Source organism: Schistocerca nitens, chromosome 7 (genome assembly GCF_023898315.1).
Source record: "Schistocerca nitens isolate TAMUIC-IGC-003100 chromosome 7, iqSchNite1.1, whole genome shotgun sequence".
NCBI lineage: Eukaryota > Metazoa > Arthropoda > Insecta > Orthoptera > Acrididae > Schistocerca > Schistocerca nitens.
The window spans coordinates 196595505-196667593 of record NC_064620.1 but is presented as its reverse complement, the minus strand read 5'-3'; positions in this window follow the sequence as shown (position 1 = coordinate 196667593).

Here is a 72089-nt window from a genome sequence, read left to right as displayed (position 1 = left end):
CAACAACTGTTCAGCACTTATAATAACGAAGCAGAGTAACTAAAATATCTTGGTCCGTAATAACATGGTACCAGAGGAGTCTGTAGGGGGGAAAAACTGAAGAGATTGGCGTAGTTGGCTCAATTGAAGACAAGGCTTCTCATTTACCCAAAAATGTTACTTAACTACGAGAGAAGCTAGCCAATTCAACTGTCAAACCAAGCAAGAAATTTAGATATTGAAAACAAACTCAGCACATCAGTTACTTGATGCAGATTAAATCAAGGAATTTAAATTACCGAAGAATTACTTAACATTTAAAGAAGCTCAACTGACAAATTTAAATATTAATAAACAACACCTCATTTGCTTGGTGCACTATTCTCTTTAAATTGAAGGAGGTCTACCTGTAGTGTTATTACGGAGGCACTGGAACTAAATTTATGTCTCGTAATCAGTGTGGCGTACTTCACACAGGTTCACCTTAGTACGAATATTTAGAGCAGGATAAGCGCTTGCCAAATGTAAGACATTCACTGGAATATCACTCTCACATACATTACCTACACTATGAGACCTATCTTAAACTGAGCGCCTTGCACACACTTGGCCTTGTCCCAAAAGCTGTCTCAAGAACGCTGCCTTCAATGGAAAGCAAACAGCAGTTGCATTGCTGTAAGTGAGATCGACTCTTGGAACTGAGCCAAGCTAACAAGCGCCGCTTGCAGACAGACACTGCGACGCTTTGTTCTCCACTCAGCTTGGCAGGATCCTACCAGCACATACAACCGCCCGCCCACACAGGACACCACGTACAGCTAGTTGCAGTACGGCTCCACCTCTTATCTATGTGAGGAGACATTCATTCTACACTCTCTCTCCCTCTCTCTGCCCCTTCCCCTCTCCCTGTCTCCCCCCTATCCCGCTGTCCCACTGTCCCATTCTCCCACTCTCTTCTTCCTCTGTCCGTCTTCTCTCCATCGCCACCATGCTCGCCCTTTTAAGAGTAGCCAGGGCAGAGTTTCATTAATATTCGAGCTGCAGTTTAACGCAGATATCGAACCCCGATCATAGCTGGAGAAAGGGCGACCGCGCCACGGGTCAGTGTTGACGCATTAAAGGGATACGGAGGGGGTCCTCCTTCTGCACTGAGTTGAAGTACATTATTCAGAAGCTTGAATTAACTGGCGATTTGGGAGTTGCTCTCAGGATAGGGCGGCGGCCAAATGTTGCAGACATTGTTGAAGAAGTTACTGTTGCCATAGCTGAGAATGTTGGTCCACCATTGTTTAGGGCAGCAGTAGAGCAATCTCCAGCACGGTTCCAGACTGTCATAGATTCAGATGATTGTCACATTGAGCAAAATTTGTAACCTGAAACATGAACATGGTACGCAATTTAAAAAGGTTTCCATCTCATGTGGACACTAAAATTTGTTTCTTTCAATGGTTTATTACTTATTTCTCTTTCGTGTGTTCTTGCAAATGTTTTCACAAAGTTTCGTTGTCCTTCTATCTCGCATTTGTCACGGAGGCTCTCTCAAGTAGCGAAAGTTTAATTACACTGACGTGACAAAAGAAATGGGATAGCAATATGTACATATACGGATGGCGATATTTTTGTATCCTGCCTGGGAGGCGGCGCGTGGGTAGGAACGGAAAAAGGTAACACAAGTCAGTACTGCAAGAAAATGGTTTACTGGTGCAAAAACAAGTTGATAAACGATTACATAACTTTATACGTAGGTGGGATGCGGAAGCGGTGTCCCGGCTGGCTGCACCTGATGAAAAGGGCTGAAGCAGTCGCGGAGCTCGTAGACCTCGACAGCAATGGCTAGAGGGCGCTGTAATCGGTGCCTCTCGTAGTGCCAACTTGAAAAACTATTCCGTGGCATCGTTGATATCGATATCACAGATATTATCGATTACACAAGGTATATAAGGGCAGTGCATTGGCGGAGCTGTCATTCGTACTCAGGTGATACATGTGAAAATGTTTCCAACGTGATTATGCTCGCACCTCAGGAATTAACAGAATTTGAACGCGAAATGGTAGCTTCAGCTAGAGGCAAGGGACATTCTACTGCGGAAGTCGTTAGGGAATTCAGTATTCCGAAATCCACAGTGTCAAGTGTGTGCCGATATTACCAAATCTGAGGCATTACCTTGAAACGTCCCCTTAGAAAAATTATACAGGACTGTGCTTAAACTGACACACAATATTTTTTTGCGCAACGCAATCTGAATTTCCAAAATCCCAACAAAAGAATGGCCCTGACTAACATTAACCTATACGTTTCACAAATCACTTACCTCACAAAAATCTTCGTTACTCGAACTACTGCAATACAGCGAGCGCCACTACTACCAGCTAAATAAAAGACTCAAACTACTGAAGGCACTAACTACTGATAAGCGTGGTTAGCAAATGAAAGATTTTGATAGAGAACAAACAATGTATTTACCTTAATAGTCATAATTGACATCCAGTCTTACAAATTTCAAAACTCCGCCATCTCTCTCCCCACATCCACCACTGCTGGCGGCTCACCTCCAACTGCCAACGCTACACGCTGTTCACATCCAGCTGCCTAACACTACAATGGCAGACAACAATGCTAACTATCCACAGACTGCACACAGCACATACAGAGCGCTACGTGTCGTTACCAATATAAAAACTTAAACAGCCTACTTACATAGCGTCCATGCTCCCCACAAAAAAATTTACAAATTGTTTTCGGCACTGGCCAATACAAATTTGAAAAAAATTTTCATAATTACAGTAAGAAAGATATCAAATGCACACACTTCTTGATACAATGTTGGTCAAAAGCTAAAATTTTCTCACAGTCCATAAAGAAAGTCCTGATCATTCATCACAGTAACATTGCAGTGTTTTTCTCAAAGTCTGAGCAGTAAAAGAAAATGCACACGGAAGTAGTGGATTTCCATGCAATCTTGAAGAAGTAGTGTTGTCCTTCCAACGGAAAGACAGTGCTGACTCTTGACATGCAGACAGGTATTGGTCCACAACAGAGCAAACCCACAGCAGAGTCAGTCGAAATTTTGAAGAGTATTGGTAGGTAGGTCATCACAGAGCAGACCCACTGTAGTCCTGGTAGAGATTACGGTATTGGTGGGCCACCAAAGGCGCAGACCCACTGCAGTCCTTGTAGAAATAATGGTACTGGTGAGACAGCAAAGACGCAAACCCACTGTAGTCCTTGTAGAAATAATGGTATTGGTGGGTCATCAAAGGTGCAGACCCACTGTAGTCCTTGTAGAGACGGCCAGCAGCTATCTGTTGCAAATGTGCAGGTGCACAATCACCATCGAAGAGTCTTGCGGACAATATAGCAAGTCCATAAACCACCACTTGTGCACTCACAAAGTTTTTTAATTGTCCTTAGAACCAGCAATGCTGTTGTCAAGTCCCTTGCTGAATTATTAACACACATGCAAACACTAACAGTCCCTACTTCTCACATATTGTCCATATACTATGACCAACAGAAACGTGTGCAGTGAAATGGAACTTACAAGTTACTTAATTTGATGAACTGGTGTCAATTACAATTTTATAACATAAGAATACAATTGCAAAGGTACAAACTACATCATTAAATAACATAACAATACAGAGAACATTTGTAGTACAGGCTTTACAAAAGAATCGAAATAACATATACGTCAGTGTTACAGGAATTATGACATGAGTACATACATAAAAAGTCAGAATAACTTTCGAAACATCAACTTCACACATGAGCATTAGAACAAAACAGAATAAATAATGTCTAAACGTCTTTACAAAGAAAATAACATAGTATTTGAAAAATTTTACAACATATATCTTATCAGATAAACACATAAAGACAGGAAAAACACAAATACACAAGAGTGCACAAACACATACCAGAATAACACCGGAGGAAAGGACAGGGTTTGTTTTCAGTGTAACATTTGGTACTGCAGTCCAACCCAAAACTTCATTCCATAGATCTTTCGTCTTATTTCAACATTTGTTTCCACCAAAAAAATCCTATCCAAGCATGCTTTCTGTATATATATGTTCACATATTTCTTACCTCATTATTTGTTTCCAAGATAATCCTACCTAAACCTGTTGTCCCTAAACCCTACTTTTTTGGTTCATATCCTCTTTCCAAATACTTTTTTGGCCAAACCATTTTCTTACAGCTTCTAAATGCATTTCTTCCAATTCATCACAACTCGTTCTCTTATATAGCCTACCCCATTTTAAGCTAACTTAAATCTACTGAGCTCAGATGCTAAACTAAGGGACGAGGCAATGCAGCAGCACATAACAAATTAACACAAACAGCAAGGACAAAAAAAATACAAATTGACAAAGTAAGCAACAATATTACAACTAATATAAGTCAATGAGCAGCAAACAAGAAAAATAAATCAGTAGTAAACTGGCTTAGCAGAGTAACACAAAGTCAAATTCAGTAACACTATGCCTGGCAAACAGCAGCAGCAAATGAATTATATCTAAACATGACACAGCTCAAGCAGAAAAAATATTACACTAAAGACAACAATGCAGATAAAGGAAATGTATATTCACATCTTAATGTCTATGTAATTAAAGTGGTGCACCACAAGAAGTTATTGTACCAAAAAAATTACCAAGTAGTTGAAAAGAAAATTCCGTATGCAATTCTTGTGAAGGGAAATGTCTTTTTATGCTCCTCCGTTTTTTTTTAATCATAAAATTATTTACTGGATCCGTAGGCATAAAATATTTACATTAGTACATGTATTAAATTTTATTTTAACCAATGCTGCAGTGCAGCTAGAAACTAGATATTAAACAAAATGAGTAAATAAATACATAAAGCAAGCCATATGGCATTTCTCTCAACTAGCAAGACAATAGCTGTGAAATGTTTCTCATCGTTTCATTAGGCATTTTAGTAAATATCATAAATTAAGAGCTCCACAGTATAATCATATGTTTTCAAGTTTGAGCGTGTCGTATTTGCGATGCTTTCTACAAAGGAATGTCAATAGCGAAGATAATGGCCTCCCTTTTTTTTTTACCTGTGCCTCTGAAAAGGCACACACTAATGGCTTTTTCTCCAGGCGTCTGACATAGCTGGGTGCCCACGACGCATTACGTGCAGGTGGTCACTTAACTTTCTTACGGAAATATTTATGACAGCAGTTTCCGCTACAGTGACAGTCTCATATAAAAATATTTCACAGGTCAAGAATTTGCGTTACAAATCTGTAGAAACAAAATCCTATTGATATAACAGAGTCCAAAAAATTTTCGTCGGCATTGTAATACATTCACGCATTTACATACATTTCACAACTCTTAAAGTACGATTCTTGGTTTCCAACAGCCTTTTTCACTAACCACTACTCATTAGTCCTTACCTTATTCATCGACACTTTTTCAATATTTCATGATAACAGATATGTAGCATAATCAGATAACTCATATAGCATCAGCTTATTAATCATAAACATACCTCAACAGCATAATACACATCGTCGTCGTAATAATAACATCATAACACCTCAGTCAAATCTCAAAAACGTCGTAGCTTTCTGCAATAATTTCAAAACCTAAAGAAAATTCTCTGCTCATGTCAATAGTGTCATCTACCTTAATCGTACTTTAAAAATCATGATCCCATACCAAATACATCATTTCAAAGCTCTCATAGTATCACAATGGTTCCAAAAAATATGAACAGTTCACAAAGTACAGACAAAATACAATTTCATAAGTGTGAAATTATCCAACTGTGTAATTGTGTAAACATGTTCACTGACATAAAAAAAATTTTGTTTATCTGTTAAATAATCAGATAGCTGTGTAATTCTGTGTTGGAGAAATATGGTACCGATGTGTAAAGTTGTATAAGCAAATACCATATTAGCTAGGGATCCTTGTGCTTGCCACACACATGGTACACAAAGTAAGCGTGTACCCCCCTGAGGATTAATGTAATTATACCCTCAGGTGTTACAGATTACAGCAACAGAATGAAATGTATCACAGAAAACCCTTGCATCATTGTACTTCAAATATCTTAAAGAAATAAATGTTTTAAGTGCGAAATTAATCACTCAAATACGTGTACTGTAGCGCTAAACTGTGCGTCATGTTGTAAGATAATCTTTGTGGAAGTCTCGTAGTTATCGTCCTCCGAAAGCTAAGTTCTGCAGAAGCCAATGTACTTGCCTCATGATAAACAAAAGTGAAATGCTTTGCGTATAGATATCTTAGTTATTACGCTTATTGCCGTGATGAAGAAAGTACTGTGCTGTAACGTATTGTTGTGCTACGGAAAAGGCAGTCTCACTGTAGCTATACCACGAAAGTTACTACTAAAACATGTTTTACTTTCCAGAATAATACAGAAAACGGTGCAGATATAAAACAGATACACCGCAAAAGCAACATTGTAAATGGTCACTCATTAGTAGCGTCGTGATAAAATCATGTAGCTGTCACATAAACTAACCACTGTGTCATCTGGTATCTCACAGAAAGTACTTTAAATCCGGAATGTATTTTCAAGTAAACCAAAATGTTGCATTAAAATCTCATTAGCAGTGCCAGTATATGTTATAAGTATGTGAGTCTTATAGTCATTACGTAATCGTACAACTAACAAGCAAGAATGTACACACACAATAACACTGTGTCGTCTGTTCACAATAACAATGCATTCGTAATTTCTGTTTAAATAAGTTCTCTTGGTTCTTGACTGGATATTTAACTTCAAACATTGTTGCATGTTAACAGATTCTAAGTCTGACAAAGCATACTAGTAACGTAAAGTGAAAAATTTTATAGCAAAGACTAAGTTAAAAACAGATTCTCTTTCAATAAACGGTTTTACATGTGAAATGTGGTGTAAACCTTTACTCTTCCTAGTACGCAGAGTTTCAACTTCAACGCAATTATCATGTGGTATACGTCGGATTCTGTAAGGTCAATTGTAAACTAGAAAGAATTTGTGACTCAAGTGTTTCTTCTTATGTGACAATGAATGAGCTTTAATGAGAACTTTCTGACCAATATATAATTTCTTTGCATTTGCTTTGCAGTGTAGTTTTCTCCTTTTGTCTGCTGCAGATTTTGTATTTTTAATAGCCAAATCAATTATGTCTTTGTGTCGAAGTTTACGTGTACTCGGGAAAGGTACATGCTCTCTGATTCTGTTCGGTGGTTCTTCATTCTTCAGTACAAGAGTCGGTGGTAAAGCAATGGAGTCATGGGGCATTTCATTCAGCACGTTTTGAAATAAGTGTAAATATCTGTCCCATTGCTGATGCTTTCTGTGACAATAAAGTCTGCAAAGCTTATTGATTTCTTTCATAATCCGGTCAGACGGGTTACAATGTGGTGAGTACAATGAAATAAAAACAGGTTTGATTTTATGATTCCGAAGCATGCGTGACCAAACAGCAGATCTGAATTGTGGTCCGTTATCTGAAATGACTTTACTAACGTGTCAAACTTCACATAAGAAATTTTTAACAAAGGCGTTGGATACAGACCGTCCAGTGGCTTTACGTAACGGAGTGAAGGAAACAAATTTTGAAGTAAGTTCAACAGCGACTAGAACGTACGAAAATCCATTAGATGTTCTGACAAGCGGTCCCAAGAGATCAACAGCAGCAAATTCTTTTAATTTAGAAGGAATAATAGGAAACAACGGAGCACGATGTGAGACAGTAGATGGTTTCGCCTTCTGACAAAGTTTACAAGTAGACAAGACTCTTCGAATTCTCTTTTCCATATTGTTAAAATAACAAGTCGTTCGAAGAATATGATAACATTTTCGTGGACCAAAATGTGCGTAGCTGAAATGAATGTACCAAATGAGCTTATTAACAAAATCGTCTGGAATGCAAAGTACCCATAGCTTGTCATCAACAGTGCAGCGTTTGAAGAGTATGTTGTTTCTAACCAGGTAATAATGCCGAATCTGAGTGTGTGTCTTTTTATGCCATTTACTTTTGATGTCTTTCCAAATCGGATCTTTATCTTGTTCATGAGCAATGTCCTTTAAAGATGTGGTGATGAAGTTTTCAAAGGCGACTTTCTGAATGTAAAGAATACAGAAATTTTTCTCGAGGTTGCCTTCTGTGTTACTTTTCACAAGGCCAGCAGGTGCGCGTGACAGTGCGTCCGCAACAATTTTCTCCTTGCCGGGAATGCAGACTATTGTGAAGTAGAATTCTTGCAGAAACAATGCCCAACGTTTTAACCTGTCATGATTTAATTTTGAAGACATAAGAAATTGTAATGCACGATGATCACTTTATACTTTTACGTGCTTACCAGAAAGAAAGAAACGGAATTTGTTAAATGCTTAAATGCCCAAACGATAGCTAAAGCTTCTAATTCAGTAATGGAATAATTTTTTTCAGATTTTGTTAGCACTCGGCTAGCAAAAGCAATGGTTTTCTGAACAGTAGTGTCATTTTCTATGGCATCTTGAAATAAATGGGCACCAAGACCGACTTTAGAAGAATCCGTGCTAAGGCAGAAATCTTGTGACAGATCTGGATGAGCTAGTATTGGCGCGTTAAGTAGCGATTCTTTCAAAGAATTGAATTCCAACTGTGCTTGTTCGTCCCAGTTCCAAATAGTATTTTTTCCAGTGAGAGAACAAAGTTTTGGTGTAACTAGAATATGCATATTCAGAAAACGACGGTAAAAATTTACAAGACCTAGAAAACTGCGGACTTGTTTTTTTGTGGATGGAACTGGAATGGCTCTTATTGCTTCTAACTTTTCAGGATCCGGCTGAATGCCTTCAGAAGAAATAATATGTCCCAAAAACTTCACCTTTGTCCTACCGAATTCAGACTTTTCCAAGTTGACTGTAATGCCAGATTCTGCAAAAATATGTAACACGCTGTTGAGGATGCGATTGTGTTGTTCCCACGAGGCTTCTGCTATCAGAATATCGTCCACATATAAGGTGATGTGACGTTTTAAGAACTCAGGTAATATGGAATTTAGCCCGCGAATGAATGCTGCCGAAGAAATGTTCAAACCAAAAGGAAGTTTCAGAAACTGATAACAAACGCCGAAACAAAGGAAAGCTGTGTATTTCCTACATTCTGGATGAAGTTCGATGTGATGAAAGCTGGATCTGAGATCAATAGAAGACAACACTTATACGCCATTAAAATTTTGAAGAAGTTCTTCCATCGTTTACAGCCTGTCTGTTTCAGGAATGAGAGAGTATTGATTTGTCTCGAATCTAAGACAAGTCTGATCGATCCATTTTTCTTCTCAACAACATGTAACGGATTGTTGTATGAGTGTACTGCAGGCTCAATAATGTCCTCGTGAAGCATAGATTGTATTTCTGTTCTAACACGGTCCCTATAATGTGCTGGAATTACATATGGTCTAACACAAAATTTAGTATGCTCACGAACACGAAATTGGTATTGAAATCCCTTGATTGTTCCTGTTTTGTGAGTAAAAACTGTGGAATGTGCTTGTAAAATCTCAAAAAGGTCTTGCCTATCAGTGTCATTACAATTCTCAATTGTTTGAATTTTATTCTGAATTAACTCATCAGTATCAAATATGTCGTCGATATCATCCCTGTCAGTACTTGCAGAGTGATTGTTAGTGTCTAGTTCCGTAGAAAATTCCGAACTGTTGTCTAACAGAAGGTAAAGCCGATTAATTTCCTCGTCATGGTTTGAGAGGCAATCTTCAAATTTCAAAGCTATTGACTTACCTTCTTTCTCTAAACTTATTTCAGCATCGTGAAAGTTTAAGATTGCTTTGTATTCATTCAAAAAGTCTACTCCCAATATAATTTCCGTCGACAATAATGGAACAATGAGAAAGTTCATAGAGAAGCTGTGGCTTCGACAAAAGAATTCTAAGTTGGTTTGTTGGCATACATCTACACTTTTTCCAATGACTGCACCTTGTAATTTAATCTTACGTAACGGAAGTGTGGGACAATCGTTCGATTTGTTGCATTTGCTAAAGGCTGTTTCACTAATTACTGAAATGGGACTGCCAGAGTCAAGTACTGCCGTAAATTTTACGTCATTTACTGTAATTTGAATCACAGGATATGCAATGTTGTTATGTTTTACGTCGTGCTCCTGGAGTAAGATGTCCCTAATGTCTTCCATTTTTACGTAATTACTAGCTACGGCAGCTGCGTCGTCAGTTTCATAAGTACGTTTCGTGGCTGCCAGCGGTATGAGTCATTGCCTATTGTCTCTTTGTTGGCGTGCGTCGTTATTGGGATTTGGAGACCTAACTTCTACAAATTCACCTTGTCGAGAGGGCCCCAGTTCTGATGCAATTCAGGTCTGTCGTTACGATCATATCGTCTGTCGTAATGTCGGTAGATTCCATAGTTTCTTTCTTGTCGGTCACGTGGTGGAGAACTTCTCCCTGAATCGTAACTGTGCGCTGGTCCATTGCGTCTAAAGTTATTCTGTCTCCCTTGATAATTTTTATTTTGGTTCCCATATTGTCTGTTTCTCTGATTGTCTCTGTAATAGTCATTACTGCGGAGAGGTGATCTTTCCCTGTAGTTATTACTACTCTGCCAACGGTTGTCATACGGGTAGTGTCTGTTTTGGTTACGATTTGTGTTGTGAGAATAGCCTTGTCGTGTCCAGTTATTATTTCTTTCATCGCAGAATTGTGACGGATGTGACCTGTAATTGTTGTGTTCCTGTTTTCGCGTTCCGCGATTATCAGTGTCAATTTATAATTCTTGTAAGAGTCCCTGAAAAGCTTCAAGGTCGTCTTTGCAACGTCCTGCCAAAATAATATGTCGTAAATGTTCAGGCAATTTGAGTAAGCAAATGCGGATGAGTTCTGAGGGGCTGTATGGGTTTGACAGGTACTGATTCTTGTGCAACATGTCTTCAAAATGTTTCACAAGACTGGAAAATTCAGATTGTTCGAAATGTTTCATCATTATGATGCTATGTTTTACTCGGTCTTGTGTAGCTTGAGACCAATATGCTGAGAGGAAGGCATAGTAAAATTCTCCTTCACTGTGACAATCGTGAATGACCGATCGCATTCTTACTGCTGGTTCATTCTCTAAGTAGCCACACATAAATTCTAATCTGTGCTCTAATGACCAGTTGGGAGGAAAACAATGAGAGAATTGATGGAGCCATGCCCGTGGATGAATGTCGTTGCCAGAATTCTTAAATGTTTTGAATTTACGTGTAGTAATGAACAGCTTCTAGTCAAAATCATCATGTCGGCGAGTCGCATGTCGGTCATTGTTACGTCGTTTCGGCGGTTCCATCTCAAGATTCGGTGTACCTTGCCAATTTCTTTCATAATTTCCGAAGTGCCCTGAGTTATTATTTTGTTTCTGTTCCGTATTTCTAAGTTCCTCTTCCCGTGTTTGAGCGCGAGTGTCCTCTAAAGTACGTAATTCTTGTATTACCTGTGTCAGCTGATCTTGTAGTTCCCGGATTTCTCTTTGGTGTTGCGTATTAATTTGATTCAGATTTTGTTTCAATTTCCTAATTTGTTCGCACTCTTCTGTGTCATTAAAGACTACCGGTTTTGTGTCATTCAGATTATCATCTACCTTCGTAGATAAATTATTTAGCTGATCCGAAAGTTCCAAAACTTTCTCTGATAATGAACTAATTTCCTCCATGTGTTTTTCTGAACCAATTTTCAGAGTATCTACTGTGTCCTTTAAGTTTTCTTGAGTTTTTGCAAGTTGTGTAACCGAATCGGTAGATGCAACTGAGTCTATTTTAGCTTGCAAGTTCTCATGATTTTCATGAACAATAATTTGCAGTTCTTTTATGGCTGCTTCGTGATTCTGTAATGCATTTTCATGCCGCGAAAAAATAGGATGGAAATGCTCACAAATTTGTGTTTTTACGTCATTACAGACTTTTTGACATTTCGATTCTATTTTATGTAACTCAGTAGTTAAATCTTCACGTGTTTGTTCAAGCGTGGTGTCTAACTTTTGAAACTTTTGCTGTGTTTGTCTCTGATTTTGTTCCATTGTGTCTAACTGTTGCTGTGTTTGTCTCTGGTGCTGTTCCATTGTGTCTAACTTTTGAAGCTTTTGTTCCATTGTGTCTAACTTTCGAAGCTTTTACTGTGTTTGTCTCTGATTTTGTTCCATTGTGTCTCACTTTTGAAGCTTTTGTCCCATTTGTTGCATTAATTGTAATAACAATGCACTGGTGTCTGAAACATGTTCCTCAGTGCTTTTCGGCAGTGAATTTGCACCGGCAACATTCACATTTTGACAAGCAGAAAATGTGTCTTGACTTATTTGAGAAAACGGTGAGGACCCAAAACCTGAATCTACAGTATTTGCGAAACTGTGTCCTGTCATTTCGGATTCCTGAGGCGAGCTGTTGCCGAGCGATCGATCGATAATGCTTCCCTGTTCACTACCTGTTTCACTGTCTACACCATTATTTGCCGCCCGCTCCATTTCCCTATGCACAATTACCAAATTACTACTTCGAATGTCTGTTAATTCATTACACAGTGGTGCTGATAAGCTACGCTCGTCGTCACTACTATTTCTCAGTTTACTTTGGAGCCTAGTGTTACGTTTTTCACACGCCATTATTGTCACAATATTTCACACGATAATACAGAAAAGCACAATTTCAAGAACAAAAATAAGAGAACACATTAACATAGCGCTGAAAATAATATCTAGTTAATTGCAAGCGCAGCTGCGAAATACTTGGTGCAAATCTACATGTATGCCACAACTGTGTACAACAATGAAAAACTACAACTACAAAGGAAATTCTCTCTATAATTATGCGCTAGCAATAAACAAAAGATACACTAATTACACAAACTACAAGAAAAAATCAGAAGATTCCAGTGAGGTATCCTGGCAGGGTCGCCATATGAAACGTCCCCTTAGCAAAATTATACAGGACTGTGCTTATAATGACACACAATATTTTTTAGCACAACGCAATCTGACTTTCAAAAATCCCTACAAAAGAAAGGCCCTGACTAACATTAACCAATACATTTCACAAATCACTTACTTCACAAAAATCGTCGTTACTCTAACTATTGCAATACAGCGAGCGCCAATACTGCCAGCTAAATAAAAGATTCAAACTACTGAAGGCACTAACTACTGATAGGCGTAGTTACAAAATGAAAGATTTTGATAGAGAACAAACAATGTATTTACCTTAATAGTCATAATTGACATCCAGTCTTACAAATTTCAAAACTCCGCCATCTCTCTCCCCACATCCACCACTGCTGGCGGCTCACCTCCAACTGCCAACGCTACACGCTGTTCACATCCAGCTGCCTAACACTACAATGGCAGACAACAATGCAAACTATCCACAGACTGCACACAGCACATACAGAGCGCTAAGTGGCGTTACCAATATAAAAACTTAAACAGCCTACTTACAACCTCTCAATGTGGGCAACGCAGTGGCCAGACGACCTTCACTTAACGACCGAGAGCAGCGCTGTTTGCATAGAGTTGTCCGTGCTAACAGACAAGCAATACTGCGTGAAATAACGGCAAAAATCAACGACCAAAGCGAGTGCCTTTGCTAACAGCACGACATCGCCTGCAGCACCTAACCTGCACTGGTGACTGTATCGTTTGGACCCTTGATGACTGAAAAACAGTAGCAAGATGAAATGAGACCCGATTTCGTTTCGAGGATTCAAGTGTGGTGCAGGCCCCATGAAGCCATGGACCCAAGTTGTCATCAAGGCATTTTGCAAGATCGTGCTGGCTCAGTAATGGTGTGGGCTGTGTTTACATGGAACTGATTGGGTGATCTGGTCCAACTGAACAGATCATTGACTGTTCGGCTACTTGTAGACCATATGCAGCTATTCAAGGACTTCATGTCCCCAAACAAAGATGATAATGCACTATGTCATTGGGCCACAGCTGTTCTCGTTTGGTCTGAAGAAAGTTCTGGACGATTCGAGCAAATGATTTGGCCACTCATACAGCGCGAAGTGATACCCATCGAACATTTATGGGATACTCGAGAGGTCAGTTCGTGCACAAAATCGTGCACCAGCAACACTTTCACCGTTATGGACGGCTGTGTAGGCAGCATAGCTCAATATTTCTGCAGGGAACTTCCAACGATATTTTGAGTCCATGCCATGTCCAGCTGCTGCATTACGTCGGGTAGAAGGAAGTCCGGCAGGATATTAGGAGGTATGCCATGCCTCTTGCTTTTTTTTATTTAAGTTCTGTGGGACCAAACTGCTGAGGTCGTCAGTCCGTAGCCTTACACACTACTTACTATAACTTAAACGAACTTATGCTGAGGACAACACACACACCCATGCCTGAGGGAGGACTCCAACCTCCGACGGAGGGAGCCGCGCGAACCGTGGCAAGACCCCCTAAGACCGCGCGGCTACCCCACGCGGCTGACTTTTGTCACCTCTGTTTACAACTACCCCGTACATTCGTATGAGAGTTTAGCTAGCTATCCTAATGAAGTGACTCGGCATATGTTTCAAGGATAGAAAAAAATTTGTCGAGATGACGATTCAAAAGTTGTTTGTTTGCATCGCACAACCAATTTTAGGATGTTTTCGTGCCCATGGGGGTCATATTCCTTACTGATGTCGGTAATGGATGGCAGTTCCGAACGGAATGGATGTTAATCATTTGATATCTGTCGCCTGATGGAGGTCTCCACAAGGTGTGACAAATATCTGACCGGTGCTTTATGGTGTAACGCTTTCCATTTCCGTCAGTGTATATATGCAGATTACAATCTCTTAAAATTCACGATAATTTAAACGGGTGTTGCCTTATGATGCAATGCGTATAAAATGTTCACCCAAGTTATGGGAACGTAGTTGGTTGACGCCCTCGACAACCTCCGATATTTCGAAAAGTGAACATTCATCATGTTCAGGGCACTAATGTAACTACAGAGATACGCCGAGCAAGAACCATAGTATGGCATACGCATAAAAAACACTACACATTCCGCAGAAACTAAGCCATAACACAACCAGGGTTGAGCAGTGTCGGCTGTTATCCACAGTCATAGCTATTCATAATGCGTAGTTCATAGGGCTACGTCATTTCTGGCCATGATACTTCGTCAGCTAAGTTAACCATCCTCGAAGTCACCTTCCAGCTCGATGGCTACGCTAAAAGACATATGACACGCACGTTGCCCAATCGGCCAGTCGTAAATCCGGTGAGTGGTGAAGTTAACTAGCTGGCACCTACGTATGAGACGTTTTTGCTTTACTCATGAAGCATTGCCATCAGAACTGATCGTATTCTTGGGAAACACGGTGTGAAGTGTATTTGTCGATCATTACCTAGGATTAGGGTCCTCTTAGGATCTGTAAAAGACTGACTTGATTTGCTCAAAAGGGTGTCTACCGCATTTCTTGCAGGTGTGGCATGTTTTGCATTGGTCAGCTGACCAGGACCGCATTAACGTAGCTACCAGTCACCCTATGGAATAAAACAGAACGGATATTCCGCCGTATATTTCCAACTATTAAGACAGCATTATTAAGAAAACTGAAAATTAAGATAGCAGGTGACCTTATAAGTAGTGACGGGGGCTTAAATTCTGCTTGGACTTCTGCTCTCTCACTGATCAAACAAGAGAGGGATAGAATTAATGCTACTTGATCACCCGTTAACAGTAATTAATATACATTATTAACGACTTATGAAGCTGGCCATCTTTGGTTTTGTGGTGGCGATAGTTGTTTACGGTGTGGGTGTGTTACATATGATGTGTTATGGCTCGGTGTAGCTCCACCTACTTAGGGTTTAAATTTCCTGGAACTGTGCTCTCTCATTTCATCTGTGTTCACCTGTCGGAGTATTGGTAGTAGTCAAAACTTCACGCAGCTCACTATTCTTTGAATAGTGTGTAACGACCCTATCACCCTCTTTCCTGATGTGACTATTCAATCTTTATCGGCGAATATGTTGTATATAAACTTCACGGTTTGCCGCCGGATCACGTTGTGCAAATCCTCAATATTTCCTCGGAGCAACTGTGGTTCAACCTTGCTGGTGGCTATGTAAGACTGACAGTATCTGGCGAACGTCGATGCCCAGTTTCTAGAAAACGCTCGCGAAGAATGCGCAGGCGCGGAAATCATGCTTGCGCAATGATTTGCTGATAGATGGTGCAATATTCAAACGCCTTCTGCCTTAAACCGCGGGGAGGCTGTACTGCGCATCCACTGTACGCTGTGTTTACTGACAGTGCGACCAGACGATACTCACTAAAAAACCATACTAGACCAATGTTATGACGAGTCTGTTATCGAAAAACCATGATTTTCGCGTCGTGATTCAATAGCAGCCAATGCAGGGTTCCAGGCTGTGCACAGCTGAAATCCTGGATCGGTGTTGATGACATTGTCAGATGCGGATATGTATTGCTTTCTTAATGACGCAATCCCAGAAAGATGATGCCGGGGATAAAACTTCTGTCTTTTCATAAATCATGCAAAGTCCCGTACTCAAACAGTGTTCCGCAATTGCCGACTTTTCCGGTTGGCAAAGGCGTGCATGTCGCCAGCTGTCATCGCAGCGTCCTTATGCAGTGCACCTGTCTGGCCTATATATGCTGCCCCACACTGACAAGGAATTTTGTACACACCACATTTCCTCAGTCCAAGACCATCCTTAAATGAACCCAACATGTTTCTCAGTTTTGCAGATGGTCGAAAAACACACTAATGCCAAATCTTCCGATGACTCTTCCGATTCTTGACGACATGGCACCAAAATACGGCAAAATGGCCAAAGTGGTGAGTGTCTTCGTATCTTTATTCTGCTCCATAGACTGAACTCGCTTGTGCCTGAATGCATTACGTATCTTTCTCTCAGAATAACCGTTTTGTCGGAACACTGTCTTCAAATGTTGTATTTCACTCCACAGGCTTTCAGGATCAAATACCACATGTGCTCTATGAACTAACGTACGTAATGCACTACCGCATTGTGCAGGATGATGGCAGCTTGTGGACTGCAGATATATGAGGTTCGTTTGAAAAATACGTGCAAATTCCGAGAGATGGCACCACCGGCGCGTATCGAGGTCATGTTTAGTTAGTAGCGTCCTTGGAAAGAACGCACACCAAGTTTCAGCTATAGTGGTCTATTTCTTTGTGTTTGGCATTCGCGTGAATCAAGGAAGTCGAGTGATTGTCAAAAAATGGACGAAGAAAAATTTCGTGTGATGATTAAACATTACTTTATGAAAGGTAAAACGCCTCAGGTGACTAAAGAGAAGCTTGATAAACATTACGGTGACTCTGCTCCTTCAATTAGAACAGTTTAAAGTGAACGTTCTGGCCCTCGTGTGGAGTTTACGTCTCCAGAAATCATTGATAAAATCTATGATATGGTGTAGGATGACAGAAGAGTTAAGGTGCTTGAGATTGCTAGTGCTGTGGGCATCTCAAATGAAGGGGTACATAATATTTTGCATAAACATTTGGACGTGATAGAGCTATCCGCATGATGGGTTCTGCGATTGATCACGCTTGACCAAAAACGGAATTGTGTGAAGTGTTGCAAGGATGGTTTGCAGCTGTTCAGGCAGAATCCGCAGGACTTCCAACATCGTTTCGTCACTGTGGATGAAACACGGATACATTGCTATACTCCTGAGACCAAACAACAATCTAAACACTGGGTTACCAAGGGAGAATCTGCACCAAAAAAGGCGAAGACCATTCCCTCGGCCGGAAAGGTTATGGCGACTGTCTTTTGGGATTCGCAAGGGATAATCCCCATAGACTATCTGGAGAAGGATAGAACTATTGCGGGTGCATATTATTCACCGTAATTGGACCAGTTGGAAACCAAGCTGCAAGAAAAAAGCCGGCGATGGGACCGCAAAAACGTCCTTTTACATCACGACAATGCACCAGCACACACCTCAGCAGTCGTGGTTGCAAAATTAATGGATATAGGATTCCAACTCTTTTCACATCCCCCCTATTCTCCAGACTTGGCCCCCTCGGACAACTATTTGTTCCCCAATTTGAAGAAATGGCCGGCGGGACAGGCGACCTATGAAATCTTCAGAGTTTCGGATCTGATGGTCGCATTTGCCTGCGAGAGGTCCCGATAGTAAATAAATATGATGTTCTATGGCCGCCTTATGTTATGCGTTTTTGGTCGCCCCTGCAATACAGCGTGATCTTGCCGCCAGTTTCGCTATCTTAACATAAAATTAGACTCACAACGAAATCAACAGTATAAACACTTTCAACACTCCTTTTTCGTTATTTACAGACTGTTAATATAATTAAATATGTTTGTAACTCTTTGTAAATTAACTAGGCAATTTTACTTTATTAGACAAGCTAAGGGATTATCTATTTTATCTCTTACTTTCAACAAGATACGAGATTATCACACGCTATGCCTATCTCGACGGCTCCTCAGTGTACAGGCACTTCGTGTCACAGATTAATCATAAACACAACGTCTCACCTATCTAGTATTCTAGCTGTGCCGATTCATAAAACAAAAAGATTTACAAACTCCTTCGCAGGCGCTGCTGTCCGCCTCTGGAACAATCTGCCCTGCACTCTTCGCACAATTCAATGTCCTGATACTTTTAAGAAAAAATTGAAGAAATTCTTCCTGTTATCTTCAGGGGGCTTCTCCAAAATTAACGTATATTGTCAACTTCCCTTCTGGCAAATAGCAAAGCTAATCTTCCTATTTATTTCAATTTTTCTTCTCTCTGTGTTCCTTTCCCTATGAGTCACAATACCTTAACTTCGAATATATTCCTTAAATTTGTGTTATCGGATTCATTTTCCCCTCTCTCGTCGATCCCTTTCTTCATGTCCACGGCGGCCGGCACTCATAATTAAAAAACTATCTAACAGCAATCGCTAATTATTGTTATATATACCAAGTAAGAACATAAATTGTGCGTAAGTCTCCCTTATCTATTCTATAATAGCTTTCATTTTTCTAAGTTTAGTGTAACCTGCTTACTGTAACATAGACAATGCAAAATATGCAGAAAGCCTGGTTAGGTGTAAGACAAGGCCTGGTGGCGCTAATCTTGACATGTTAAATAAATAAACAAATAAATAAAAACAGCGTCTTGATAGATAATGTTTTCCACTAAAGCCCAGAGATAGCGTGCACCACTGGGTCAGAAAAAATACTGCCTCGTCATGTGAACAAACACTCCGAAAAATAATTTGCTGCTTGCTGTAAATGTTCCCCACGCCATGAAAGGACGAATATTGGAAAAACCACCTCGTATGTTCGATTTAGAGCAGTTATCGAATTTAATATTCATGAATGTTATTAATAATTGTTATACCAGAAAGAAACTTGTGGACTTAAAATCACTTCTTCCTCGAGTATTATTTAATACTTACTAACAAAACTGAATTTAATACTGATATTTGGTAAGGCTGGGTCTTTAATCTTGAATTTGTATCAATGAAAGTCAAGCAAAAACTGTAGCAATGCGGGCCACCACAGATTTGTGGGGCTCCTTTTCTTACATTAATACGCAACAACACCATTGTTTTAACTGATGAAACTTTCCAATCAGCGACTAGTAATTTAAAGATAAATTTTAAAACAAATGAAACGGTGCTTCAAATGAAATGTAGATACTCCTCCATTTTCACAGTTAGTGTATTAAATGAAAATACACCAGTCGAATGAATATGAGTCTGGTTCCCTTACACAGTACTAAAGAGCTCAGATGATATACATTTCGCGTTAATTTATATACTTAAGGCTTATTTTTTACCTGCATTCAGGTGAGAACGTGGTGCTAATGCACTCCTGCACATTTTTCATGTCTCTTACAAAGAAGCAACATAGTGGCTATCTTTGAGCAGCATACTCGAAACAATATGTCGCAACATTTGCCGCACCCAATAATTCCAGGAAAAGTCTTGCATCCACTGCAACGATAACATAGTGGCTATCTTTGAGCAGCATACTCGAAACAATATGTCGCAACATTTGCCGCACCCAATAATTCCAGGAAAAGTCTTGCATCCACTGCAACGATACAACAGAAACTACTTTTATTTTCCTAGGTGCTAGTTATTACTCAATGTCATCAATTGTCCCGAAGTCAGCACAAATGTTTCATGTCTTCCAGAGTGAGCCACAACACGACCTTCAGTTTTCACTGCCTGCTCTCTACTTTGCCTTGCTCACTCTGTCCCTGAGCGCCCTTAAACCCCACCCCCTCACTCTGTCTGTGGTATACATTTACTGAAAAAAAGCGTTCACAAAACGGAAAACGCCACGTCACAAGTGCCACCCTTTCTGTTTGTTGTCCACCGGAACATCCTGCTGCATAATTCCCCTTATAGGAAAGGGGTTTTCACAATGGAGCAACAAGGGAACGGCTTGGCCGCCCTCATGCCTAATGGACTCCACGGTACCCATGCACTATACTTAAGAACTATTTAGATTACCCTTAGAATGAGCTCTAATCATTTACGTTTCGTGTTCATTTACACACTTAAGCTGGTAAAAAGTGTGAAATGCTAAATATCAAATAATCATATGGTATGACAAGTTGTTTAGCACATCTCACTTTCTCTCTAAGCTTCGTCACAAATTCATAAATCAATCAAATCACCATCATGAGGTTGAAGCCCTTCTGTCCATGTTCGCTTACAAATAAATTTGCTTTTGGAAGGAGTCCGCCTCTGAGCACAACACAGTTACTTCTGTTCTTCTATTAACCAGACATGTTTCGCTGAAGTTTCAGCATCATCAGTGGGATCTTGTTTTCTTTCTATTAAGCAGCTACACATATATAAATTAGAGTTATTATGAAAGTATTAACAAATCTGAACACAGACAAAGTTTTATGTATAGCGGTATACCTTGTGACCATATGCTGTGGTTTTCCTGCTTTCTTTTTTTTACGTTTTGCATTACAGTTGTTTTCCTTTTACAATCATCTGCAATCATATAGAACTTAATACGGAAAGTTATTTACCTCGAAAAAACTGCACAATTGTAAGTTTAACTGACGCTGTTAACAAACTACGAAAAGAAGATGGTGAAGAGTTGGACAACTGACTACGTTGTGGGAGGGAGTTCTGAACCTTTGTGCCCGCATCTCGTGGTCGTGCGGTAGCGTTCTCGCTTCCCACGCCCGGGTTCCCGGGTTCGATTCCCGGCGGGGTCAGGGATTTTCTCTGCCTCGTGATGGCTGGGTGTTGTGTGCTGTCCTTAGGTTAGTTAGGTTTAAGTAGTTCTAAGTTCTAGGGGACTTATGACCACAGCAGTTGAGTCCCATAGTGCTCAGAGCCATTTGAACCATTTTTTTGAACCTTTGTGAGGCGGTCTGCCTTTATGTGTGTGTTTGCTTGTGCAGATACGCCTCACAAAGATTGGAAATTTCCACCCAGAACAGATTCAGCTATCCGTCATCTTCTTTTCGTAGATTCTAAACAGTGACGATGAAACCTAAATAGTGCAGTTTTCCGCAGCGAAAATTGAGGGGAAAAGGTATGTGAAAGTTACTGCGTACACAGGCACAAACATACATGCAAACACACACACACAGAATCAGTTATGCTGTGCCTAACGACAAAATTTTGAGTCGGAAAATAGGGAGGAAAACAATTTTTCCACACTAAGATCGATACGGTTGCAAAGACAGACTGCGGAAAGAAAAACACTGCAACACAGAACAAAATACAGGAAAACCACAAAACGCGCTAACAAGATATAGCCAAATACGTAAAACTTTATCCTTTTCTCAAAATTTTTAATACTTTCTTAAAAACTAGAAATTAAATGTGTACAAGTACACTACTCGCCATTAAAATTGCTACACCACGAAGATGACGTGCTACAGACGCGAAATTTAACCGACAGGAAGAAGATGCTGTAATATGCAAACGGTTAGCTTTTCAGAACATTCACACAAGGTTGGCGCCGGTGGCGACACTTCCAACTTGCTGACATGAGGAAAATTTCCAACCGATTTCTCATACACAAGAAAAGTGAAATAATCGTATGGCACTGTTGGCCGGGAGGGCCTATGCGGGGAAGTTTGGCCGCCGTATTGCAAGTCATTTTTTATTTGACGCCACTTCGGCGACTTGCGAGTCAATGATGATGAAATGATGATGAAAGACACACAACACCCAGTCATCACGAGGCAGAGAAAACCCCTAACCCAGCTGGGAATCGAAACCGGTACCCAGTGCGCGGGAAGCGAGAACGCTACCCCAAGACCACGAGCTGCGGACTCTCATACACAAACAGCAGTAGACCGGCATTGCCTGGTGAAACGTTGTTGTGACGGCTCGTGTAAGGAGGAGAAATGCGTACCATCAAGTTTCCGACTTTGATAAAGGTCGGATTGTAGCCTATCGCGATTGCGGTTTATCGTATCGCAACATTGCTGCTCGAGTTGGTCGAGATCGAATGACTGTTGGCAGAATATGGAATCGGTGGGTTCAGGAGGGTAATTCGGAACGCGGTGCTGGATCCTAACGGCCTCGTATCACTAACAGTCGAAATGACATGCATCTTATCCGCATGGCTGTAACGGATTGTGCAGCCACGTCTCGATCCCTGAGTCAACAGATGGGGACGTTTGCAAGACAACAACCATCTGCACGAACAGTTCGACGACGTTTGCGGCAGCATGGACTATCAGCTGGGAGACCATAGCTGCGGTCTCCCTTGACGCTGCATCACAGAGAGGAGTGCCAGCGATGGTGTACTCAAAGGGTGCACGAATGGCAAAACTTCATTTTTTCGTATGAATCCAGGTTCTGTTTACAGCATCATGATGGTCGCATCCGTGTTCGGCGACATCGCGGTGAACGCACATTGGAAGAGTGTATTCGTCATCGCCATACTGGTGTATCACCCGGCGTGATGGTAAAGGGTGCCATTGGTTACACGTCTCCGTCACCTCTTGTTCGAATTGATGGCAATTTGAACAGTGGACGTTTCATTTCAGATGTGTTACGACCCGTGGCTCTATCCTTCATTCGATCCCTGCGAAACCCTACATTTCAGCAGGATAATGCACGACCGCACGTTGCAGATCCTGTACAGGCCTTTCTGGATACAGAAAATGTTCGACTGCTGCCCTGGCCAGGACATTCTCCAGATCTCTCACCAACTAAAAACGTGTAGTCAATGGTGTCCGAGCAACTGGCTCGTCACAATACGCCAGTCACTACTCTTGATGCCGGCCGCGGTGGTCTCGCGGTTCTAGGCGCGCAGTCCGGAACCGCGCGACTGCTACGGTCGCCGGTTCGAATCCTGCCTCGGGCATGGATGTGTGTGATGTCCTTAGGTTAGTTAGGTTTAAGTAGTTCTAAGTTCTAGGGGACTGATGACCACAGCTGTTAAGCCCCATAGTGCTCAGAGCCATTTGAACCATTTTTGAACTACTCTTGATGAACTGTGGTATCGTGTTGAAGCTGCATGGGCAGCTGTATCTGTACACGCCATCCAAGCTCTGTTTGACTAAATGCCCAGGCGTATCAAGGCCGTTATTACGATCAGAGGTTGTTGTTCTGGGTACTGATTTCTCAGGATCTATGCACCCAAATTCCGTGAAAATGTAATCACATGTCAGTTCTAGTATAATATATTTATCCAATGAATATCCGTTTACCATCTGCATTTCTTCTTGGTGTAGCAGTTCTAATGGCCAGTAGTGTAGTAATGATAATTTTCCTGTAGTTTGATAAACAGGAAATAAAATCTCATGATAACTTCAGCGAAACATGTCTGGGTAACAGAAAAAAAAACATGTATCTTCCTCAAGGCAGACCCTTTCCAAAATCAATCATATTATACTTTTATAGCACGCTACAAGCCACGTGAAGTAACACAGTCCTGTTGTAAGTGGTGATATTAACTGCGTGACGGAAGAGCATACTCTCATGAAGGTAGGTATCTCTCGCCGCTACCCCAGTCCATAAAGTGAGTTCTTTAGGGAATTGGGGAAGGTGGGGGTTGCATGTTGTAGTACCGACGAGCAAGTAGTAAATTGCAGTTTGAATGCCAGCATATATCCGATAAATGCAAGCTACATGTGTGCGGTAAGGCCGAGTGCTACGAATTTAATTACACCTCTAATTAGGAAACAGACACTACCTCCCCAGTGTTCCTGCGTCTGTGAGCAGGCGTGCAGAAGGGTATTCCGCGCAGGTTGCATCTTGCACAGACCCCGTCGCCTGGGCGTTACCGATGCACCATCGCCCTCGTTTGCCGCCAGGCACCGCTCTTTGCCTTTGCGCGATGCCAGCGCAGTGCGAGTGCCTCTCGCGCACACGCCGTACCTGCGTGGCGCCTCTTTGATCTCCGGCCGCTGTGCCGCACTGCACTCCCGCGTGGCTGCGGAGCAAGATCCCCTCACGTTTGAATTCGCTACGCCAGGCAGTCGCACGGGGCCTGAAGTACGCTACTTCTCTGTTCCTGAGGCTTCGGAGTTCGTTTAATCAGGCCTCTTTACTCGCTGCCTACTTGCCACCACGGTTCATAACATAGATGTGACTTCGAAAATGTTGCGATGAAGTATGGGCAACATCTTCAGAGTGACGAGATACTTTCTCTCAAGAAGAGAGGTCGATAGAGCTTCATTTTGAGTCCACTACTATTCCTTATACAGGGTGGTCTATTGATCGTGACAGGCCAAATATCTCACGAAATAAGTGTCAAACGAAAAAACTACAAACAACGAAACTTGTCTAGCTTGAAGGAGGAAACCAGATGGCTCTATGGTCGGCCCGCTAGATGGCGCTGCCATAGGTCAAACGGATATCAACTGCGTTTTTGTAAGTAGGAACCCCATTTTTTATTACATATTCGTGTAGTACGTTAAGAAATAGGAATGTTTTAGTTGGACCACTTTTTTCGCTTTGTGATAGATGGCGCTGTAACAGTCACAAACATATGGCTCTCAATTTTAGATGAACAGTTGGTAACATGTAGGTTTTTTAAATTATAATACAGATCGTAGGTACGTTTGAACATTTTATTTCGGTTGTTCCAATGTGATACATGTACCCTTGTAAACTTATCATTTCTGAGAACGCATGCTGTTACAGCGTGATTACCTGTAAAAACTACATTAATGCAGTAAATGCTCAAAATAATGTCCGTCAAACTCAATGCATTTCGCAATCGTGTTACGACCTCCCTCTCAACAGCGAGTAGTTCGCCTTCAAATGGTTCAAATGGCTCTGAGCACTATGGGACTTAACATCTATGGTCATCAGTCCCCTAGAACTTAGAACTACTTAAACCTAACTAACCTAAGGACAGCACACGACACCCAGCCATCACGAGGCAGAGAAAATCCCTGACCCCGCCGGGAATCGAACCCGGGAACCCGGGCGTGGGAAGCGAGAACGCTACCGCACGACCACGAGATGCGGGCAGTTCGCCTTCAGTAATGTTCGCACATGCATTGACAATGGGCTGACGCATGTTGTCAGACGTTGTCGGTGGATCATGATAGCAAATATCCTTCAACCACAGAAAGAAATAAGGGGACGTGAGATCCGGTGAACGTGCGGGCCATGGTATGCTGCTTCGATGACCAATCCACGTGTCCTGAAATATGCTATTCAATACCGCTCCAACCACACGCGAGCTATGTGCCGGAAATCCATCATGTTTGAAGTACATCGCATCCAGTGAAACATCTTGTAGTAACATCGGTAGAACATTACGTAGGAAACCAGCATAAATTATACAATTTAGACTGCTATCGGTAAAATGGGGTCCAATAATGCTTCCTCCCATACTGCCGCACCATACATTAACCCGCCAAGGTCGCTGATGTTCCACTTGTCGCAGCCATCGTGGATTTTCAATTGCCCAATAGTGGATATTTTGCCGCTTTACGTTACCGCTGTTGGTGAATGACGATTCGTCGCTAAATAGAATGCATGCAAAAAATATGTCATCGTCCCGTAATTTCTCTTGTGCCCAGTGGCAGAACTGTACACGACGTTCAAAGTCGTCGCCATGCAATGCCTGGTGCATAGAAATATGGTACGGGTGCAATCCATGTTGATTTAGCATTCTCGACACCGACGTTTTTTAGATTCCCGATTCTCGCGAAATTTGTCTGCTACTGACGTATGGATTAGCCGCGACAGCAGCTAAAGCACCTACTTGGGCATCATCATTTGTTGCAGGTCGTGGTTGCCGTTTCAGATGTGGCTGAACACTTCCTGTTTCCTTAAATAACGTAACTATCCAGCGAACGGTCCGGACACTTGGATGATGTCGTCCAGGATACCGAGCAGCAAACATACCACACGCCCGTTGGGCATTTTGATCACATTAGCCATACATCAACACAATATCGACCTTTTCCGCAATTGGTGAACGGTCCATTTTAACACGGGTAATGTATCACGAAGCAAATACCGTCTGCACTGGCGGAATGTTGCGTGATACCACGTAGTTATACGTTTGAAACTATTACAGCGCCATCTATCACAAAGCGAAAAAAGTGATCCAACTAAAACATTCATAGAGCCGGCCGGTGTGGCCGTGCGGTTCTAGGCGCTTCAGTCTGGAACCGCGTGACCGCTACGGTCGCAGGTTCGAATCCTGCCTCGGGCATGGATGTGTATGATGTCCTCAGGTTAGTTAGGTTTAAGTAGTTCTGAGTTCTAGATGACTGATGACCTCAGAAGTTATGTCCCATAGTGCTCAGAGCCATTTGAACAATTTTTTTAAAACATTCATATTTCTTTACGTACTACACGAATGTGTAATAAAAAATGGGGGTTCCTATTTAAAAAAACTCAGTTGATATCCGTTTGACCTATGGCAGCGCCATCTAGCGGGCCAACCATAGCGCCATCTGGTTACCCCCTCCCAGTTAGACAAGTTTCGTTCTTTGCAGTTTTTTCGTTTGATGCTTATTTTGTGCAATATTTGTCCCGGTCACTATCAATGGACCACCCTATATACAGGGTGCAACGGATGTAAGTGCAGATATTTTTATATGTGGGAACTAACATGTAAACACATCATTGTGTTGCTCGTTTTTCCCCTGTACAGAACGATCTTCCCACAAACATCTGATTTTTGCACGGTCGTATCTGTGAGTATAGAACAACCATTTCGCATCCAAGCGTCTACACTTCAACACCCGACCTGCTGCCCAGGAGAAAATAAGGATTAATGGCGTCTTGTTGATACATTTCCGTGGGGGTACTACCCAATCTAAAAATATACGAGTACGTGGAGGTATTACCCAAACTAAAAATATACGACTTGTAATAGCTATAATTATTAGTACGCAAATGACGTAAATACTGATGTAATGTTGTTCAGTATTCCATGCACAGTCTCCACTAGAAATATCTGCATTTATACCCATTACATGCGTATCCTGACACTCTGGGATGATGATGGCATTGAAACAGAGGATGACACGCATAAAGCTGAAATACTAAACACCTTTTTCCAAAGCTGTTTCACAGAGGAAGACCGCACTGCAGTTCCTTCTCTAAATCCTCGCACAAACGGAAAAAATGGCTGACATCGAAATAAGTGTCCAAGGAATAGAAAAGCAACTGGAATCAGTCAACAGGGAAAAGTCCACTGGACCTGACGGGATACAAATTCGATTCTACACAGAGTACGCGAAAGAACTTGCCCCCCTTCTAACAGCCGTGTACCGCAAGTCTCTAGAGGAACGGAAGGTTCCAAATGATTGGAAAAGAGCACAGGTAGTCCCAGTCTTCAAGAAGGGTCGTCGAGCAGATGCGCAAAACTATAGACCTATATCTCTGACGTCGATCTGTTGTAGAATTTTAGAACATGTTTTTTGCTCGAGTATCATGTCGTTTTTGGAAGCCGAGAATCTACTCTGTAGGAATCAACATGGATTCCGGAAACAGCGATCGTGTGAGACCCAAATCGCTTTATTTGTTCATGAGACCCAGAAAATATTAGATACAGGCTCCCAGGTAGATGCTATTTTCCTTGACTTCCGGAAAGCGTTCGATGCAGTTCCGCACTGTCGCCTGATAAACAAAGTAAGAGCCTACGGAATATCAGACCAGTTGTGTGGCTGGATTGAAAAGTTTTAGCAAACAGAACACAGCATGTTGTTATCAATGGAGAGACGTCTGCAGACGTTAAAGTAACCTCTGGCGTGCCACAGGGGAGTGTTATGGGACGACTGCTTTTCACAATATATATAAATGACCTAGTAGATAGTGTCGGAAGTTCCATGCGGCTTTTCTCGGATGATGCTGTAGTATACAGAGAAGTTGCAGCATTAGAAAATTGTAGCGAAATGCAGGAAGATCTGCAGCGGTTAGGCACTTGGTGCAGGGAGTGGCAACTGATCCTTAACATAGACAAATGTAATGTATTGCGAATACATAGAAAGAAGTATCCTTGATTGTATGATTATATGATAGCGGAACAAACACTGGTAGCAGTTACTTCTGTAAAATATCTGGGAGTATGCGTGCGGAACGATTTGAAGTGGAATGATCATATAAAATTAATTGTTGGCAAGGCGGGTACCAGGTTGAGATTCATTGGGAGAGTCCTTAGAAAATTTTGTCCATCAACAAATGAGGTCGGGTTTGATTCCCGGCGAGGTCAGGGATTTTCTCTGCCTCGTGATGACTGGGTGTTGTGTGCTGTCCTTAGGTTAGTTAGGTTTACGTAGTTCTAAGCTCTAGGGGACTGATGACCATAGCTGTTAAGTCCCATAGTGCTCAGAGCCATTTGAACAAAGGAGGTGGCTTACAAAACACTCGTTCGACCTATAGTTAATTATTGCTCATCAGTGTGGGATCCATACTAGATCGGGTTGACGGAGGAGATAGAAAGGATCCAGAGAAGAGCTGCGCGTTTCGTCATAGGGTTATTTGGTAACCGTGATAGCGTTACGGAGACGTTTGGCAAACTCAACTGGCAGACTCTGCAAGAGAGGCGCTTTGCATCGCGGTGTAGCTTGCTCACCAGGTTTCGAGAGGGTGCGTTTCTAGATGAGGCATCGAATATATTGCTTCCCCTACTTATACCTGCCGAGGAGATCACGAATGTAAAATTAGAGAGATTGGAGCGCGCACGGAGGCTTTCAGACAGTCGTTCTTCCCGCGAACCGTACGCGACTGGAACAGAAAAGGGAGGTAATGACAGTGGCACGTAAAGTGCCCTCCGCCACACACCGTTGGGTGGCTTGCGGAGTATAGATGTAGATGTAGATGTACATCCTGCATACGAATGACTTTCTGCTTAACATTCACCAAGCAGAGTCGGTGCTTTTTGCATACTAGCGTTATAATAAATCCCACTAGAGAGAAAGAAACAGAAGAAATTGTAAATGATGTTTTTCAAAGAACGATTAGACGCTTCTATGTAAATGGACGCTCCCTAAATTTCGAGGAACACATTTTCAGTTCTGTACGACTAACAGAGCCTTACAAACAATTCATGTAGCACATGAAAAGGACTCCGTTAACAGGATAGAATGCTCCAAGCTTTTCGGTATTTATTTATTGGTGAATACTTGAACTGAGCTGCCCAAATAATTCATGTCAACTGCTTTTTGTCTTCGTAGATTAGCTAGTCTTGGCAAGAAACGTGACAACTTCTTGACCTATTTCACATATTTTCACTCAAAGTCTTGTGATATAATTTTCTGGGCTAACACATCACTTAGGTAAAAGGTACTCAGTTCCCAAAAATGAACAGTAAGAATAATACGTAGTGTTCTTCCACAGTTAAGTTATCATGTACATACCTCTTCAAGCAGTTGGACATTTTAATTGCACCTTCTTTAGTCTCTTCACAGATTTGTGGTTTGTGATGTATTATTTATTATTTTCGATTATTCCATTTTAAGAGAGCGATTGAACTTGGAGTAGTTATGATACCTTCTTCTTTCTTCGTTCTTCTCAAATTCTCTTCATACGTTCACTGTGTTCTCTCTTGCGTTCTTTTGACCATCTTTTTCCCGTTTTATTCTCCGTATGTTCTTGTTTAAGTGTGTATTTCTCTATGATGTTTCTAAACTGTTCTCTATTGTTTATGTTGTCTTGTGTGATCCCCAGTTCTTTAATGTCTTCTTCTGCTTCAGTGATCCAATTTGTCTTGCTTTACTCGTGCTTACTATCTCAAAGATATGTCTTGTGAGCCTGCTTTTATTCATCCTGCTGATATGTCCATAAAATTTCATCCTTCTCTTTCTAATGGTGTTATTGTTTCTATGTCTTTGTAAGACACTGGTCCACATATTTTCCTCAGGATTTTTCTTTCCTCCTTTTCAATCTCTCTTATCTTTGTACAACCATGAATCACTGTAGTTTCTGCAGTATAAAGTGCTTCTGGTAGGACTACTGTGTTGTGACACCTTAGTTTCGCATTGACAGAAATAGATTTCTTATTATAGTGATTCCAAGTGAGCACCTATGCTTGGCAACTTGTGCCACTTTCCCGTACTGAGTAGTAATGGGGAGACTTATCTACAGGTTTTTTTTCCATATACCATCTTCTCTCGTAGGATATTTTGAAACGTCCCCTTTTAACAATTATATACGTGACTGTGCCTAAACTGATACACAATATTTTTAGCGCAACGCAATCTGACTTTCAAAAATCCCTACAAAAGAATGGCCCTGACTAACATTAAGCTATACCTTTCACAAATCACTTACCTCACAAAAATCTTCGCTACTCAAGCTACTGCAATACAGCGAGCGCCACTACTGCCAGCTAAATAAAAGATTCAAAGTACTGAAGGCACTAACTACTGATAGGCTTAGTTAGCAAATAAAAGATTTTAATAGAGAACAACCAATGTATTTACCTCAATAGTCATAATATACATAGCAGTTCATGACAAATTTCAAAACTCCGCCATCTCTCTCCCCAAATCCACCACTGCTGGCGGCTCACCTCCAACTGCGCAACGCTACGCGCTGTTCACAGCCAGCTGCCTAACACTACAATGGCGAGTATTACAACAATGCAAAGCAGCCACAGACTGCAAACAGCACAGCCAGTGATTTTCATACAGAGGTGGTGTTACCAATAAAAAAACCTAAACAGCCTACTTACATAGCCCCCATGATCCCCACAAAAAATTTTACAAATTGTTTTGGGCACTGGGCAATACATATTTGTTAAAATTTTTCATAATCGTAATTACAATAACAAAGAAATCAAATGCACACACTTATTGATACAAATTTGGTCAAAAGCTAAAATTTTCTCACAGTCCATGAAGATAGTCCTGATCATTCATCATAATAGTAATTACAGTTTTTTTTCACAAAGTCTCACTAGTAAAAGAAATTGCACACAGAAGTAGTGGATTTCCATGCAGTCTTGAATAAGTAGTGTTGTCCTTCCAACGGAAAGACAGTGCTGACTCTTGACATGCTGACAGGTAATGGGCCACAACAGAGCAAACCCACAGCGGAGTCAATCGAAGTTTTGAAGAATATCGGTGGGTAGGTCATCACAGAGCAGACCCACTGTAGTCCTGGTAGAGATTACGGTATTGGTGGGCCACCAGAGGTGCAGACCCACTGCAGTCCTTGTAGAAATAATGGTATTGATGGATCATCAAAGATGTAGACCCACTGTAGTCCTTGTAGAGATAATGGTACTAGTGGGTCATCAAAGATGCAGACCCACTGTAGTCCTTGTAGAGATGGCCAGCAGCCATCTGTTGCAAATATGCAGATGCACAATCACCATCGAAGAGTCTCGCGGACAATATAGCAAGTCCATAAACCACCACTTGTGCACTCACAAAGTTTTTGGAATTGTCCTTAGAACCAGCAATGCTGTTATCCAGTCCCTTGCTGAATTATTAACACACGTGCAAACACTAACAGTCGCTACCTCTCACATATTGTCCATATACTATGACCAACAGAAATGTGTGCAGTGAAATGGAACTTACAAGTTAATAATATAATGAACTGGTGTCAATTACAATTTTAAAACATGAGAATACAATGACAAAGGTACAAAATACATCATTAAAGAACATAACAATACAGATAACATTTGTGGTAATGCAGGCTTTACAAAAGAATCGAAATAACATATACATCAGTGTTACAGATATTATGACATGAGTACATACATAAGAGATGAGAATAACTTTCGAAACATCAACTTCACACATGAGCATTAAAACAAAACAGAATAAATAATGTCTAAAGGTCTTTACAAAGAAAATAACATATTATCAGAAAAATTCTACTACATAACTCTTATTAGCTAAACACATAAAGACAGGAAGTACACAAATACACAAGGGTACACAAACAAGTAGCATAATAATACAAAAGGAAAGGACAGGGCTTGTTTTACTGCAGTATTTTGCAAACAAAACTTTCTTTACTTCTTGGAGATCTCCCTTCGTTCTTAATTATTTCAAAAGTCCTATATATAACTACTTTCTGTACCTTTTTCTTGTAAGACTTCTCAATGCATTTCTTCCAATTCATCGCAACTCATTCTCTTATATAGTCTACCCCCTCTTAAGCTAACTTAAATCTACTGAGCTCAGATGCTAAACTAAGGGACGAGGCAATGCAGCAGCACAAAACAATTAACACAAACAGCAATGACAAAATATTCAAATTCGCAAAGCAAGCAGCAATATTACAACGAATATAAGGCAATGTGCAGCGAACAAGAAAAATAAATCAGTAGTAAAATGGCTTAGAAGAGTAACATAAATTAAAATTCAGTAGCACTATGTCTGGCAAACAGCAGCAGCAAATAAAAAAAACATATATCTAAACATGACATAGCTCAAGCAGAAAAAATATTACACTAAAAATGGCCATGTTTAATACCTATGTCACATCTTAACACTAGAGTGATGCATCACAATTTATTCTAGAAAAGAAATTACCAATACTTGAAAAGAAAATTATGAATGCAGTTCCTGTGAAGGTAAATGTCTTTTTGTACTCCCTCATTTTTTTGAAAAAAATTATTATTTACTCGATCTGTAGACAGAAAATATTTATATTAATACATCTATAAAATTTTATTTTTACCAATGCTGCAGTGCAGCTAGAAACTAGATACCAAATGAAATAAGCAACTATGCACAAAGCAAAGCATAAGAACATCGTTCAATAGCCATGTGGCATTTCATAAGTAGTAAAAAATCTCTCATCTAGAAAGACAGTAGTCATAATCAGGTGTGTAGACAAACTATTTCTTGTCATTTCATTAGGGATTTCAGTAAATATCAGAAAGTACGATATATTTCCAAGTAATGAAAGTGTCGTATTGGCGATGCTTTCTACAAAGGAATGTCAGAAGCGAGGTTAATGGCCTCCCCCTTTTTTTTTTCTTCTCCACCTGCGCCTCTGGCACACACTAATGGCTTTTATCCAGCCGACTGTTGCCCAGCTGGGTGCCCACAACGCATTACGTGCAGGTGGTCACTTAACTTTCTTACCGAAATATTTACGACAGCAGTTTCCGCTACAGTGGCAGTCTCAGATAAAAAAATTTCACAGGTTGAGAATTTGTGTTGAAAATGTGTAGAAACAAAATCCTTTAAATATAACAGTGTCCAAAAAGTTTTCGTCGGCATTGTAATACATTCACGCATTTACATACATTTCATAACTCTTAAAGTACGATTCTTGGTTTCTAACAACCTGTTTCACAAACCAGAGTGAGTCCCTAACCACTACTCATTATTCCTTACCTTATTCGTCGACACTTCTTCAATATTTTATGATAACAGATACGTAGCATACTCAAATAACTCATATAGCATCAGCTTATTGATCATAAACATATCGCAACAGCATAATACACATAGTCATCGTAATAATATCATAACACCTCAGTCAACTCTCAAAATCGTCGTAACTTCCTCCAATAATTTCAAAACCTAAAAAAAAATTCTCTGCTCATGTCAAAAGTGTCATCTGCCTCAAACGTACTTTAAAAATCGTGATCCCATACCAAATATATCATTCAAAGCTCTCATAGTATCACAATGGTTCAAAAAAAAATATGAACAGTTCACAAAGTACAAACAACATACAATTTCGTAAGTGTGAAATTATCCAACTCTGTAATTACGTAAACATCTGTCACTGACATAGTAAAAAAAATGTATGTTTCTCTGTTAAATAATCAGATAGCTGTGTAATTCTGTGTTAGAGAAATATGGTACCGATGTGTAAAGTTGTATAAGCAAATACCATATTAGCTAGGGCTCCTTGTGTTTGCCACACACATGGTACACAAAGTAAGCGTGTACCCCCCTGAGGATTAATGTAATTATACCCTCAGGTGTTACAGATTACAGCAATGGAATGAAATGTATCACGGAAAACCCTTGTATCATTCCACTTCAAGTATCTTAAAAAAATAAATGTTTTAAGTGCGAAATTAATCACTCAAATACGTGTACTGTAGCGCTAAACTGTGCGTCGTGTTGTAAGATAATCTCTGTGGAAGTCTCGTAGTTATCGTCCTCCGAAAGCTAAGTTCTGCAGAAGTCAATGTACTTACCTCATGATAAACAAAAGTGAAATGCTTTGTGTGTAGATATCGTAGTTATTACGCTTATTGTTGTGATGAAGAAAGTACTGTGCTGTAACGTATTGTTGTGCTAGAGAAAAGCTGTCTCCTTGTAGCTATACCACAAAAGTTACTACTAAAATATGTTTTACTTTCCAGAAAAATTCAAAAAAAACTGTGCAGATATAAAACAGAAACACTGCAAAAGCAACATTGTAAATTGTCACTCATTAGTAGCGTCGTGATAAAATCATGTAGCTGTCACATAAACTAACCTCTGTGTCATCTGGTATCTCACAGAAAGTACTTTAAATCCAGAATGTATTTTCAAGTAAACCAAAATGTTGCATTAAAATATCATTAGCAGTACCAGTATGTGTCCTAAGTATGTGAGCCTTATAGTTGTTACTTAATCGTGCAACTAACAAGTAAGAATGTACAAATAACAACACTGTGTCGTCTGTTCACTATAACAATGCATTCGTAATTTCTGTTTAAAAATGTTCCCTAGGTTCAAGGGTGGATAGTTAACTTCAAAACATTGTTCAATGTTAACAGTTTGTAAGTGTGACAAAGCTTACTAGTAACTTGAAGTGAAAAGTTTTATAGCAAAGTCAAAGTTAAAAAGCAGATTATCTTTAAATAAACGGTTTTACATGTGAAGTGTGGTGCTATCCTTTACTATTCATAGTGCTCACAGTTTGATTTGAATGCAATTATCATGTTGTATACGTCGGTGAAGAACACTGGAATTTTTTTCTCAAGGTGAGCGTCTATGTTATTTTTCCCTGAGCCAGCCGGCGCACGCGGTTGCCTGTGGTGCGAGTCATCGTCTGTTTCTTTGTTGGCGCGCGCCGTTATTGGGATTAGGAGACCTAACTTCTACAAATTCACTCTGACGAGAAGGCCCTGCCCTGTTTGAAGCTCGCCAGTTCTGATGAAATTGACGTCTGTCGTTATGTCGGTAGATTCCATAGTTTCTTTCTTTTCGGTCACATGGTGGAGAATTTCTCCCGGAATCGTAACTACGTGGTGGACCGTTGCATCTGAAGTTATTCTGTCTCCCTTGGTAATAATTATTCTGGTTCCCATATTGTCTGTTTCTATGGCTATCTCTGTCACATTCATTACTATGGAAATGCGATCTTTCTCTGTAACTGTTATTACTCTGCCAGTGGTTGTCATATGGGTGGCGTCTGTTTTGGTCACGATTTGTGATGTGAAAATAGCCTTCTCGTGTCCAGTTATTATTTCTTTCATCGTGGAATTGCGATGGATATGACCTGTAATTGTTGTGTTCCTGTTTCCGCTTTCCGCGATTGTCAGTGTCAATTTCTAATTCTTGTAAGAGTCCCTGAAATGCTTCAATGTCGTCTTTCCAACGTCCTGCTAAAATAATATTTCTTAAATGTTCAGGCAATTTGAGTAAGCAAATGCGGATGAGTTCTGAGGGGCTGTATGGGTTTGAAAGATGCTGATTCTTATGCAACATGTCTTCAAAATATTTGACAAGACTGGAAAATTCAGATTGTTCAAAGTGTTTCATCATCATGATGCTATGTTTTACTCGGTCTTGTGTAGCTTGAGACCAATATGCTGAGAGGAAGGCACGGTGAAATTCTCCTTCATTGTGGCAATCGTGAATGACCGATCGCATTCTTACAGCTGGTTCATTCTCTAAATAGCCACACATAAATTCTAATCTGTGCTCTAATGACCAGTTGGAAGGAAAACAATGAGAGAATTGATGGAGCCACGCTTGTGGATGAATGTCGTTGCCAGAATTCTTAAATGTTTTAAATTTACGTGAAGTAATAAACAGCTTATAGTCAAAATCATCATGTCGGCGAGTCGCATATCGGTCATTGTTACGTCGTTTCGGCGGTTCCATTTCAAAATTCGGTGCACCTTGCCAATTTCTTTCATAATTTCCGAAATGCGCTGTGTTATTATTTTGTGGCTGTTCCGTATTTCTAAGTCCCTCTTCCCGTGTTGGAGCGCGAGTGTCCTCTGAAATTTGTAATTTTTGTATTACTTGTGCCAACTGATCTTGTACTTCCCGGATTTCTCTTTTGTACTGTATATTGCTTTGATTTTGATTGAATTTCCTAATTTGTTCGCACTCTTCTGTGTCATTAAAGACTACCGGTTTTGTGTCATTCAGATTATCATCTACCTTCGTAGATAAATTAGTGAACTGATCCGAAAGTTCGGCTACTTTCTCCGATAGTGTACTTATTTCCTCAGTGTGTTTTTCTGAACCAAGTTTCAGAGTATCTACTGTGTCCTCTAAGTTTCCCTGAGTTTTTGCAAGTTGCGAAACCGAATCGGTAGATGCAACTGAGTCAAATTTAGCTTGCAAGGTCTCATGATTTTCATGAACAATAGTTAGCAGTTCTTTTATGGCTGCTTCATGATTCTGTAATGCATTTTCATGCCGCGAAAATATAGGTTGAAAATGCTCACAAAATTTGAGTTTTTACGTCATTACAGACCTTTTGACATTTCGATTCAATGTTATGTAGCTCAGTAGTTAAATCTTCATGTGTTTGTTCAAGAGTTTGTTCCAATGAGTATAACTTTTTAAGATTTTGTTCCATTGTGTCTAACTTTTGAAGATTTTGTTCCATTTGTCTCTGATTTTGTTCCATTTGTTGCATTAATTGCAATAATAATGTATTAGTGTCTGGAATCTGTTTCTCTATGCTTTTTTTGAGTGCATTTTCACCGGAAACATTCACATTTTGACAAGCAGAAAATGTGTCTTGACTCATTTGAGAAAACGGTGAGGACCCAAAACCTAAGTCTACAGTATTTGCAATATCGTGTTCTGTCATTTCGGATTCCTGAGGCGAGCTGTTGCCGACCGATCGATCGATAATGCTTCACTGTTCACTACCTGTTTCACTGTCTACACCATTATTTGCCGCCCGCTCCATTTCCCTATGCACAGTTACCAAATTACTACTTCGAATGTTCAAAAAAATGGCTCTGAGCACTATGGGACTCAACTGCTGAGGTCATTAGTCCCCTAGAACTTAGAACTAGTTAAACCTAACTAACCTAAGGACATCACAAACATCCATGCCCGAGGCAGGATTCGAACCTGCGACCGTAGCGGTCTCGCGGTTCCAGACTGCAGCGCCTTTAACCGCACGGCCACTTCGGCTGGCCTACTTCGAATGTCTGTTAATTCATTACACAGTGGTGCTGCTAAGCTATGCTCGTTGTCACTATTATTTCTCAGTTTACTTTGTAGCCTAGTGTTACGTTTTTCACACGCCATTATTGTCACAATATTACACACGATAACACAGAAAAGCACAATTTGAAGAGCAAAAATAAGAGAACACATTAACATAGCACTGAAAATAATATCTAGTTAATTGCAAGCGCAGCTGCGAAATACTTGGTGCAAATCTAAATGCATGCCACAACTGTGTACAACAATGAGAAACTACAACTACAAAGGAAATTCTCTCTACAATTACGCGCTAGCAATAAACAAAAGCTACACTAATTACACAAACTACAAGAAAAAAATCAGAAGATTCCAGTGAGGTGTCCTGGCAGGGTCGCCATATGAAACGTCCCCTTTTAACAATTATATACGTGACTGTGCCTAAACTGATACACAATATTTTAGCGCAACGCAATATGACTTTCAAAAATCCCTACAAAAGAATGGCCCTGACAAACACTAAACTATACCTTTCACAAATCACTTACCTCACAAAAATCTTCGCTACTCAAGCTACTGCAATACAGCGAGCGCCACTACTGCCAGCTAAATAAAATATTCAAAGTACTGAAGGCACTAACTACTGATAGGCTTAGTTAGCAAATGAAAGATTTTAATAGAGAACAACCAATGTATTTACCTCAATAGTCATAATATATATAGCAGTTCATGACAAATTTCAAAACTCCGCCATCTCTCTCCCCACATCCACCACTGCTGGCGGCTCACCTCCAACTGCGCAACGCTACGCGCTGTTCACAGCCAGCTGCCTAACACTACAATGGCGAGTATTACAACAATGCAAAGCAGCCACAGACTGCACACAGCACAGCCAGTGATTTTCATACAGAGGTGGTGTTACCAATAAAAAAACCTAAACAGCCTACTTACAATTTGAAGCCGAGCTTTCTGTGAGAGTTCGTGTAGTTTTCCAATGCAAGTTTGGCTCCCTCTGTATTGTCCGTTAGAATGGCAAGATGGTATGCGAATGCCAGAAACTTCACCCTAATTCTCTGCTCTTTTTTAACCCCAAGCTGAATTCTTTTTATTTCCTTTTCCCATGTCCTCATAATTTTTTCCAGAACCATGTTTAATAGAAGGGGGGAGATTCCATCTCCTTGGCGAACACCAGTAGTGATATGAAATGCTTCTGATGTTTCTCCCATGAATTTAACTTTGGAGGTTGTATTTGTTAATGCCTGTTGAATAACTGACTGACTGACCATGTTTTCCTGTCAATCCTGAACTCCTCTAAAGTGTGGAATAATGTTTGTCTATCTATTGAATCGTAAGCCTTTTTTGAAATCGACAAAAAATACCACAGTATTTGTACATCTTCTCATTTGCAAAATTATTTTTAAGTTCCAAATGTGTTCCAAGCAAGTTCGACTTTTGCGAAACCGTGAATGATACCCCTATTAACTGGTCTGCTGGTTCTTCTAGTCTAACAGGGCCTTTGAAAGTATTTTGTATGTTACAGGGAGCAGTGAGATTCCCCTGTAATTATTTGTATCGGTTTTTGCACCTTTTTTGTGGAGAGGGTGAAATAATGCACATTTCCACTCCCGCAGGCATTTGTTCAGTTTCCCAAATATTTGATATAATTCTGTGATTTGCTTGTGTGGGTTTACTGTCACTTAATTTCCATACTTCTGCTATGATTCCGTCTTCCCCTGGAGACTTCTTGTACTTTAAGGAATTGATTATTCCCTCTACCTCTTTAAGTGATGGTGGATTTGAATCGGGCTTGGATGTGGGCTTTTCGAAATCTAGTTGTCCTGTAGGAGACTCGCAGTTGAGAAGTGAGTGAAAATATTTAGCTAAAATTTCACAGTTCTTTTTAGGGTTGGTTTCTAGTGGTCCGTGGGCCAGCGAAAACACAGATTAGGTAGTTGATATCCTGTTAGGTTTTCTTTGAAAATTTTGTAAATATTTCTGGTGTAGTTCTTGATAAATTCTTGTTCAATTTCTTTAAGCCGGCTTATATCATCTCTAAATTTTCTCTTCGTATTGCCTTGGATGGACTCTTCTTTATTCTCAAAAATTCCACCCATTTTTCTGTTTGTGATATATATATATATATATATATATATATATATATATATATATATATATATATATATATATATCACAAACAGAGAAATGGCTGGAATTTTTATATATATATATATATATATATATATATATATATATATATATATATATTCACAGATTTGTGGTTTCTGACAAATTAAAGAATGAATCATTAAGCTTTTTGATACAATGTCAATAAACTTCACCATGTTCAACATTTGTTGCTAGAAGGATATCTAATCTATATTCGATTTCACGCCATACGTTTGACAACATCCCTTTATCAAGATCAGCAACTGCATCTATCACCCTTCTTCTTAATGTATCCAGATCAAGCGCTTGTGTGTAGTACAATGTTTTGTAGGGCGGACAACCGCAGGCAAACTTCGACATTTTTTCAATGAAAATTCGTTGAAAATCTTGTGTGTAGCCTACAAAAAAAATCTTAAGGCGTTACGTCGGGTGATCTTGCGGGTCGCGCAATGGGGTCATTACTCATAATCCCCTGTCAGGTAAATGTTTCGTTAAGAAAATTTCTAACATGCAATCTCCAATGCGGTGGTACAGCATCTTCTTGGAAAATCAAATCAGACTATAAATCTCTCAGTTGTGGTTCCGCAAACTGTTCTACCACATCCAGATGAATGTTAGCAGTTTTTGATTTTTCAACTAAAAAATAAAGGTCCAGCTACTCTGTTGTGCATTAAACGGCACGACACATTCATTTTAGGGGAATTCCTAATGCGATCTAAGGCAACGTGTGGACTTTCGGGATCCCATATCCTTACATTGTGGTTGTTATCTTTACTCGATATGTGGAGACAGTCTCATCTGAAAAACAAATTCGATGAAGATAATTGGTGGTGTCGATTCGTGCCAATATCTCAGCCGCAAGGGCTACTCTGCAGGTTCCATCATTTGGCTGTAACGCCTGTGATTTTTGTATATTACATGTACGCAGATACAATATCTTGTGCAGAGTTCTTTGAGCTGTGGTCAAAGAAATCCCTAGCTTTGTAAGAGCCTCTGTAGATCATCTGTGACACTTTGTTCACTCTTCGCGGAAGATATGTCACACTGTTTTAACTTCATGTACCACGCATTAATACTGTCAGATGCTTCTCTTCCATGTGGTCTTCGAAAATTTCGCTTCACAGTGCTTGGACATTTTATCTTGTGATACCACAGAACACACTGTACCTTCTCCTCGCATGACGCCATTTTAAACCAACAACGATTGTAAAGCTCTCTACTCAGCTTCTACCCGCAAAAAAGGTACGCAAATAAGCTTGATAATTTATTCTTTCATTTATTACGAAACCCAAATTTTTAATGGCTGTAAGGTTTGTAAAAAAAATATTGAAAACTAAGAAGAGACACTTTTACCATAAAAAAGCTATCAATACCTCAGAAACGAGTGCAGTATCCATCAACAAAATTTTTAAATAGTTTTTACAGTGATTTGAAATGTCTGACAGGTAGCAAACCAAGTTCTTAATCTAATCTAAAATCATTTCTACTGGACAATTTCTATTCGATAGACGAATATTTATTTAAAACAGATAGCTTTAAAACATCCTAGCTTTGAGTGTAACTGGGTGGGTAGGCCCAAAAAATATGTTCATTAATGTTAAAACTAATCATGTATACATATCCTGTGAACTAACTCATTCCACGTCATTTCAATAAAAACAATAATTCAAGAGAACTGTGGAAGTAATATGGCTACAATTCCTTCGGAACATATATTGTAGCTTAACAGCACCGAGAAGAATCCCAGGCACTGTCCACTTATCTGTGAAGCCATCGCCATGAAACGACAAGCCGTTCTCCCCGTTAATGAGATTTTCAATCTGCAGCGCAGTGTGCGCTGATATGAAACTTCCTGGCAGATTAAAACTGTGTGCCGGACAGAGACACGAACTCGGGACCTTTGCCTTCGTGTGCAAGTCCTCTACCATCTGAACTACCCAAACACAACTCACGACCCGTCCCCACAGCTTCAATTTTGCCAGTACCTCGCCTCCTACCTTCCAGACTTCACAGAAGCTCTTCCACGAATCTTGCAGAACTATCACTCCTGGAAGAAAGAATATTGTGGAGATGTGGCTTAGCCACAGCCTGGAGGATTTTTCCAGAATGAGATTTTCGCTCTGCAGTTGAGTGTGCGCTGATATGAAAATATGCAGTTTAATTGATAGATTGCAAGAAAGATATCGTCAAAACTCCCTATTCTTCCTAAAATGGGGATTGGTAAATTCGTTTGTCTTTGAGTATGTTGTGTGTTTTTACATTTCTTTTTTTGGAACAGAATTAGTTATTAGTATCACCTAGTAGTTGAATGTGGAAACGGAATGAAATACAGTCTATAAACTTTTATAGAGCTTTGGCGCCATTGTTCCAATTGGAATAAGTTGCAATCCTTGAAGGTTTGTTCTGTATGTAACCTCAAGTAGGCCTAGATCAAATGTAACTACAAGCAGTATTAGCCAGTTAGTATCACTGAATATATTTTTCTAATGCAGAACATGAAAATGGTTCAAAAATGGTTCAAATGGTTCAAATGGCTCTGAGCACTATGGGACTCAACTGCTGAGGTCATAAGTCCCCTAGAACTTAGAACTACTTAAACCTAACTAACCTAAGGACAACACACACATCCATGCCCGAGGCAGGATTCGAACCTGCGACCGTAGCGGTCGCGCGGTTCCAGACTGTAGCGCCAGAACCGCTCGGCCACCAGCGGCCGGCCAGAACATGAGGCATTATCTTCTTCCCCAGTGAACTGGTGCTTACTGAGGTGATGCATTAATGAAAAATTTGTAAAAACATTACATGCTGATAATTCGTTATTTGAACCTCATGATATAAATATTGATTTTAGAATCTTGTCAGAAGACATTCTTTTTAGTACAGTTTGTTGTGCTAAGTGTCAGAATACGTGATGTTGATGTATAGTACTCTGGTGGAACATAAGCACATGTTACAGACCAAACTGTTATTAAAGATATGTAAATTAGCAAGTCACTCATACCGGTTATTTTTATCTAGTGTAGAGCATGATTTATCATCTTCCTTCACCTTAAAATCGGTCTTGGTCATGTTTGTTTTTGCATTCAAGACTAAGATGGAATGTTTACTGCCTGCTTAGCAAGCTACCTAGGTTTTGTACACATATAGCACATTTCAGATGTGTGATGAGCATTGTGGCAATTAGTTTGTGTGATGAGAATTGTAGCAATTAAGTTAGGACTTAACAGTCATTCCTTGAGTAAATGTAAGTTGTACCTTAAGTGTAAATTAAGCTTTAATTGCATTCTTGCAGCAGCTCACAGTAAGTCAGACTGCCTCTTTGTTTGTGTTAGCTATGTATGTTTATCATAGCAGCTTAGCCAACATGTTTCGTTCCGGTACAGTCCTCGACACACATGTTTTTGTACTTAGCCTTATTTAGGCTTAAGATGAGATGTACAAGCAAGTTCCTTGGAGGCACTTAATTTGAGATTCCATAGTCATGTTTTATGTCGCAACTTTAATTATGTATGTGAGTATGGAAATAATTTTATGGATACATAAAAATTATATTTTTGTGTTGCTGACGTATTTTTGAAGACTGTAAGACATGGAAATAAGATTTTGACACTATAAGGTAGCAGAATAAATGAATGTCAGATCCGCACCTTACATGAGAACTTTATACTGTACATCACAACGTGAAGGTGAATATGACACCTAACGTAATTTGGCTGTTATGAGCAAATTTGCCTATCAGTATGTAATGCACAAAGGGATGACAATCAACAGTAATTAACACACTGTTCCTACACAATGCATGTCTTTGAGCGGAAGGTGGAACAAGGAGCGCGAGGCGATTTAGTTTGAAAGCTAGAGGGACAAGGGCAGATGCGAAGGCGCACAGCAGTGGTTACCACGGAAACCACTTACAGGGGTGGCAGGAAGTAAGTCAGTGACCCAACCAGGTGATTCAGGTGGGAGAAACGCGTGTAGCAGCACAGAGGGGAAGAAAAAGTTTTAGGAATCTGCGTTTTGGAATTCCAAAGGGATACGAACAAAACCAATGACGCATTTTGATCATGTGTCCAGCGAGTATGACACACATGAAGGTCAGTGTACTTTAGACGTCTAGAATTGGCACAAAATGTCCAATTGCCAGAAACACATTAGGAAGGAGAAGAATACTGAAGTTTCGACGCAGTTTAATAGAAGGGACATTGTGATCGGTAGAGAGAGTTCCCACAAAATAATAGGAACGCTCTTATTGGTCGAATAAGGCCGTGACGTAAAGAACGAATGAAACCAGGTGGGTGTGGCAGTTCGTCCATGAATAAGACAAGAGAGAAATTTTCGAGGACTCTTCTCTGAACTGGCGTCAAGTGCAGAACAGAGTGCTAAACGCTCTGTACGATGCAGAGAAGAAATCTATGTGAACACAGCGTTCACAGTGGCTGAAATCCAGCTAGAAATTAGCTGTAGCAATGTTTAGCTACAACTGCGGAGAACGAACCAGTTAATTAGTTAATTGTCCTTGCGAGAATTGAGAGGGCACTGTATTATGCACGCTGTTCCAACCATGCACGTGTATATCGCCACCTACGAAGACTAGGGCTGAGTACAAGTTTTCTCGAATAACGAGAAACATAGGGAAACTTTCTGCTGGAAAGTTCAGCAAAGGTTTGACTAGTTTTGTAGGAATTTCAGCTGAAGAGAGCGGCCAAGCAGAAGGCAGCTCGTCACAGCTTAAGGTAAATACCATGTGCAGTGGGGTAAACTTTGCTGGTTCACCAGCTTGCGTCCACTGTAAACTCGAGCGACCCTGGGTAACCTTTCGCTCAATTAGTCACATAACTAACCATCCACTGTAGACTTGATTGCCATCCTAAATAGTACTGAACTTTGAACCGGAATCGGATGATTTTCGTAGTATCGACCAACATCATAACGTATGTGTAGGAGCAATTTTGTAAAGAAACTTCCAATTAAACTTTAATATTGTTGTGTTTAGGATTAATATTCTTTCTGAGAGCTAATATTTAATATTGAGGTATATAGGATTTTTTAACTTTTTGATGTTTGCGAGATGTGTTATCCTGACAACTGTTATTATGTTGTCAAATTGAAAACTGTGTAAAATCATGTATTTGTGTGCCAAAAATTGCGACATTAAACATGTCATTTCACCTTACACAGTTGTTCCTAATCCTACAATAAGTAACCACGTTACAAGTGAACAAGCATCATGTGTTTCATAGAACCATTTAAATGTGGAAATATTGCATTAGAGGGTCTGTTGTACCTTACACGATGTGCAGAAACAGAGATCGAACTATTGACGTTCACAAATGCCGCTTAATCTTTAAGTTGTCACCCTTTACATAATTTCTTGGATAAATGCTCTTGAATGTGATGCAAAAATTTTTGAACTTGGTTAAGATGGCGGCAGTGGGGCTATATTGTAGTTGGCTGTTTAGGTAATATCTGAGATATGACCGGCTGTTTGTTTTTAATGCATGACACCGTTCCAAGGAAAGAGGTGTAGCTTTTAGGATTGTGACTGAACTAGATAGACAAGGAGGTGTGGCTTCGGGGTAATGTTGCACTGTAATATACGTTGTAAAGAGTTCGTAGCTTTACTAGTTACGAAACTTTGCTAAGTAACTAACTCTCCAGCTCGTTCTGGGAACCTGAAGTGTGGTACCTTGATGACTTTCCAATATGGCATCTGCTTGCTCATGGTCCATATCATGTCTCACACTAAATCAAAAGAACTAAGTTAAATAATGTTAAATTGTCTATCCAAGACTCTTAAGCGATACGGAATCTGTATGAACAGACCAGTCCAAATCTCAATGTGTTAACAGTTGTTACTGGTTTATGTCATATTGTTCCATCTTCAGATATAATTGTACTGACACACACATAGAAACGTCCTGTATTTTAATTTTGTATCTGTAAATGAGCTAATTCCCTTACTACCGGTAACAACAGTTAATAAGAAGTGGTCTAGACTGCATTGTCCCTATGATAATAACTGATCTCTAACTTCTACTGCTACGTACTGCAGCTTTTCTAAAATGTGATATACACAGCGTGATTCTTAATTATTGGCGAAAACTAACAGAGGCGAAAGCATACGATAATATAAGAAGGAACGTCCCCGTCAACGCCTCTGATTAAAGTATGAATTATCGTCTTGGTTAGTACAAATTGTTTTGAAATGTCAACTTTACGATGCTGCCGTCTAATTTCTACCATCGCCTACCTTAAGAACAAATACAGTTCTGCTTCAGCAAAGTATACGTATAATGAATTGCACTGTCGTATCTGTTGTTGAAGTTGTCCCACGTTCCGTCCTCGCTTTTGACTTTAATACTCAACTCATCTCTGGAAAGAATTGTGAATTTCCTGGAAAATAACTAGGTCACTAAATCTTGACAAGACTGTACATTTCGCTACTCCATTTCTTCAACGGGCGTTACTGTACACCATTTTTGACACTATCCCTGACACAAGAATGCACCGTACTGACTACTGGAGGCTAAAGGAAAGGCCAGCTCGACTGTCCGTCTTGCACCATACTGGCACGTTACATGTCGTCTGACATCAACAATAAAATGTACCGATGCCCCGTCGTACTTCTACGAAATTCCATGGCACATGAGCGGACTTTAAGCCCAATAAAATGAGGACATACTCCGAAAAGTTTACATTTGAAATACGAGGCCTGTTCAGAAAGTAAGCTCCGATTGATTGCCAAATTGAAACCACAGTGGACATCAGAAATGTTTTACTTGTAACAATTAGCTACACCTTTCAGCTACTTCTCTACGTAGTCGCCGTTCTGACTTAGACTTTTGTCATAGCGTTGTACCAACTTTTCAATAGCCTCATCATAGAAGGCAGCCGCCAGTGCTTTCCGCCAATTCTCCACGCTGGCCTACACCTCGTTGTCTGTGTCAAAATGTTGTCTTCAAAGACAGCGGTTCATGTGACCAGAGATGAAACTCAGGGGGAGACAATTGCGGACTGTATTGTGGGTAATCTAACATTTCCATTTGAAAACGATGCAGGAGCATCTTCATTGCCCCTGCAGAATGCGACTGAGAATTGTCTTGAAGAAGAAACAGCACGACAGTTATGTAATGTTAGCTGCACAGCTTCAGGCGAAATTTCTCACCAGGCCCTCGTACTTGGCGGCAGACACTATTTTCTAGACATCTTTACGCACTCACTGCGAGCTCAGAAATGAGAAGAGCGACGTGATGCTAACTGGGGTAATACTAGAGACACTACCCAACACATCTGTGCAAAGCTTTATCGGATTTTCATAGTCGTTTCCATTTCGCGACCGATCCGAGCTTACTTTCTGAACGCCCCTCGTACATTTGTATTAAACGGGACATGATTTCATACTGGAATCAGTGTCGGATGATAAGCACACTTTTGTAATAATCGCGAAAATGGCTGGTTTATGAGGCTTATTGAGTTTGTGCATTCATGAAATGCTTTGAGTACCTTACTTAAATGAACGTTACATCACCAGAACATCCACCTGAACACAACCAACTATGTACAGTATTTGCATCCATCTCTGAGATTTTTTAACATTTCTAGCTCCCTGACTCAAATATGATTTAAATTGATTTGTATGTAGTTTAATTACCTTTGCTACATGATAGAAAAATAATCGTCTCTTTAAAAAAAATGTAACTCGTGGCTGTAATTTTCTGGAATTTAACTAAATAAAAGAAGGGAAATCAGGAAGGTGGAAGGAGTATACAGAGGTTGTATACAACGGAGATGTACTGGAGGGCAATATTTTGGAAATGGAAGAGGATATAGATGGAGATGAGAAGGGAGATATGATACAGCGTGAAGAATTTGACAATCCACTCTAAGACTGAAGTCGAAACAGGGCCCCGAGAGTAGGCAACATCCTTTAGAGGTACGGATAGCCTTGGGAGAGCCAACCATGACAAAACTCTTCCATCTGGTGAGCAAGATGTATGAGACAGGTGAAATACCCTCAGACGTTAGAAGCATATAATAATTTCAATTTCAAAGAAAGCAGTTGCTGACTGGTGTGAAAATTACAGAACTATCAGTTTAGTAAGTCATGGCTGCAACATGCTAACACAAATCCTTTACAGAAGAATGGAAAAAAATGGTAGAAGCCGACCACGGGGAATATCACTTTGGACTCCGGAGAAATGTAGGAACACACGTGGCAATACTGACCCTACGACTTCTCATAGAATATAGGTTTATAGCATTTGTAGACTTAGAGAAAGCTTTTGACAATGTTGAATGGCATACTCAATTTCAAATTCTAAAGGTGGCAGGGGTAAAATACAGGGAGCGAAAGGCTATTTACAGATTGTACAGAAACCAGATATAGTAGGGATCAGTGAAGTGAAGTGGAAGGAAGACAAGGATTTCTGGTCAGATGAGTATCGGGTAATATCAACAGCAGCAGAAAATGGTATAACAGGTGTAGGATTAGTTATGAATAGGAAGGTAGGGCAGAGGGTGTGTTACTGTGAACAGTTCAGTGACCGGTTTGTTCTAATCAGAATCGACAGCAGGCCAACACCGACAACGATAGTTCAAGTATAGATGCCGACGTCGCAAGCTGAAGATGAACAGATAGAGAAAGTGTATGAGGATATTGAAAGGGTAATGCAGTATGTAAAGCGGGACGAAAATCTAATAGTCATGGGCGACTGGAATGCAGTTGTAGGGGAAGGCGTAGAAGAAAAGGTTACAGGAGAATGTGGGCTTGGGACGAGGAATGAAAGAGGAGAAAGATTAATTGAGTTCTGTAACAAGTTTCAGCTAGTAATAGCGAATACCCTGTTCAGGAATCACAAGAGGAGGAGGTATACTTGGAAACGGCCAGGAGATACGGCAAGATTTCAGTTAGATTACATCATGGTCAGACAGAGATTCCGAAATCAGATACTGGACTGTAAGGCGTACCCAGGAGCAGATATAGACTCAGATCACAATATAGTAGTGATGAAGAGTAGGCTGAAGTTCAAGACATTAGTCTGGAAGAATCAATACGCAAAGAAGTGGGATACGGAAGTACTAAGGAATGACGAGATACGTTTGCAGTTCTCTAACGCAATAGGTACAGCAATAAGGAATAGTGCAGTAGGCAGTACAGATGAAGAGGAATGGACATCTCTAAAAAGGGCCATCACAGAAGTTGGGAAGGAAAACATTGGCACAAAGAAGGTAGCTGCGAAGAAACCATGGGTAACAGAAGAAAAACTTCAGTTGATTGATGAAAGGAGGGAGTACAATCATGTTCAGGGAAAATCAAGAATACAGAAATACAAGTCGCTGAGGAATGAAATAAATAGGTAGTGCAGGGATGCTAAGACGAAATGGCTGCAGGAAAAATGTGAAGACATCGATAAAGATATGATTGTCGGAAGGACAGACTCAGCATACAGGAAAGTCAAAACAACCTTTGGTGACATTAAAAGCAACGGTGGTAACATTAAGAGTGCAACGGGAATTCCACTGTTAAATGCAGAGGAGAGAGCAGATAGGAGGAAAGAATACACTGAAAGCCTCTATGAGGGTGAAGATTTGTCTGATGTGATAGAAGAAGAAACAGGAGTCGATTTAGAAGAGATAGGGGATCCAGTATTAGAATCGGAATTTAAAAGAGCTTTGGAGGACACGGTCAAATGAGGCAGATAACATTCCATCAGAATTTCTAAAATCATTGGGGCAAGTGGCAACAAAACGACTATTCACGTTGGTGTGTAGAATATATGAGTCTGGCGACATACCATCTGACTTTCGGAAAAGCATCATCCACACAATTACGAAGACGGCAAGAGCTGACAAGTGCGAGAATTATCGCACAATCAGCTTAACAGCTCATGCATCGAAGCTGCTTACAAGAATAATATACAGAAGAATGGAAAAGAAAATTGAGAATGCGCCAGGTGACGATCAGTTTGGCTTTAGGAAAAGTAAAGGGACGAGAGAGGCAATTCTGACGTTACGGCTAATAATGTAAGCAAGGCTAAAGAAAAATCAAGACACTTTCATAGGATTTGTCGACCTGGAAAAAGCGTTCGACAATATAAAATGGTGCAAGCTGTTCGAAATTCTGAAAAATGTAGGGGTAAGCTATAGGGAGAGACGGGTCATATACAATATGTACAGTCTTAGACAATAAAACTGACCGCCGGCCGGTCGCCACAGAGACTAAGTCCGAGTCATTCACTTACGGTGGCCAATAAAACTGACCGCCCCTGACAACTCTAAGTCCGGCCATCTGCACAATCTGGCAACACTGTAAGATGCGGAAGTGTCAGGAGGAAGTGTTATCTACTCCCGAGACGTTATTGGACTACGTGTGCCCATGGTCTAGTGGCAAGCATTGTGCGTCTAAACTTATAGTCGCCTGTTCGCGTCCAACTGTATTTTTTTTTTTTACCACAGTCGGTCTAAAGTTATGAGTCTGACTGAACATCGAAGATAATTCGCTTAACATTCTACCCACCAGCAATAACAAGTATTCCAGAAACAATTCCGCAGGATAGCTCGTGGCTGCGCCGCGATCATAACAGCTTACGCTCGAGAGTTTCCTCGCGCTGCAGCGGCTACCGGCCACCGGCCAGACGCCACCCGCCGCCTGAAATCCGGCGCCGCCCAGGTGAACGCGTCGCGACGCTGTCAGTGTGTGTCTCAACTGTCATTTTCGAATTTGAAGTTCTAGTTATTATCTGGCAGTTAAGCAATGGATTTTGCAAACTTGAAAATCATTAACTACAGTTAAGCATTGTAAAATTGAGTCGCAAGTGGAAATAGGTGTAGCATGTGCAACACAACGTTTACTTTTGGTATAACAGAGGGGTGAATGCAGAGGAGGCAGCTAGAAAGATTTGAATTGTGTGTGGAGCGAGTGCTTTTGGGAAAAATACGCCAGAAAAAGATAATCTTGTTTCATCAAAGATCGTTCTGACATGAATGATTTTCCACATTAAGGAAGTCACGACTACTGATATATGTGGTAGATTAACATTTTACCAGCATGCGTCATTTGCATTCAACAGGCAAAGTTCAGAAGTCTGGTGTAGGAGTACTGCATGCTCTAATTCGAAACAACAAAAACCAACGGAGTGACTATTATTGAACGTCATCAGCTCGCTCATTGAGCATTCGTATGCAGTACTGTTACTGGTGACGTGTTATGACGCCTTTACCTTTAACTTCCTAAGAAGAAATGAAAGGCTGAGCCCCTCCAAAAGACATAAACTTGAGGAAAGAGTAGTGTGAACATAATATTTTACAATTGATAGCTCCAAAAGAGTGTTTTGGGCTACGAATTCTGCCCCAAGGGCTGTGTGCAACACAGCTGGAATTTGTTGCCAACAACTGAGACACCTTTCGGTCGCAGCGTAAGAAAATCGAGCAACACATGTGCTACTGCATGATAACGCACTTCTTGATTTGAGAAACAAAACTATCCAGGAGACTGAAATTAAAGACGTCTCTTAGGCACTTGTATTGATAGAGAAGTCCTCTCTCAAGCACTTGTCCCTCTCGTCATATATTCGTAAAGTTTTACCTTTCCCGCTCTTGATCGATCAACCGTCAACGCAATTCATTTCTAGACGAAAATACTCTTAAAACTACTCTGGTATAATGATATCGTGGGAACCAGTAGGTTTCTACTGGCGTAGAATTTGTAAACAACTTTAGTATTGTCAGATCGTTTTAGATATCGTGAAAGAAAATTCTTTTGCTGATTAATTTCTCTTTGATGATTACTGTTGCGTTTAGTAAACTAATGGAAAATCCAATTAAAATATTCACTGTACTAATACAAATTAAATTCACCTTACTACAGAAACATCACGACGGCAGATTATCTTAATAAAGCATTAAGTATCTGTAAGACGATTGAGCCTATTTTAACACGAATTAGTAGGACATTACCGACTTTTGACTTCGAAAAGATCTGTATTTACTTCATTTCCTGTATCATTCGCAAGTATTATGAAAATGTGGCATTTCACAGATAAAATTATATATTCACAACAACAAAAAATATGTCGTCATTATGAATTTGGCAGTACCGTAAGGTTTTCGCTCTGACACTAAGGGTTACTGAAAGTAGCAAGGCGCATTTTGCTCGAGCGTTGTCTTACGATTCCCTTATTGCGTTTGTATCTGCCTGCTTGTAGCTCTGCTACAAAAGAATTAAAAATCTGGCTTCCAGCGAGTCTCGAAAGGCAAACGAAAGCAGCTTGCATCTGGTAGCCAAACATGTTTCTTGGGAACAGGCTACTTCCTAAAGTGGGAAGACATTCTTTTGTGGTTGAATTGTTGGCAAATGTCAGTCAGACGTGTGCCGTTGGTCTAAGCGTTTCGGTGTGTTGAATTTGTACCAATGATTTTTCTACAGGTTTTTTCTATCCCAAATAGAGAGTTGAAGTCTCCCATTAGTATTTTCACGTCATGTTGGTGAATTTTGCTCATAGTATTTTCGAGTGTATATCTTTTATAGGGGCTCTGAATAAGCATAGTCATAAGTCGATTGTTGATGGTTGCGATTTCTTTGACAGAGTTGATGATAGCTCTGTGTTCGAGAAATGCAGTGCCGAAGATTCGTACGCCTTTCGCTACCATTTGTTGTATTTTGCTCTTGAAGATGCCATGGTTTCCGTAATGCAAGTTTTAATTGTCAATTAATCGTGGTTCTTGAAGAGCAAGGACGAGAATTTTTTGGCGGACGGTTTCTTTCGTGAGATTATTGAGGTTTCTTGTTTGCATCAATGTATCGATGTTTAGTTTTTAAATGAATGTTTTCTGCTTGTAGAGAGATTTACCAGAGATCTTCGATATTCTCTGCCGTGCTAACCTGGACTGCCCGGAGTGCGAAAATCCAACTGCCGCCTATCGGTGGCCAGGTTGTGTACCACCTGGGGTAAAGTTACCTTTGCTTGCATAGTTCATGTTTTCTTGTGTTTCATTGGTTTGGCCTGGGTGATACCAGGACCGGACAGGACCAGAGGGTGTTGAAGCCTTTGGAAGCAAATATTTTCAGCCAAGCTCTTTGAGCTAACAGAGGGTGACCAGAGTAGTGGTGATTTTCACGCACATGTGTCTGGATTTTGGGTTCAACGGATTGAGTAGCCGTTCAGGATTGTGTTAGTATTTGGTTCACCCCAAGTATTTGATTTCTTCGGTACCACCCATATGGGGGAGGGTTTCCCCTATTGGCCACACGGGATTTTTATTATTATTATTATTATTATTATGTCATCAGCAAATCTGATATGGAGTATCTTCCCTCCACTGAAATAGATGTGTATTGTTCGATTCAATATTTCCATCAGATAAATATGGGTTATAATTACGTTACATTGCTGCTAGTCGACATATTTCTCACTTTTTCTTAGACAGTTGCTAGCTGTTACTCCACCATAGGAATTTATGTGCGCAGTACTGTTGCAATATAGACGTTCAAATTATCCGATGTCTGTAATTTCATTTCGATACAAGATCGTCCTAATCGGATTCAGCCAGTCAGTCTTAATGTGGATATCCGACTACGACTCTCATCATATGATAGACTGGGTGAACCACATTCTTAATCGGACTGTTGAATTCAGATCACTTATCTATGACAGGGAATGAATTCTTAAACACTGTGGAAAATAATAATCCAATGTGCTTATTACAAATACGTTATTTAAATACAAATATATGAACTAACGAGATAACAGTTTATTTACAGGAGCAGAGACCCATCCATCATAGCAGGGCAGTGCGGGATTGGTTTCAGGGCCAAGAGAGAATAAAGCTGTTGCCGTTTGTTCCACGATCACCGAACATCAACCAGATAGAGAATATGTGGGCAGAGGTAACAAGGTCATTGCCATGTGTCCCTACAAATGCAAGCGACCTTTGGACGAATATAGAAAACGTATGGTGGGAAGTAAACCATCACGCTACACTGTCGACGACTTAATGAAATCAATTCCCCTACGCCCTCGAGAAATCTTACGTAATGATCGTGGGTGGGTTGGTTACTAAAAGTATACTCGTCCACAAACCCCATGTGGACAATTATCTGATAATCGGTCAAGCTTTGCTTTGTCACAGCTCTTTAGCATACAACATGTCCGTTTACTTTCAGTCCCCTCCTCACAATTCTTGCAATGCAAGGTAATTGAAAAATCTCATCCACTCGACGCCAACTGAGGAACTGACTGGTGCATGTGTTGTTCAACACACAGTAGTTGTCACCCTCACTGGAATCAATGACTGTTTGCGTGTGTGTGTGTTTTCGTGTTAGCGCACAATCTGAATCAATACTATTAACATTAGAGAGACAACCAACAATAAATATTGCATCAAATATGACTGTAAAGTATTTTAATGCGATGGGAAGTTACAAACTGAATTTTTACCCATCCCACGTCCAGCGTATTACGTTAAGTAAGATGTATTAACTCCATAGAATCGTTAGCAGAGACAGTGCGCTCTTGTTGTCGAGGCTCGCGACAAGCGCAGCGATTAGCAGTGCCCAATGCCGCCGCGATTTGTTTATGTTGGCTGAGCGTGGACACTGCAGCAGACGCTTCGCCCTAAACAGAAAGAAATCACCTTTGCTCTGACTGCAGTGAGCGGATATCACTGCCTGCGTGTTCTTATAGTAAGCAACGTGAGACTCTACTCACAGGTGCCATGGAGCAATTGCAGCGGGTATCATGTCATTAGTCATCAGAATATTAAATGGCTCTATGGCTCTGAGCACTATGGGACTCAACTGCTGAGGTCATTAGTCCCCTAGAACTTAGAACTAGTTAAACCTAACTAACCTAAGGACATCACAAACATCCATGCCCGAGGCAGGATTCGAACCTGCGACCGTAGCGCATCAGAATATTAACCAGTGATGAAATTGGTTGGTTGGTGTGGGGGAAGGAGACCAGACAGCGAGGTCATCGGTCTCATCGGATTAGGGAAGGACGGGGAAGGAAGTCGGCCGTGCCCTTTGAAAGGTACCATCCAGTGATGAAATGTCCACTCTATTTGAATCCCAAGAAAATAGGAACCTTCTCACAAAGGAATGTGAGGTGATACCAAAATTTATCCAACATACAAAAATTAAATGAAAGGGCTTTCATTTATGCAGTAATAGCACACAAGGAAATATTATGTCTTGGAAGCGTATATTTCATTTCCTCTTCTCATATTAACGCCCTTGTTTTAATATGAAGTGAGAAAATAAACACGAAAAACTAAAGTTCCTGAGAAGCATATAAGTCATTTCCTCTTCTCATATCACAACTTTTGTTTTAGTATGAAGTAAAAAAATAAACAGATTAGAGTTCTGAAGCATAATATGACACCAGATTCTTATCGTAGGCGCTATCGGAAACGCCAAAAGCAGGAAGCTGTCCATTCTTTCGTCCAACAGTCTGTTTCCTTTCATGTAGTACTCCCGCTAGGAGATTCTTATTTAAGGACTTGTGGGCATCACGTTCTTCAGCAAAACAAGCCTTATGCTGTTGTGCTAATTACGGTATGGAAAAAATGCAACAAAGAAGAGTTCCGCTAGAGCAGTGAGGATATTTGCACATGTGTGTATTCAGGAACGACTGCCAGCTGCCACAACACTTCACAGAATCCTTGCTGCAGGCAACACAACTGTGCGTGCACTACAGGCTTCATTCAGTGAGACGTCTGGAGATGGATGAAAACGTCAAATTAACGTCGCTTTCCGAGTCGTATTCAATCCAGAATGAAGTGTTATTAAGGTAGTTGAGCGTTCTAGCAATTACACTTTTATGACTCCCATATGAGTATTTCGATAGCCAAAAGAACCCGTTAGTGTGAAACTATCGGGAATTGCATTAATATCAAACTGCAAGAACTTGAGACAATAAGTGGACTCTTCCATTCGCTGGGTGACCTATTACTGCTATTTAGCATTCTCTCCGTCGTAGTCGTAATGCAAATGGAACTTCAGAGGCGCTTTCAGCTATTCGTGACAAACATCAGCAACCTGTAATCACTGAGAGTCACAACTGCGTGATGATAAAGATTCAGGTTGTCAGTAGTTGTGGTGGTGTTATGCTGTCAAACTGTTTACAGTAACATTAATGGTGGCGCACATAATTTAGCGCTGACTACCTACTTAAGTAAAGATAGTGTTGTGGCGTTGTCACTTGTCTTGATTTGGCCTCAGCTTGAGTAATCCGATTTAACGAACATAGTACTCCAATCGGGGGCTGCTAATACAGTATGACTGCTGAGATTATCGTGCGGATATTACATTAATTCTACAATGAAATGCTTAACAAATCTTACCCTCAGCTATGCAGCTGGAATGACTCATTACACAGGTACTCCATGTTGCACTTGGTTAAGTGATCAGTTCGCTGCAATCCTGCTTGTACTGTTCGTAAATACTCGTATACCTCAGAAATGGTTCAAATGGCTCTGAGCACTATGGGACTTATCTTCTGAGGTTATCAGTACGCTAGAACTTAGAACTACTTAAACCTAACTAACCTAAGGACCTCAGACACATCCATGTCCGAGACAGGATTCGAACCTGCGACCGTAGCGGTCGCGCGGTTCCCGACTGTAGCGCCTGGAACCGCTCGGTCACCCCGGCCTGCATACTTGTATACTGACCATTCGTTATTTGACTATATATGAACTTCAATCAAATTCGCATGTATATGACATGGGTTAGCGCCGGCACAAAGGTATGACTAAGGGTTGGATGCCGTTGAAGTCCTGTTACATTAATGGCCAGACAAATGTTCGCAAATCACCTCTATTGCCTCAAAAAACAATTGCATCTTAAATATCGAAGGACCGACGACCACACTGTTACAGCGCGTTGAAATACAGCAACGACGGCAGATGAAAATTTGTGACCGACTGGGCTTCGAACCCAGACCTCCTGCGTACTAGACAGACGTTCTGATCAGTGGACAATTATTTTTTTTTAATGTTTGAGAATACTTTCAGCACCAGGAAGGTGGAGGAAAAGAGGGCAGGGGCCGAAGATCCGGTCCTGTCATGGTCCTTCAACAAGGTTCGGATGACATTCCGCTCCCAGTTGTTAGTGGCCATGCGCTTGGGATTCGCCCTTAACCACAGTCGGAGTTGGAGACTCTCTTCAGTTACATCTAACCAGTGCGCATCTGTCGCACTATAGTAAGAACCGAGATGCAGTATTTTGGTATTAAAATTTTGTAAATTTGTGATAAGAACTTTTGAGACCAAGCTGCTTAGGTCATCGGTCCCTAATCTTACACATTATTTAATCTAACTTAAACTAACTTACGCTATGGACAACACACACACCCATGCCGGAGGGAGGATTCGAACCTCCGACGGTGGACACTATGATCACACAGCAGTCAACCTCTCTTCAGCACCTATCTACACACGCTCCTCGTCAGACGCGAATTCCCATTTTTACCGCATACCACATGCGCGGTACCCCACGGTCACTGTTCCACTGACTTGCGTCCACACTGTATTCCCGCGAGGGTCGGACGATGTCGTGCGTCTAGCACTGAAAACTTTCGATGACCCGTGGAGACCCAAATAATTATACAGGAAGTTTCAGGAGGAATAGTAAATATTCTAGGAGATGATAGTATAGACAAATTGTTGAAATAATGACATATAACATGCGTCCAATTTTTATTGAACATACAGATAGCTGGGTTCAATGCATTTTCGTTTCGTATGTTGGTCCTTACAGGACCCAGTTGTCTACACTTCCTTGAAAATGAGCTTCCAGCGTCATTGGAAGAGGTTCATTTGGCTACTAGGATGCGTATGTTCCTCCAGGATGACGGGGCTCCTGCACATTCTAGTCGTCAGGTGACACATTATCCGAACCTAACATTTCCTGGAAGATGGATCATTGGATATGGGCACTTTTCTTGGCCTTCAAGGTCCCCGGACCTTATCTCTTTCGATTTTTGCCTTTGGGGATGGTTAAAGGCGAAGTCTACAAAGAAAAAGTAAACCCAAGAACCGATTTGATCGTTGGTGAATTATGAATAGTGCAGCCCTCATAAAAGAACGCAAAGACGACCTACACGTGGTGTTATCAAGAGAAGTCAAATGTGCATTGAAGTTGGTGGGGGAATTTTTGAAAATCAACTTTGAATGTCCTCGTTCCCTTTGCTTTGAGTTTGTTAGGGTTACGTACTAACAGCTGTATCTCTGTACACAATGAAAAGTGGACGCATTTATATGGAATTTTTTATGCAATTCGTCTGTACTACCACCTGCTAAAATATCTAATATTCCTCCTGAAACACTCTGTATATGGATATATGTGTGGTGTCCGTTCTTTCAGACATGTCCGAAAGAAAATGCTTCATGGCATTCTGCAACGACCTTCGGTCGCAGGGGCTGATAGAGATTTCAGAGCTGCTTGGCTGTCTGAATAAAAGTAGATGCTACGATTTTTGTAGGGTCTACTCTAATTCTCCTCCGTGCACATGCTGATAGAAGATATTATGTAATACTGTGGCCATCTTCCCTAAAGAGATTCTAGGCAGTACACTAGACCCGGTGGTTTCATCTGTTCTCCACCTGTCAGTATACCACTATATTATGTCTCCTGAACGGTGTAGTGGTTCGTTCTTCCACTGCTCCCTGCTTCCAACTGTTACATGGCAAGGTTTATTGAAACAGCTAGAAGTTATTGTATAGTTAGTCGCCATTTCCGCAGCCATCGCCATACTGATTTGGGATTCCGTGTATTCTAACTATATCCAGTTATTTACAATTTTTAGCCTTGATGTCCCTGCTGCGGCCTCCATTTTAAGCCACAGGTGTAAGGCGGGCATGTCTAGCCTAATATCCATCCCAAGAGTGGATGTCCTGCTAATGCCGTCTGTTTGTGAATGAAGTCCAGTCTCTGCACTTTGCGAGACTCCCTAGCAGCCCTAGCAGACAATAAATTATCATTGGTATTTTTGCAGAGGTGTATATCCAGTACGTACTGGGTTTAGACCCCAGTTTACCCTACAGCAGCTTCTAGTGCTTATAAGATTATCTTTCGCAGTGGAATATATTCTTTATGTGAGTTCATAATAGTTTTCCATCCAGAGCTACCTCTAGATACACTACAACCCTCTCTAAAGTTTCATCGAGAAACATAATTTTTCAGTATATGTGCTGGACATGCTTCACCATAAATAATACTACACCATTTTTCGTGTGGCTTGTCTTTAAATACTTTTTCACAATGTTCAGTGCACATAGGTTTAACAATACTATCAAATTTTCTAAGTCTTACTGTGAATAAATCGTCTACTTATTCCTTTCAAGAGTAGTTTCTCGCATTCAGCTCATCTATGAGTTCATTCACCACTAGGTTCTTCATCTCTAACCATTTACTCGAAGGTCGTATTACTAGAACACCCTCGACATCCAGGAAGATACAGAGAGCATCCAGAAAGGGTAGTGCTTTTTCCACCTTCCCGACAAGTAGGTGAAGTGTTACCTCACATGATTTGCTTCGTAAGTATTATGAAAATGTGGCAATTCATAGATAAAATTACGCATTCACAACAACAAAAAAGTATGTCGCAGAAAATAAAAGTGGCATTATGAATTTGGCAGTACCGTAAGGTTTTTCGCTTTGACACTAAGGGTTACTGGAAGTAGCAAGACGAATTTTGCTGGAGCGTTGTCTTATTATTCCCTCATTGAATTTGTATCTGCCTGCTTGTAGTCCTGCAACAAAAGAATTAAAAATCTTGCATTCAGCGAGTCTCGAAAGGCGAACAAAGGCAGCGTGCACCTGACAGGCAAGCACGTTACCTTCTTTTTTATTTATTTATTTATTTATTATTATTATTTTTTTTTTTTTTGCATTTTGTTCGTTATCGATCATTGTAGTTGGTCGCTGCGGACGTCACAGTGACATCCGTTCAAGTTCGTTTGTTGATCCGTCCACCCAGTTTTTTTATTACAGAGGCCAACTGGCTCTCTGACCGAACACGCTTTTTTTTTTTGTGTGTTTAAAAATTTGTATTGAAAAAACTAAAAGTACATATATATTCACTATGCAAGAGTTCTTCAAGGTACCATTTAAAAAATATACAAATGACTGCTAGTTAAACAAAAAAATATTAAAAAAGAAAAACATTAAATACAAGAAAATATAACATATTCTGTCTGCTTCCTTTTTTTTAAAAAAAAATTGTGTTTGTTTTTTTTGGTCGATGCATGAGAACGTGGATAAGGGTGTTGCATCATGTGACAGGTAGGCACGGTACACCCCAACTTTGAGGGGGGTCCAGGAAGACGCTGCGGAGATAACCGGCAAAAGTTTGTCGGTAAGATGGTTTTCGGGTGAGGGTGCTGTGCGCGGTCACAACTTTGTACCAGAAGTCAAGGACTGTATGCGGACCACTCTGAAAGAGATATTCTAAAGCCTGTCCTCGAAACCAGATTAGGGTATGGTGCTTAGCAAGAGGGTAGTGAAATGTCTGGGGCAACAACAGGAAATCCGGGGTTACCGTCGTTGGCGGGGCACGGAGGTAAAAGCCCACGATTCGTTGGATGAGGAGCCATACGTTTTGTTTCAGGGGACACGTAAGACGGTGCTCGTCGGTGTCTTCGAGCTGACAGTCAGGGCAGAGTGGGGAGGTGGCCAGTCCTATGCGATAAAGTCGACTATTAGTCGGGAATTTTCCATAGACTAAAACATACCAGAGTGCAGACACAGACGACGGTAAAAAGGGTGCATGCACACACCCCCAAACCGTGCGCCAGTTAATGTCAGGATGCTGTAGCACCATGGGGTCGCAAGGGTTGGACAGCATAAACAAACGATAATAATCTTTTGTACGGGGAGGACGGGTGACTGGAAGATCGGCCCGAACGTAGCTGAGTTCTATGAAACAATTGGCGACGTAGTACAATAATGGAGAAATAGGTGCCACATTGATCGGTGGATCGAGAGAAGCTGGTCGGAGGATATCTAAGAGACTGCGTGTTATGGACGGGACCGGCCCCTGCCAGTGCCGCAACAGAGTGTGGACAAAGAGTGCAGAAGAGCGTGCACGCACGTTGATGAGTCCGAGGCCACCTTTTGCAGGAGGCAGTGTTAGAGTGTTGTAGCGGACTTTGAAAAGTGTCCCTGCTGACACGAAGTATCCAAAGGCTGATTGGATGCGGCGGCCAAGGAGTAACGGCATTGGGAGGATCTGGGCGACGTGTACCAGTTTAGGGGCGACATAGATGTTGACATAGGACACACGTTGGAGTTGGTTTAAGTTACGGTGCACTTGACCGCGGACATGGTGCCGAATCGACTGCAAAAGCCGCCGGTAAGCCAGGGCCACTGTGCGGTGTGTGGAGCTCGTAAAGTCGATACCCAAGTAACGAAGGGTGGCACTGACTGGGAGTGGGGTCGGCACCATAGCCGGGAGGCCGCGCCCAATGTGCATCATAGTCGATTTACGGACATTAAGAATGCCACCAGAAAGACGTCCATACTGGTGGATCCATTGGATGGCGTCATTGAGTTCTGTGGAGGAGTAGGTGAGAAAGAGGAGGTCGTCCGCATAAGCCCTACAGTGAAAGGTGTGGTCACGCAAAGTGAGGCCCTGCAGTCTAGATGGTGGTGGTGGTTAGTGTTTAACGTCCCGTCGACAACGAGGTCATTAGAGACGGAGCGCAAGCTCGGGTTAGGGAAGGATTGGGAAGGAAATCGGCCGTGCCCTTTCAAAGGAACCATCCCGGCATTTGCCTGAAACGATTTAGGGAAATCACGGAAAACCTAAATCAGGATGGCCGGAGACGGGATTGAACCGTCGTCCTCCCGAATGCGAGTCCAGTGTGCTAACCACTGCGCCACCTCGCTCGGTTTGCAGTCTAGAGGTAAGTCCAGTGATGAGGGGCTCAAGTGCAATGGCATATAGTAAAGTAGACATAGGGCATCCTTGACGCACAGAGCGGCGTATAGGAATCGGTCCTACAAGCCTCCCATTGACTTGTACCATCGAGACCGCGGGAAGTAGTAACCGGCGAATGGCATCGACAAAAAGCAATGGGAACCCCATACGTGTCGCCACCATGAGGAGGAATGGGTGTCGAACGCGATCAAAGGCACTCGTGAAATCGACGGATACCAGTGCTGCACGAAGGCGACAAACCGACGCCAGTGCAATGAGGTCACGGCATTCTCCTAGGGCTGTTTGTAAGGTGGCCCCACAACCACGTGCAGTCTGCTCAGGTGAAAGGACCGTAGGTAAGACGGTGCGTATGCGCGCTGCTAAGAGGCGTGCATAGATTTTATAGTCTGCATTCAGTAGTGTAAGGGGGCGATATGCAGAGACATGAGACCCTCCCTTCGGTTTAGGCACAGGTAGAAGAATGCCAGTGACGAATTCAGGTGGAATTGGGAAGGACGGAGTAAAGAGTTCCTGAATCATTTCCGTCCAGCGAGGAAGCATTAACGTGGTGAACGCCCGGTAAAACTCCACTGGGAGACCATCTGGTCCGTGTGATTTGTTCTTGGCCCCTTTGTTGATCGCATCTACCACCTCTTCTGCGGTGATTGCAGACATCATGGACGTTGACTCCGCTACGGTGAGGGTCCGATCAGGGGAAGGACGGAGATCATCAGGAATGGGCGTCGCCATCGGTTCATCATCATAAAATTGGCGATAATGTGCAGCAAAGGCGGACACGACTGCCGCCTGTGTTGTGTGGTGAACACCATCGGAGGTCGTGATGTAGGGGACGAAAAGCCGACGTCGGCGACTATGGTCGGATGCGGCATGGATTGTGGATGGGGTTTCGTCGTGGAGGAGGTCTTGTCGTCGGGAACGCACCACGACACCATGCAGTCGTGCACGTTGAAGAGAGAGGAGACGAGCTTTAGTACGTTGTCGTTCCCTGTGGGTGTCAGGTGATGGAGGGAGCGCATCGAGCTCACGGAGGACGGCGTAGTGAAAATTTGTGGTGTCTCGATGCCATGCTGCTGCTTCCTTGCCACATTGTATGAAGGCCTTTCTGATCGCAGGTTTGGCACATTTGAGCCACCAATGGAACGTGGATGTGTACTGCGGAAGGCGTCTTTCGCAAGACGCCCATGTAGTGGCAATACATTGTCGGCAGTGTGGATCATTAAGGAGGGAGGTATTAAGCTTCCAGTAACCTCTGCTGCGCCACACTGACTGAGGTGGCAGAGCCAGGGAGCAAATGACGGCGCAATGGTCCGAAAATGCAAGGGGCCATCGTTCAGCTTGGGCGACTTCATTGCCGAGGTGAGCAGAGACATAAAACCGGTCCAGTCTGCTCGCAGAATGTGCTGTGTAATGGGTAAAACCGGGGGTATTGCCATGAATTTTCTCCCAAACGTCCACTAGATGAAAATCTTCGATTAAGGTGAGCAGCGCCGGGCATGGCGAATAACCAGGCACTTGGTCCTGCGGATGGAGGACACAGTTGAAATCGCCTCCCATGATAAGGCGATCGTAGCGTCCAGAAAACAGGGGCGCCACGTCATGTCCGAAGAAAGTGGACCGCTGCCGACGGTTCGTGGAGCCAGACGGAGCGTAGATATTGATGACGCGCGTGTCGAAGATGGTAACAGCCATGCCTCTTCCACAGGGAAGGATTGTTGTGTCCGTGAGTGGGATTCCTTCGCGTATGTAGAAAGCCACTCCACGCCCTGATTGATCACATGTGGACGTGTAGGAGTCGTAGCCGTAGACTGGTGGTAGTGTGGCAACGCGTACTTCCTGAAGAAGGGCGACGTCTACGTCAGAGGCCCGAAGCATGTCACATAGGAGTTGCAGCTTGGGTGCAGTGCCGATCATGTTGATGTTCAGTGTGGCAAACCGGTATGTTTGTTTCAGTGGTGGTGGACGCGCATCTACCATCACCTAGGGAAGTAAGAGGAGGGCACCGACAGGAAGTCCCGTCCCATCAGCTGCAATGCCTCGCTTTTGATGTTAACAGGCAGCCTCGTCTGGCGGAGGCAACTCATCCGGAGGAGGGGGCGTACCTTCCTCAATGTCGTCGGCCCATGCTCCTGTGCCGTGGGTCTGTCCAATGTCCATGGGAATTGCGTCGTGGTGAGAGAGATCTGGAGTTGTCGGCGGGGAGACAGGCGTCTCAACCGGCGCACCGATCGTTACATTGTGCGTGGCGACCTCCATAGTGGTCCCGTCCTGCGAAACGTCTTGTTCATCATGAAAGTTGTCCGCCGACCTCTGCGTGGAAATGTCGGCTGCTTGGGTGTCGTCTTCGTCGTCGCGGGTGGCAACGCTCTGAGAGCCCGTGGGTGAACGGCGACGGCGTTTGCGCCTACGTGGCGAGCGTTGTTTGCGCACGTGTTCCTCAGTGTCGGACGACGGCAAGGAGGAGCGTCGACCTGGTTCGAAGGCGTCGGTGGGTACAATGAAATTGTCAAACAGGTGTTGTGAAGATGTACTGGTCTCCTCAGCGTCCGGTGCGGGAGCCTGTTCGGCGGCAAGGTTGTCAGGTGGGACGTCTGCACCGTCCGTTGGTGACTGGGACGGTGGGACGTGCCGATCGGAAGGACCGGGCGACGGACTGGACGAAACTGTAGACGTGGCAAGAGCCGCTGCGTAAGTGACCGGTAGGGCGGTCATCGTGGGTGTGACGGACGCTTCCGACAACGGGATCTGCGCGACACGTCGTTGAATGCATTCAGACCGTAGGTGACCTTCTTTCCCGCAACCGGAACAGGTCCGAGGTTGGCCGTCGTACATTATAATGGCACGGCAGCCTCCGATACGTAGATAGGAAGGCACGTGTTTCTGCAACTCGATACGGACCTGTCTAACACCGTTTAAAACTGGATAGGTCTGAAATTGGACCCATCGTTCGGCAACATGTTCCAGAACGTTGCCATAGGGACGGAGCGCCTCGATGACGACGTCTGCAGGTAGTTCGAACGGCAGTTCGAAGATCCTTATCGTCCGTGTGCCGAGACCTGCGTGATCGACGGTAACGGGTCCGACGTTGCCGTCGGAATGACAGAAGCGCAGTCCACGTTTTGCCTCTTGAAGCACCTTGTCGCACGCCGCATCGTTGATCATTTTGACGTAGACGGTACTGCTAACTATGGACAAGTGGATACCAATTAGATCCGTTGGTGGTATTTTAACTTCATCGCGTATAAATCGTTCTACCTCCAGGGCCTTGGGTCGGGCGAAGTCGGAACAAAAGTTGAAACGTAACGTCTTCTTCCGATAGTTGTGCGCCATGGTGGTCGACAAGGAAAACGGCACTTACAGCGGCCGAAGTAAACACAAACACACCGTGCGCGCCTCGCCCGCAGCGCTCTGGCGCGTGACCGCCTCGCAGCACTGCCGGCGGCAGACTGCTGAGCTACCGTGCCGGCGATAATATCAAGTGAATTTAGCAGGATAGTTCTGTGCCATCAAGGAAGTAACCTGTCGGTCACAGAGTTGCCAAACATTTTCTGCGCTGTTGCCAAGTTTCAGTTATAGTACCAGGAAGGATACCAGCTGATGTGCTCTGTGAGTGACCTCGGAAGTGACTATAGCTTCATCTCAAAGTTGCGGGTGGCAAGGGCTGCAAGGTCCTCATTATATGCCCATGAGTCTTATTCGCATTTCTGTAACTAGGTTTAGAGGTTAGAGTGCAATTACTTGTAATACATCGATGCAGTGAATGCAAACTAAATGTCATATATCAATAACTGCTACAATTATTTGTGTTTTACTGTCTTAATCGGATCGAAACCTTGAAAGTGTATTCACCAGACGCGATTCCGAATTTTGGAGCTTCTCCAGTGGTTGAGTTGGCAATGCCTCTTTGCTGTACAATATTCTTATTGAGATCACTGTCATTGGCACATCCACCAGAAGACAGGCATGGCCTGGCTTATTGTTGTCAGCTTTCCTGACGGATATCCTGCCTTTTCTCGAAACGTGAAGACTTAAGGTGAATTCGAACATTCCATATGGCGAAAATTTGATGTTTCTATTCTTCCAGCTCTAACATACACATAACAGTTACAATAAGCGGCAGAAAAGCACCTGTGAACCAACAGTTAATGATGCAATCATAATTAGTGGAATCTGACAAATTCCATCTGTCATCTGATAATTGTGAAAACCACTTTTTCATCTTCACAGCACCGCAGTATGAACTCAAGGGTTTCATAGAATACCTATACTTAATTTCGTTGTGATCGTTTACAATGACAGTAGGGGAGGAGCAAAACCATCTGACTTGAAACATACTTTTCCAGTGGGATTTGAATCTTTGGCTACAGTTGCAATAGCACTTCCAGGGAGGTATCAAGAATGTTAGCAACCACTCATTGCTAAAGTATAGCCTATGGCAGAAAGAAGCAGGTTTCCGACAAGGTAAACGATGAGAGACACTGTCGCTGTCACTTATTAAACAGGAATTGTTCAGAAAATTACAACAATATCTAGTGAAATGAGTAGGTTGATGCAGCTCCAGTCTGGCACTATCACTGAGTTGCCAAACGTTTTCCGAATAGCACTTATAATATAAATGTGTGTGTGTGTGTGTTCTTAGGACATTTCCGAAAGAACAGACACTACGAATCGAAATAGACAGACTTATTAATCAATTAAAGATTGAAGGACAGATGTCCAGGCTGTCATGGACATTAAAATAGAACAACAGCGTCAGATGAAAATTTGTGGCTGACCAGATTCGAACCCGGATTTACAAAATTTTAATACCAAAATACAGCATCTCGGTTCTTACAATAGTGCAATAGGTGCGCACTGGTTAGATGTAACTGAAGAGAGACTCCAACTCGGATTGTAGTTAAGGGCGAATCCCAAGCGCATGGTCACGAACAATTGGGAGCGGAAACTTAATGTCATCAGAACCTTGTTGAAGGACCATGACATGCGATCGTTAGACCGACTGCACAAAGTTCAGATTATAAATACATACATACTTAGAAAAATGTATTACGTTGGAGCAGTCTTACCGATACTGCAGGTCACTGCACATAAAAATATAAGCTGTAGCCTCTTGGTATGTGTGGAAACAAAATATCATCAAAGTATCCTTCGACACGGCGACTTTGTAGAGGCAAAACGGAGGACTTGGAATTAAAGACGTGCTTTTAAACTAATACACGCCACTAAGACAGGCATCACGAAACTTCTGTTCCTCTCGTTAGATCCTGGATAGCACGCCAGCAAAGATTACATCCGAAAGTACTATGGCATTTGGAGCTGTATAAGACTTCCACGAGCACAAACCAACACTAGAACCGTTTATGATTATATTACCAGACATCGTCTTCACAAACCAATTCCGGTAACTTAACCTACAAAAAACTGGAGGAACGTCTGGAAAAATATCAACAATAAAATTATACCAACTAGAGTAAGTGCCGTATGGTGCGACTTTGTAAACGAAACCATACCCACAGCGGAACGATTATGTAAAATCAAATTGAGACCATCTCCATACGGCGACAAATGACGGCTTGTAGAAACTGTAGCGCACATCTTCTCATGTGAAAATAGAATCAGAAAATGGAACTGGACTACGAAGAAGTTAGCACTGTCAATAGGAACGCAGAAAGTCAAATACCGATAACTGAAGCTTTACAACCCGACTGGAAATGTTACCCGTCCGCAAAGAATAACAGTTATTCGTGGTTTCTGGGACAGTTTGTGTTTTACGTCATTACAAACAAAACTTAGTAGAGTACATGTTCTATATTGCAGTATAACATTTTAAGCTGAAGAAGAATAACAAATATATGAAATGGTTTTAAATTTTTTATCTATTGCTATATGTGGGCTACAAAGAGGTGGACAGTTTCATTCATTAGAAGAGGAATACAGTTCTTTCACTTTTTTTATTCCTGGAATATTCTTTTACGTTGGATCTAAAATCAGAACTGTTCTAATTTGGCAAAACCCCATGGCTCCGAAATTTCTTTTATTTGTTGAAAAATATATGGCTTCCTTACAGACCTCATATGCATCCAGTGCATAATAAATTAAAATGTGAATACAATTCTGCATGAATGTTTGTTATGTATTTTTCCGTCACCCTTTCCATTGTTATAAGTTATGTTCTACAAATGGTTCACATGGCTCTGAGCACTATGGGACCCAACATCTTCGGTCATAAGTCCCCTAGAACTTAGAACTACTTAAACCTAACTAACCTAAGGACATCACACACACCCATGCCCGAGGCACGATTCGAACCTGCGACCGTAGCAGTCCCGCGGTTCCGGACTGCAGCGCCAGAACCGCTAGACCAATGTTCTACAAGGAACGCACGCCATTGGAGGCGGCAATCTGTAATTTATTTTACCTAAATTACTACTTCAGTTTTGTTCTACAATTTAAAAGAATATACGGGTGCAAACATGGAATACATGGGAATAATGCAGCTGCCCAGTGCCAGGTATGGGAGAGACATTGTGGCCAGGCATCGGATCTTCGACCCCTGCCCTCTTTTCCTCCGCCTACCTGGTGCTGAAAGTATTCTCAAACATTAAAAAAAAATTGTCCAGTGATCAGAACGTCTGTCTAGTACGCAGGAGGTCTGGGTTCGAAGCCCAGTCGGTCACAAATTTTCATCTGCCGTCGTTGCTGTATTTCAACGCGCTGTGACAGTGTGGTCGTCGGTCCTTCGATATTTAAGATGCAATTGTTTTTTGAGGCAATAGAGGTGATTTGCGAACATTTGTCTGGCCATTAATGTAACAGGACTTCAACGGCATCCAACCCTTAGTCATACCTTTGTGCCGGCGCTAACCCATGTCATATACATGCGAATTTGATTGAAGTTCATATATAGTCAAATAACGAATGGTCAGTAAACAAGTATGCAGGCCGGGGTGGCCGAGCGGTTCCAGGCGCTACAGTCGGGAACCGCGCGACCGCTACGGTCGCAGGTTCGAATCCTGTCTCGGACATGGATGTGTCTGAGGTCCTTAGGTTAGTTAGGTTTAAGTAGTTCTAAGTTCTAGCGGACTGATAACCTCAGAAGATAAGTCCCATAGTGCTCAGAGCCATTTGAACCATTTCTGAGGTATAAGAGTATTTACGAACAGTACAAGCAGGATTGCAGCGAACTGATCACTTAACCAAGTGCAACATGGAGTACCTGTGTAATGAGTCATTCCAGCTGCATAGCTGAGGGTTAGATTTGTTAAGCATTTCATTGTAGAATTAATGTAATATCCGCACGATAATCTCAGCAGTCATACTGTATTAGCAGCCCGCGATTGGAGTACTATGTTCGTTAAATCGGATTACTCAAGCTGAGGCCAAATAAAGACAAGTGACAACGCCACAACACTATCTTTACTTAAGTAGGTAGTCAGCGCTAAATTATGTGCGCCACCATTAATGTTACTGTAAACAGTTTGACAGCATAACACCACCACAACTACTGACAACCTGAATCTTTATCATCACGCAGTTGTGACTCTCAGTGATTACAGGTTGCTGATGTTTGTCACGAATAGCTGAAAGCGCCTCTGAAGTTCCATTTGCATTACGACTACGACGGAGAGAATGCTAAATAGCAGTAATAGGTCACCCAGCGAATGGAAGAGTCCACTTATTGTCTCAAGTTCTTGCAGTTTGATATTAATGCAATTCCCGATAGTTTCACACTAACGGGTTCTTTTGGCTATCGAAATACTCATATGGGAGTCATAAAAGTGTAATTGCTAGAACGCTCAACTACCTTAATAACACTTCATTCTGGATTGAATACGACTCGGAAAGCGACGTTAATTTGACGTTTTCATCCATCTCCAGACGTCTCACTGAATGAAGCCTGTAGTGCACGCACAGTTGTGTTGCCTGCAGCAAGGATTCTGTGAAGTGTTGTGGCAGCTGGCAGTCGTTCCTGAATACACACATGTGCAAATATCCTCACTGCTCTAGCGGAACTCTTCTTTGTTGCATTTTTTCCATACCGTAATTAGCACAACAGCATAAGGCTTGTTTTGCTGAAGAACGTGATGCCCACAAGTCCTTAAATAAGAATCTCCTAGCGGGAGTACTACATGAAAGGAAACAGACTGTTGGACGAAAGAATGGACAGCTTCCTGCATTTGGCGTTTCCGATAGCGCCTACGATAAGAATCTGGTGTCATATTATGCTTCAGAACTCTAATCTGTTTATTTTTTTACTTCATACTAAAACAAAAGTTGTGATATGAGAAGAGGAAATGACTTATATGCTTCTCAGGAACTTTAGTTTTTCGTGTTTATTTTCTCACTTCATATTAAAACAAGGGCGTTAATATGAGAAGAGGAAATGAAATATACGCTTCCAAGACATAATATTTCCTTGTGTGCTATTACTGCATAAATGAAAGCCCTTTCATTTAATTTTTGTATGTTGGATAAATTTTGGTATCACCTCACATTCCTTTGTGAGAAGGTTCCTATTTTCTTGGGATTCAAATAGAGTGGACATTTCATCACTGGATGGTACCTTTCAAAGGGCACGGCCGACTTCCTTCCCCGTCCTTCCCTAATCCGATGAGACCGATGACCTCGCTGTCTGGTCTCCTTCCCCCACACCAACCAACCAATTTCATCACTGGTTAATATTCTGATGCGCTACGGTCGCAGGTTCGAATCCTGCCTCGGGCATGGATGTTTGTGATGTCCTTAGGTTAGTTAGGTTTAACTAGTTCTAAGTTCTAGGGGACTAATGACCTCAGCAGTTGCGTCCCATAGTGCTCAGAGCCATAGAGCCATTTAATATTCTGATGACTAATGACATGATACCCGCTGCAATTGCTCCATGGCACCTGTGAGTAGAGTCTCACGTTGCTTACTATAAGAACACGCAGGCAGTGATATCCGCTCACTGCAGTCAGAGCAAAGGTGATTTCTTTCTGTTTAGGGCGAAGCGTCTGCTGCAGTGTCCACGCTCAGCCAACATAAACAAATCGCGGCGGCATTGGGCACTGCTAATCGCTGCGCTTGTCGCGAGCCTCGACAACAAGAGCGCACTGTCTCTGCTAACGATTCTATGGAGTTAATACATCTTACTTAACGTAATACGCTGGACGTGGGATGGGTAAAAATTCAGTTTGTAACTTCCCATCGCATTAAAATACTTTACAGTCATATTTGATGCAATATTTATTGTTGGTTGTCTCTCTAATGTTAATAGTATTGATTCAGATTGTGCGCTAACACGAAAACACACACACACGCAAACAGTCATTGATTCCAGTGAGGGTGACAACTACTGTGTGTTGAACAACACATGCACCAGTCAGTTCCTCAGTTGGCGTCGAGTGGATGAGATTTTTCAATTACCTTGCATTGCAAGAATTGTAAGGAGGGGACTGAAAGTAAACGGACATGTTGTATGCTAAAGAGCTGTGACAAAGCAAAGCTTGACCGATTATCAGATAATTGTCCACATGGGGTTTGTGGACGAGTATACTTTTAGTAACCAACCCACCCACGATCATTACGTAAGATTTCTCGAGGGCGTAGGGGAATTGATTTCATTAAGTCGTCGACAGTGTAGCGTGATGGTTTACTTCCCACCATACGTTTTCTATATTCGTCCAAAGGTCGCTTGCATTTGTAGGGACACATGGCAATGACCTTGTTACCTCTGCCCACATATTCTCTATCTGGTTGATGTTCGGTGATCGTGGAACAAACGGCAACAGCTTTATTCTCTCTTGGCCCTGAAACCAATCCCGCACTGCCCTGCTATGATGGATGGGTCTCTGCTCCTGTAAATAAACTGTTATCTCGTTAGTTCATATATTTGTATTTAAATAACGTATTTGTAATAAGCACATTGGATTATTATTTTCCACAGTGTTTAAGAATTCATTCCCTGTCATAGATAAGTGATCTGAATTCAACAGTCCGATTAAGAATGTGGTTCACCCAGTCTATCATATGATGAGAGTCGTAGTCGGATATCCACATTAAGACTGACTGGCTGAATCCGATTAGGACGATCTTGTATCGAAATGAAATTACAGACATCGGATAATTTGAACGTCTATATTGCAACAGTACTGCGCACATAAATTCCTATGGTGGAGTAACAGCTAGCAACTGTCTAAGAAAAAGTGAGAAATATGTCGACTAGCAGCAATGTAACGTAATTATAACCCATATTTATCTGATGGAAATATTGAAT